The sequence below is a fragment of the Coffea eugenioides genome, chromosome 10 (genome assembly GCF_003713205.1).
Source record: "Coffea eugenioides isolate CCC68of chromosome 10, Ceug_1.0, whole genome shotgun sequence".
Classification (NCBI taxonomy): Eukaryota; Viridiplantae; Streptophyta; class Magnoliopsida; order Gentianales; family Rubiaceae; genus Coffea; species Coffea eugenioides.
In genome coordinates, this window is record NC_040044.1 from 31,879,204 (window position 1) to 31,945,323 (window position 66,120).

At 35.4% G+C, this 66,120-nt stretch overlaps 4 protein-coding genes across 4 annotated transcripts; 3 read left to right on the top strand and 1 right to left on the bottom strand.

The window, feature by feature from the left end:
* The first annotated feature begins 710 nt into the window (after positions 1–710).
* On the top strand, positions 711–7,859 carry LOC113749347 (E3 ubiquitin-protein ligase RGLG4). The gene is made up of 12 exons (XM_027293047.1): positions 711–819; positions 914–1,320; positions 3,283–3,367; positions 4,019–4,159; positions 4,257–4,370; positions 4,516–4,613; positions 4,702–4,781; positions 6,054–6,159; positions 6,250–6,377; positions 6,868–6,994; positions 7,346–7,402; positions 7,484–7,859. The coding sequence occupies exons 1-12, from the start codon at positions 750–752 to the stop codon at positions 7,565–7,567; spliced, it is 1,497 nt and encodes a 498-aa protein (XP_027148848.1). The 5' UTR covers positions 711–749; the 3' UTR covers positions 7,568–7,859.
* Positions 7,860–10,101: 2,242 nt separating this feature from the next.
* LOC113749398 (abscisic acid 8'-hydroxylase 3-like) lies at positions 10,102–12,511 on the top strand. Its single transcript, XM_027293123.1, has 9 exons — positions 10,102–10,310; positions 10,448–10,766; positions 10,853–11,005; positions 11,113–11,379; positions 11,459–11,536; positions 11,626–11,704; positions 11,799–11,905; positions 11,988–12,106; positions 12,421–12,511. The coding sequence occupies exons 1-9, from the start codon at positions 10,102–10,104 to the stop codon at positions 12,509–12,511; spliced, it is 1,422 nt and encodes a 473-aa protein (XP_027148924.1).
* An 803-nt stretch (positions 12,512–13,314) lies between these two features.
* LOC113749397 (serine decarboxylase) lies at positions 13,315–17,582 on the bottom strand. Its single transcript, XM_027293122.1, has 5 exons — positions 17,034–17,582; positions 15,741–15,972; positions 15,447–15,640; positions 15,137–15,273; positions 13,315–14,040 (listed from the first exon to the last, which is right to left on the bottom strand). The coding sequence occupies exons 1-5, from the start codon at positions 17,413–17,415 to the stop codon at positions 13,474–13,476; spliced, it is 1,512 nt and encodes a 503-aa protein (XP_027148923.1). The 5' UTR covers positions 17,416–17,582; the 3' UTR covers positions 13,315–13,473.
* An 8,914-nt stretch (positions 17,583–26,496) lies between these two features.
* Positions 26,497–28,170, top strand: LOC113749260 (SKP1-interacting partner 15). Its single transcript, XM_027292949.1, has one exon. It carries the CDS (start codon positions 26,840–26,842, stop codon positions 27,977–27,979), a length of 1,140 nt encoding a protein of 379 aa, XP_027148750.1. The 5' UTR covers positions 26,497–26,839; the 3' UTR covers positions 27,980–28,170.
* Positions 28,171–66,120: the final 37,950 nt, after the last annotated feature.

The window sequence follows — 66,120 nt, forward strand, 5'->3', positions numbered from 1 at the left end:
CGATTCCCCTTTCCTGGTGCTGGTGCTACCATTCTTCTGGTATGGTTTGCATCTTTCTTCAATACTTGATCCATTGAAATATAAAATTTTCATCTTCTTCGCAAGTTCTTCTCGAAAAATCGCTGCCATTTTCCTTCTCCATCACTAATGTGATCACCTCCTCTTATAATGGACTTAATCTTGATTTCTTGACTTTCTCAAGCATCAATTAATCATCAAATACCATAATCATTTGTTTGTTATTTTTATGGTTGCATTTTTTGCTTTAGATTTTAGAGTGTAAGACTAATGTTTCTTTTACACAGAATTTTGTAGTTAAGGGATGAATAAATAGGTTACGATATCATTCTTGAATGATAATTATTTGTTATTTAGATTAAGAAAAAATGAAAACCATGACACTAAAATAATATCAAACATGCAAAAAGGCAATTGCATACTTTTTCACGGAATCATTTTTTTAGTAAATTTGAGTATACCATTTGCGGTTATTCATAAAATAGATTTATTAGTCTATGTGCAAAGTACTCTTTTATTCTACGTGCTAGCCATCTTCATTAAAGTACTGTACTTGGGGCGCCATCGCAATTGAAAGTTGAAACTTGCAGGTAGAATTTCTTAAAGAAACCCATGTGGCAGTTCGTAATTGGCATACGTGACACAGCAAAAGTCTTGTATTACAATTTAAGTGTGATGCAAAGTTTGGTACAGAAGGAAGCAACTTTGGGCAGCTGCTGGGAAACTTGCTGATGATAAGAATCGAACCGTTGTGGTGGGAGTTGGAAAAGAACATTTTCGCCTTTAAGAGCACCTCGCAAGGTATAAAGTAGCCCTACTGGGCACACACTAGAGCCAACAGAGAGAAGTCAAATTCTTTACTTGATTCTTGTGATTTGTGTTTCCGAACTTTCAGTTTCAGTAAAGAAAGCAAGGAAGGAAGATAATGTGATTGTGATGGGCAATATTATGTTCTTCCCAAAATTTAGCAAAAAGAGTATCCGTAGTAGTAATAGTAGGGGTGTTTCTGGTTCCATCTCTTCTGCCGACAGTAGCAGCGAGCTAAGACACAGAGGATCAGAACCACCACCAATAATCACAAGAAGAGGACTACCACCACCAGCACCAACTGCTCGTAACCGGCCCTTTTCTTCTTCATCTTCATCTTTCTCCTCAACTTCTTCTTCCCACCTACCACGGCCCACTTCAATTAATATTGGTACCAAAGTTTCTATGGACAGTAGTAGTGGCAGTAACAGCAGCACCATTAAAAGCAGCAAGAAGTATGAGTACATCCCAGATAATTTCTCATCTCTTGATCAGGTAATTCTCTATTTTTTCCCCTTTTCATTTCATTTTATGATTCAGAAATATGGATTTAGTTTGCAGGCAAAGTAAAGTTTCAAACCTTCTGGGAGTAGGTACAATAGTAGAAGTCGTGTACGCTTGTTACATAGTATACAAACTATGGTTTGGTTCACTCTTTTTAAGTACTTTTGGTATTGTACAATTGTGCATTTAACTTGTTCTAACTACAAAATTGTGCATTATTTTGCAGGCATGTTGCCTAGTAGTTTGCAGGCATGTTGCCTGTTTTTTCATGCTTCATAATAGCACAAGCTATTATCTCTTTACATGATTTGTGTAACTTGCGAGCAGAAATAATGTCAGTGTTGACTTGACTTCCAATGGGTCCTGAGTCAAACGTGAAAGAAAAGTTATCAAGTCACGGGCGATACTATCAGAGAAACCAAAAACAAAAAATTAGCTGTTTGTTTGGATAGAGTATTATTTGGAATAATTGTCGTAGTATTTTTTATTCATGATGTGATGTATATGAGATAAAAAGGTGAATGAAAATATAAAAAAGTGGATTAAAAAATATGTTTATGATACAAAAGAAATATTATTTGAAAAAAATTTGATATCCAAATACAGCTGCTGTGAAATTTCCTCAGGGACTGCTTTAGATGCATTTAGATGAGCAGAATAAAGGCAGAAGATAAGATTACGTGTCATACATTATTGGATGTCCCGACTTTGTTTCAAGTTGATTGGGTGAAGGAGACTGGTGACTTGGGTGGGGGGCCTAAATTTAGAAATCAAGAAAAGGACAGAAGAAGGTGTAGCGTGTTGTCATAGAAGAGAATAGTGATTTGAGAAGCCCAAGGGACCATGATAAAGTTGGTAACTTTTTGTTGTGATGGTTGTTACTGGCTGTACGTAATCATCCCACTTTACTTTGAGGCAGAAATTTCTACTCCAATGTGAATGCTATATCCTGCTTCTGCCATACTATTTGATTCTTCCTTTCCTGGTACAGCATTTGGTTCCTATTTATGCTCCAAACCAAGTTCATCACTCTTTAGTCTTCAGTCTTGGTAGTGGGAAATGAAAAATCAAGAGCTAGTAGTGAAAGAAAATGAACAGAAGTTTGACGACGTTAACTTTACCTGGCAAATGGAAGTGGCGTAATATTGCACTAGCAGAAACTATTCCAAAAGATTGTTCTTTTTCTTCTTTTTTTTCCCCCACCAATTTGGCTTTGGGTGGAAGGTATCCTGACACCTTATTCCTATAAGTTGCTTGATCTCTTTTTGACGAACCAAAAGAATGATCGATCATAAGGATGCTGAATATTTGTTAGTAATTAAATTGGTTGTAGTATTGAATTGTCAATTGGCATATCAATAAAAACTGACTGGAACTAATTTAGGAAGGCCCAAATCCTTGATTGCTTGATCAGGAGAGATGTTATTGGACTTTTCCCCCTTTTTGCTCAGATAAAATCTAAAGCATTATTCTTATGCATTTGTTGAGCTTTCCATTATTCCGATTCGTCTTTTGTGTACACCACTTACAATGCGTACTCACAATGTTTCTGATATTAACACTAATCCTAGTTTGTCTTATTCCAGAGAATGGGGCACTTCCTTTATACTATGAAGTCTAAATTGACAAACCAGTTTTCAACTCTTTCCCCCAGCTTTTGCGGAGTTTGTACTGAAATAGCTGTGTAGTGTGAGAAACATGATCAGGACCTAGGTACATAATCTTGAGGGAGGAGTTTACAGGTTCTCCAGAACGTCTTAGTCCTGTTGTTTGATCAATTAATTAGGATTATTTAGCATATATTTTGAAGTTTTACCATGGAACACTTCAATTTCTGACATATTTCAGTGGAATATGTGATCACTCGTTAATATGTGCAAGAATGTACTTTTGGTTAGTTACTATATAACTTTTTGCATAAACAAAGATTGGAATATTTCTTTGCTTTTACAGGTCACAGAAGCTTTGAAAGAATCAGGTCTAGAGTCATCCAATTTGATTCTCGGGATAGATTTCACTAAAAGCAATGAATGGACAGGTATATGGATCTGCTAAATGAACTCAGCTTGTAGTTGCTGCAAACAACTTCTTTTTTAAGTTATTTTTTCAAATAGATAATTATGAAGTTATGTTATTCCTGCATCAAAATGTTTGTCAAGGACTAAGAAAACTTTGCTAAAACACAAGAGGGAGTCAGTCTCTCTGAATTAATGCTCATCCGGAATGCTATGTCTTTTGATTCTGTTTTGTATAACAATGCAAATAATTAATTACCTTTTCTGATTATATTGTTCACCACTTTCTATTCCATTGCGCTGCTGTATCAGTAGCTTTGCATGCTTGGAACATGTGTTGCTTCTAAAACTTGACTTCATCAAGATGCTGGTATGGCTTGCCTATTCATATTAAGTATGGCCAATTAGAACAACTCATTGGTTTCTAAGACAAGCATTAGCATATTGAGAAGATTGCTTCCATTGGAATATGAAAAGTACAAGGGATTGACTATGTATGTGGGTAATTCACTTATAGGATAACACTATGTTCAGCTCATTTCCATTCCCTACAGCACTGAGTGCCTCAAAGCATTGGTTTAATCCTTGCTTTTCTCTTTGACATCATGTCCTGAGGGCTCAATTTGTTTCACTTCTTTATCATGGAGTAATGCTTTTGCTTTTGATCATTGAAGGTAAAGTTTCATTCAACAATCGAAGCCTACATGCCATTGGTGATGCACCTAATCCATATGAGAAAGCCATATCTATCATTGGAAAGACTTTGGCTCCCTTTGATGAAGACAACTTAATACCATGTTTTGGTTTTGGTGATGGTAGGTTAACCACCAGGAAGTTTAGTTTTCTGTGAACTTCTGTTTTGTCAAACATTTAATGTCTTTTTTTCAAAGCCATTGATCTGTTCCTTTACAGTTACCACACATGATCAAGAAGTCTTTAGCTTTCACAGTGATCATTCTCCTTGCCATGGCTTTGAAGAAGTTTTAGCCTGCTATAAGAGAATAACTCCCAACCTGCAATTATCTGGTAGACTGCTACTATGCTAGTCCAACTCTCTTCTAAGATCTTCATTCTTAACAATTTCCTTTTTTCACTAGACAAATGAGCTATTTTGAAACAGTGATGACTTCAGTAACCAAGAACGTTAATGAGCATCTTAATTGTGTTTTAGGGCCAACATCCTATGGACCAGTAGTAGATGCTGCAGTAGACATAGTAGAGAGGAGTGGTGGACAGTATCATGTTTTGGTTATAATAGCAGACGGCCAGGTCACCTCCTGGTTTCTCCTTAAATGTATAACAGTGATTCCCAATCTCTCTTTTATTTCACAGTTGTGACTGGATATTGCTCATGAAGGTTACAAGAAGTGTTAATACAAGTGATGTAGAACTCAGCCCACAAGAAGCGAAAACGATCAAGTCAATAGTCAATGCTAGGTACAGAAGGATATAGAACATAATTCCCCATTTAATTCTGCTTTCCAATTTGATCTTTGCCATTTAGGCTCATGCAAATCCATCCAGAAAATACTCACTGTGAGTTCTTTATTCCTGATACCTGCTATTGAGAATTAGCATGCAAAGATCTCTGCTACTAGCATCAGTATGTCGAACTTTTGAAATTCTACTGAGCCTTTTTTCACTCTTTTAAATGTTCGATTGGCAATTTAATCAGTAAGAGATTTGACTAAACATTTTGAAATGACAAAAGTTTAGTCTAATAGGCACTGTGGAAGCATAGGAGGTTGTAGGACAGAATAATATCCGGAAATTTGGTATTTTAATGCTTGGATTTGACCCTTTCCATTTCTGCCCTATACAATCAACCCTTCTGCACACTAAGGGCAAACTTTCAAACTCTCACTCCTCTAAACCCACTGTAAGCTTCAGCTTCATGCACTAAGTTTCCCTTAAATATAGCAATATATTGAAAAGAATCTTAAGCATGTCTTTCATTTTGAGAATTATATAATTAACAATGTTTTGGAAGGGGAACCATAAATCTTTTTAGTTAGTGAAAGATTGATATAGCTACTTAAAGCTTGCACATCATTAAACAACCTGACCATATTGTTGCAATTGAAACAGATGGTTTTGGAATTGAGAACACAATTCTGCCTTCTGAGTAGTTGTAATTTCATAGTTTTATTGAGTTGGAAGGTTATAGGACTCCTTTCCAGTATATCCTATGAAGTCTGCATTATGTGTCTGTTGGGAACCTGTTTACTTTGAAAGGCATGACTAGCAAATATTAGCTGATCCTGAAAATATTGGCTTTATATTGGTTATTTATGCTGGCCAAGGGCTATGGAGAGTTTCTGATCTGAAAACTGAGTAGTGGACATAAATCATCTGTCTCTGTTGCTTTCTCATTCTTTGGTCAATTGCCACGAGGACAAGCTATCTCTATCTACGTATGCAAACATGGATTAACAGGCAACAATTACTTGTCATTTTCATTCCAATTTTCTTGTCATTAGTGCACATAATCCACATTGTGATCCAATGACTTGTTTCTGCTTTGTTTGCTTAATATGTTATGATTGTTCTTCTCGTTGTTTTCACCTCATTTATATGCCATCCAAGTTATTGCAATCAAACTTCTCTCTAATACAAAATAAAGCTCTTTTTTTTCTTCTCTTTCTTGGCAAAGAGTAATGGTATATACAACTATGAAATGCTCTATACTAAAATGCTGTTTATCCTCAGTTTGTATCCACTGTCAATTATTCTTGTTGGAGTTGGTGATGGACCTTGGGAGGACATGAAAAAGTTTGATGACAAGCTCCCAGCTCGTGAATTCGATAATTTTCAGGTTTAAACCTGAAAGAATACAGCTAGTAATTGTCTTTAAATTTGTTATTCAGAGTGGTGGTAAGTCCTTTATTTGTCTCTTTTTCTGCAGTTTGTCAATTTTACTGCTATTATGAGCAAGGACCAAAGTGCTTCTGAAAAAGAAACTGCATTTGCTCTTGCTGCCCTGATGGAGATCCCAATCCAATATAAGGCAGCCAGAGAACTTGGCCTTCTGGGGTATGGAGTGCTTTATCTTTTCGTGTGGCTGATGGTTAGTTATCTATAATATGCTGTGGGAAAGAATATAGCATCAATTTTGTTGAAGACCATAAGAATAGATTCAAAGATCATTCAGAATGTGTCTTAAAAAATTTTAAATAAGTTGAGAAATTTTTTACAGAGATGATGAGCCATAACAGTATGAAGAAAGGAGGCCTCTCCCACCTAATATTTGTCATTTGACAAGTACAATATCTGGAAAATGCCGAGTTTAGACAATTATTTTGCCTGTGCTTCCCATACATCAGTGTAGTTCTCATCATTTAGAACTTATTTGAACTAAAACTGCCATATTTCATTTTGCATGTCTACTCGCGTCCTAGGGGATTAAAATGAATCAATATTGTTTTACGTAAGCTTTTAGTGATAGAATTCAGATGAATTACATTCAAGAAATATGCTTGCCTGCTGTTTGCTTACTTCAGAACTCTCTCTCTCTCTCTCTCAGTCGCGTGACAGGTAGAGCAAAGAAAATAGTTCCACGTCCCCCGCCAGTTCCTTATGCTCGTCGTACAACATTTGAGTCGAGAGAACAAAGCAATCTTTCAGCTTCTCTTCCAGATGAAAGAAGTCAGGTGAGATTTGATATACTGCTTCCCTAAATAAGATTCCTTCAAGTATTTATTAATGCCAAGTGTATTAAATAATGTGGAGCAGAATAAAAGTCCTTGTACTGTTTTGCTTTTCCTGATTATATTTCTCTAGTAGTGTAAGCTACAATGGCCCTCAAGAGCGCTGATTAGCATAGAGGTTAAAACATCATAGAGGTTAAACATCATCTAGTAGTATAAGCTACAATGCTAGGTTCCAGCATAGAGGTTAAAACATCTGTGGAATTTATCTGTGAACTTTCCAGACTTTCCATTAGCAGGGCAAAATTTTTACATTGTTGACATGTATTCTTGAATTGTTTCTTTTGGACGCAGGACTGTCCGGTTTGCTTAACAAATGGGAAGAATCTGGCCTTTGGCTGTGGACATATGGTGAGATGCACTAACTCCTTATATTTTGCTTTAAGACAAATTGCATTTGTTTGATCTCAAGAGATGATAAAATGATTGCAGACTTGCAGAGACTGCGGATCAAGGGTATCAAACTGTCCAATTTGTCGCCTGCCAATAACCAGTCGTCTCAGGCTTTATACTTGATGTTGTAGCTGGTGCAACTACCTAACAGGATATGTACTCCATTTGCTGTTATCTTATTTGCTTTCCATGGTCTGCCAAGATATCAAGTTCTGAAACGGGGTTTCCTATTCTGTAAATATTATGAAGTGCAAAGCACTCAGTAAACGTGTTGTATATTGGTAGTAATCTGTTGCATGTAATTTACTGCTTCTGTAATATGTAATCTCTGAGAGAGACTGATATTTGTACAAGTTAAATCCATCAACATTGATATGTTTATGAGGATCTAGAGAACTTCAGTCTCTCTCTCTCTCTCTCTCCTGTTTCTGTTGCCTCCGGTATGTGTTCTTTTTTACTAGTAAGATGATTAGATTAATAAGTAATAAAACCCTTCACATCATTACTATTAGAAATTACTGATTCACAATGACACTCATCAGCTTCATATTTCTCTTGTCGCTGACTGTAACAGCAGGCTTTGCAGGTGGAAGTTCAGCATAGATGATTGACTGACTGACAGGTAGAAGAAGTCTATGCCTTGCCATAACAGGCCGGAATCAGAGCTTGTTTCTTGCTTGCATACCAATTTCCAACCTGTTACAGGAAAATTCATTTCATGCATCAGCTGAAAACAAGTTGAAGTTTTTCCTGCATCATTAGTTCATATAAAATGGTAAGAAGCAATAGCATGCGGTTTGATTGAATATAGGTGCGGTATGACAAGGTATATATGACCGGTAAACCAACTCAACTTCTTGAGCCCTTAAATTTGATTGAGGATAAAACACAAGAAAAAGAAACAGACATTATTCACTTCAGTTGTTCCCATGTCTTGCCAAAAAGTGGGGGAAAGAAAAAGAAACGAAAAGCAAAGCCATTCCTATGTCATTTTGCTCATTCATGCAGCCTTGAGGTTTGAAGAGTTCCTGTCCGAATTAAGAGTGACTTTAAACATAAATTATTTTTACTGCATTAAAGATTGGAAATGTATTGAAGTAGCATAATTCTGGACGAGAAATGTGCAATCTAAATTCTGAGAGTAAAAGGTCCTAATTTATGTAGCACTGGAATCAGATCCCAACAAGAAAAACAAACTGCTAATTAACACCTCTTTTTCCCTAGTCGTGTTCTGCTTCTTCTGACATCTGGGCTCTCCGGATTCTAAAGCCATGGTCCATTTCATCTTCTAAATCCATCTAAATCTAATAGACAGCCAAATGCCATTACTAGGAAGCAGAAAAGATCCGAAATCATTCATTCTCCTTGGTAGTTAAACTTAAAAGATGTACAACCTTTTCCCTGCAGAAAGTAGGGAATATTCATTGGGCATCTTGCCCTGGGAAATTGTCGCATACAAACCTAAACTTAGACCTTGTTAACAATCTCACGTTCTTGACCAAGCAAAATCACATGCAAACAACGGAACTAGATCAATAATTTTGAATAGCAGCAACGCAAGGAATGAGAACATACATATAGTTATTCTTTTTTGTTTTTTCAGGGTTTATCCAATTTATCATGAAAGATAAAAAGGAGCTAAAGGAACCGTGTGTTGATTGTTGTCCAAATGTGAGTTTTCTTCTTCCATATGTAAAAATGGAATAAACAAATCAATCAAATTGCGGAAGGCAGGCTTGATGAAGTGCTTCTTTCGGAGTTAAACTTCCGTTTGTTCATATTTCGAGAAAAAGTATCTCTTGTTTTTCATTCCCATTCTCATTCCCATAAGAATGAATACTATAATTCGCATAACAGTTATCAAATTGATTGAAACTCTCTGTTTTATAATGACATTAGGGAAGATGCTGTGCTCAATCGGCAACAATGATGAGCCTCGTTATTAGATAACCAGTGATAAACTTGTAAAAGCATTAGTCCAAAAGGAAAAATTAGAACTATAGAAACGATCCTCCATCTGTCAACTTGTGTCTATCGGCAGCCATGAAGGGAGTCTTTGGACGTTGTGACATGCATATATGGACTGTAGTCTGTAGTTACATCCTCAGAGACAAATCATGTAGACATGGTTGAAAATTAATCTAGTAATTAAAGCAGTTTTTTTTGGAACCTGCATTAAAATCTACAATTGGTCTAACTCTAAGCAGCACAAGCTCATTATCTTATGAATGTAGGAGGACCTTTCGTAGCCAACTGAGTCGCCAAATTCCAAAGGAAAACTTCTGGGATTGTCCATTTATACTACTACTGTGTCCTTGAACATTCCCTCAATTGAGGATCATATAAAATCCAGAAACAAAAATATACGGTGTCACAAGCTTCGAGCGCATGAACCTATCTATGTTCGTTGATCACTAAGTTAAGTAGCAAGAATTTAGTATAAGAATACACAGAAGTCAATCCAAATTTTGATGGAAATTATTATGATTCGAAGAAGTGAACAAGAATATACAAGGAAATCCGTGTTGGTCATTGGACGTGTAACGGATTGGAGCTTTAAACTGTCAGCAACGATTATTACAGGAATTATCGTCATTCATTCGAATACCTATCCTTTATATATCCAGATATCGGCTTCCTCAGTTTTATGCAAAACAATGGAGCAAGATTTGTTAATAATGCTTTCAGCCTTCCTAATATTGATAGTTTTAGTTTCAGCTTTATTACAAAGATGGGCTTCTCCACGGGAAATGGCGGCAATACCGGGTAGGCTGGGTTGGCCTATTGTCGGGGAGACTTTCTCGTTTATAACCGAGTTTTCAAGTGCTGCAGGCATACATAGCTTCATCAGAAAGAGACAGCAGAGGTAAATCAGCTAAGGAAGAATGCCATTAGAAACTAGATTTATAAAGATGCACTTATGTTCCTGTCCGGGATTATTCTGTTAAAAATTATGAAAACAATGTATAAGATCTTATTGATGATCATGATTTTCTGTACTAGGTATGGGAAAGTATTCAAGACTTCAGTCTTGGGGAGACTTACTGTCTTCATGACTGGTAGTGAGGCGAGTAAGATTTTGTTAACCGGAAAAGATGGGATGGTGAGCTTAAATTTGTCCTATGCAGGAAGGCAGGTTCTTGGTCCTACTAGTTTACTGCATCAAAATGGAGAAGCACACAAACGGCTCCGCAGGTTGATTGCTGAACCCCTCTCAATCAATGGCCTCAAGAAGTATTTCCAGTTCATCGATAATTTGGCCATTGATACACTGGACAAGTGGCATGGACGAGAAATCCTGGTTCTTGAAGAGGCTTCTACAGTTAAGTTCCTGCTCCTGGGTGATGTGATTCTATCCCAAATGAAGTCTGTTCTTCTTAAAATGCTTCAACCTGTCAAATTTTGCAGTTCTCCCTCAAGGTGATCAGCAATATGATAATGAGCTTGGAACCCGCTGGTGAAGAGCAGGAGAAATTCCGTGCCAATTTCAAAGTCATGTCTTCGTCATTTTCTGCTCTCCCCCTGAAAATTCCTGGAACTGCCTTTTACCGTGGTATTCAGGTATTAAGTTCTGTCTGATATAAATGAATGGAATACAGAACAATTTGGGATTGCCTTGAGAGAAGACAGACTGCAGAGAAATTGATAAAACATTACTCCATTGACAGGCTCGGAACAGGATGTATGCAATGTTAGACTCAATCATTGCTCAGCGGAGAACTGGAGACAACTTCCAGCAAGATTTCCTAGAATCCTTAGTGAATAAGTATAACAAGCATGGCTATGGAGGAGAAGATGATGATAAACTCACAGATGCACAATTGAAGGACAATATATTGACCCTGCTAGTAGCTGGGCATGATACTACTACTGCTGCACTGACCTGGCTTGTAAAATTCCTTGAACAAAACCCTGCTGCATTGGAACGTCTACGAGTAATAATCCCTGACTTTCTAGAACAAAATCGATCTTTTCTTGAATGCTGCCAACAGAATCTAAGAAGTCATTTTACAGGAAGAGCATAGGGAAATCCAAGCTAGCAGATCAGGTCTTACATGGTCGGACATCAACAACATGCCTTACACAAACAAAGTTAGCTCCATTTCAAACACATTTCATTGTTTAAAACAAAACAAAAAAAAAAATTCTCCAGCTAAATGCTCATGGCCTTTTGATTTCAGGTAATTAGCGAGACTCTTCGAATAGCCACAATTCTTCCTTGGTTTTCAAGAACAGCAGCAGAAGACTTCACAGTTGATGGTAGAATCCACCACCCTTAACATCTGGCACTATTATTGCCCAGTGACGGGATTATTTGATACTCTCAGTCTTCCTAATTTCCAAAAAATTTTAGGATGTAAAATCAATAAGGGTTGGTCTGTCAACCTGGATGTAGTGTCCATTCATCATGACCCGAAGCTTTTTCCTGACCCTCAGAAGTTTGATCCTTCAAGATTTGATGTAAGTTTCTTGTGTCTCCAGAAAATAGCCGTTTTCTTGTTTTATCCTTTGTTAACAAAATTAAGTTCTTGATAAATTGCAGGAGCCATTGAAGCCTTTCAGTTTTCTTGGATTTGGTAGTGGACCACGAATGTGTCCCGGAATTAACCTCGCCAAGATAGAAATTTGCATTTTCATTCATCACCTTGTCTGCAGATTCAAGTAAGATGAACCTCTAAAACAAATTGTGAAACATTCAACGTAGAGAGAGAGAGAGAGAGAGAGAGAGCATTTGCACTGTGTTGCAGCATCCTTGGCTAGACACGTAGAAGGACAAGGAATTGGAATGCAGACAGAAGAAGATCCAAGTAGTTCTTTGATCAAATCAAGAACTTGAAAACCATAGCGTATAAGCAAAACATAGAATATTCTAATAGTTAAGATAGCCAGAATAATTTCTTATTGCATTAGTCCTGTATAGGACATCATATTGACGCTATAGCAGAATATTCTGACTTGTTGATGCACTGTTGCAGATGGAAACCATTGGAGAAAGACGACTCTGTGATGCCAACACTAGTCCGGATGCCAAGAAACAAGTATCCAATCATGGTTGAACCACTGTAGTGCAATCTTCCATGCCAGTACCTAGCTAAAGCCTACTAAAAATCAGAAGAATACTGCAGGAAATGCATTGTATTCGGACTCAAAAGCTTACAAAGAGAAATGGTAAGAAAGCCTCCTCTCGAGTGGCAGAGGATGAATCAAATAGCTGGGATTACGAATGCTTTGCTCTGAGAATATAAGTACCGTATTAATATATGCAAACAATAATGGAAGGCAATCGTAGTAACCTCAAATACAGTATGTATGCCTTGAGGATTTATCAAGAGCCATCTCTTGCCATTTCATCATCTAACCTGATTCTGAATAAGATGAAGTCACATTAGAAGTGCTGAGGAGTTCTGAGTTCAAATCCCTCGACCCTGTCCCTGCTTATGAAGTCCCATCCCCCCCCTAATAAGAAAGAAAGGAAAAAAATAAAGAAAAGTGTAGCACATTGGCAGCGCTCCTTAGAAGAATGCATGTTCTGATTTCCAGACCAACAAGAGGCATTCATCATGTAAGCATATTTTTGTCCTGAACGTTTAAGCATTATCTCAGTCTACTTCAACAACTATGCTAGAGCACATACAATTCCTCTTAATAATTATTGGCAAATTGGTGTCTTGGGTAATGCATCCAACAATCCCGTCTAGGGTTTATCCATGAAGGGTTCGTAAGTAGCCAAATTTTTGGCATATCAATCCATTAGATTTGGTCCAATGGCTAGAAAGGGATCAAACTGCCCACCATTCCACTTGTTCTAAGAAGCATCTTCTCAAAGGTGGAAGGATCAAAAACCAAGAACAGGTCAACTTTCTCCCTCATGGAAGCAGATTTAGCACTCCTAGATATTCAAAAGTAGAATTAAAATGGAATACAGTTTGAAATACAAGCTATACTGCCATGTTCAAACAAACATTACACAAATGAAGTGACTGCTGAAGACAAACTAACGGAGACTTTTAAGAGTCCTATCAAATGTTTCACTTGTGAAGAGGACAGGAACAGTTCCCACTTCCTATCTCAGCGGCAAGACACGGAGGCTTTACTTTATCATCTTTGTACCATATTGAACGTCCTTCAATTAATGCATCCAAGAAGCCTTCCAGCTTCTCAATCGTGACATTTGGCATCACAACAACATGTGCCATATTTCCCTGACAAGCAAGTTGCCACTGACGAACAAACTCCTCATCCCGTGGCCGCTCAAATACAACTGTGCTGCTCAGCTCATTGAGCATGGCACTTATTCCAGCTTGTCTTAGGCGATCCTTCAAGTAGTGAGCATTTCTAAGACACTTTTGGACTTCCTTCTGGAAGCCCTTGTACCCTTTCCTGTTAAGGGTGTACCACAGGAAGATTGGAGCATGGCCATTCCTACTTCCCATTATCGTAGCGTCTCTAGAAGCAAGATACTCTACATTCCTGGAGAGGGCATTGACGTGCTCTAGCCTAGTGATCTGCACACCGCATGGCATTGGACAGCCAACAAACTTGTGGCCAGAAACACTTACACTTCCAATAGGCTTTTTGAAAGTTACCTTTGGTGCCTGTCAAAAAAAAAAAAGTAAAAAAGCTGATATTGGAATGCAGGTTGAAAATGAGCCAATCATAATTACCTAAAGAGACATTCAACTTAATGTGCATTCAGTTTCACTTAGAGAATAAGGTTAATTAACTACAGTCCATGGAAATCTATGAGTAGATACCATGTTTCACGAGAAGGAAGACAGTCATAGTTTCTCTGTGGACCTAGTTCTTAGCCATGTACATGAAAGGAACAATGTCAACTTCATATTGGTGCCAAATATTCAAGTCATGATAAATTAATTAAACATACTGAATTTAAAACAAGATTTATCATGATTGTTTCAAGATTTTCCATCATTTCCCATTTCCAAGTAGCTCTCTCTCTGACCTTTGTTTACCAATACAAGTAAAAGCAAATTTTGTAACCCTTACCACCGCAGGGGTGATTGAACATCAAATTTTACACTAACATATGGCAGATAACACAATTTGCTTTGATTTCTTTTCCCTTAATTATATGAAAAGGAATGTCTTTAAGAGTGTGTAATAAGTCCACAAACAGCACTAAAATCTTAAGTAAACAAACAGGTAGAAAATTTTTATTACGCTAAGCTCTACTTCTAAAATTACTGCACCAAATATTCAGTTTCAAAAAGAGAACGACTCCACTAATTTTTAAACTTAAAGGTTACCATTTGAATGATCATGTTGACAGAAGCAGACTACAGCATATATTATTTTTATTTTTTTTCATCTGTATAGGAGTGTGTCTGCACCAATAGATAGATCTTGTATCCAGATGCCTTCATGTACCTCCATATGTGCAGAAGTTTGTGTATAACATCATAAATTGCTTCACTTGAATAACTTTAGGAGCTGAATAATGAATTTGTTTACAAATTAAAACTAAGCTTCGTTCTGTCTGCCATGATCTCAAACTCGGCTTCAGCTTGACATTAGAATTCAAGTCAGACTCAAGTACCAGCTATAGCTTCTACAGATTATGTTTGAGCCAAGCTAAAATAAGCAAAAGTTTCAGGACCAATTTCCTTGCGCACTGTGGGAATTCACATTCATATGGACAAAGGCAGATTAAAATGAAAAGTGTATGCTTACACGCTTTACAAATGGCATCATAAGACCAAATAAAGCTCCGTCGCAGTGGATGTAAAATCTATCATGTGAAAAACCACATTCTTCAAGAGTCTGTATCACAAGATCAAGATCATCAACAGCACCTTTAACCGTGGTTCCTACAAATACAGAATGAATTATTCAAAAAGCCAATCGCTATATGCCTGAAGATGGATGTATGGCCTGTTTCCCCCTTTTTATTCCCCACTTCCATATGAGTGAGTCCAAGAGTCAGGAGAGGGGAGGCCAGAACACAGGAGAGCACCATGAGAGAGAGAGAGAGAGAGAGTACCTATGTTTACATTGATGATCGCTGGCTTTTCTTTGTTAACAAGCAGCTTAGTCTTGAAATCTGCACAATCTATCTCGCCAGTGACTGAGGTATCCACCTTTACGCATTCCATTCTGTACATTCGTGCTGCCTTGAAGACAGAATAGTGAGATTCTCTTGATGCATACAGAATTCCATCAGGAAGGACTTCTCTCCTGCAAGAGCATTCACAAGCATGTCATAATAATCCTCAGGGCAGGTGATGAAGCATTTCACATTAAATTTAGACATGAAGCTCAGCTAAACAGTACTAACCCAACAATGATTCCATGAAGATTGCCCTCAGTACCACAGTTAGTGATATATCCCCAATATTCACTCTTCTCAATTTCCCACAACCTAGCAAACCAATCCAAAACACCCACTTCAAACTGTCTTGAGTGGACGCCGTAGTTGCTCTCTATAAAAGGATCTCCAAGATTGTTAATGGAGAAATGCTGCAGCTGAGCAAGAGCTCCATAATCAAAGTCCAAATTATATGGATACCCTGCAATAGATTTAAGATATGCTTATCAACTTTCCATGAAATGTAAAGGAGGCCCTCTTCAAAGCCAATAGAAAAGGCTTGTGAAGGTCGAAACTTGCACTTTGGCTATTTGTCCTCAAAACAAGAAATTGTGTATAAAAAAAAATATATCCTTTGAAACAAACATGCGAAGACAAATTCAAAATGGGTCTCCTTTATTATCTTATATACAGCACATTCTACCAAAAGAGGACAACATGAAAACCAAAAAGCAAAAGGAAAAGTATGAACTGTACGCTGAAAATAAGACAAATGAGACATTAGACCAGTATATAAATCACAAAAAGGACGAATTATCAGAATCTACAGGAAAAAATAGCAGCATTAGAATCTAAAAACACACCAATCAAAAAAGAAAAAGAATCTGCAACATGCAAAGGACCAATTCAATTCCAGGTTTGGCAAGGACTTGTCAATTAGAGCTTCCTGACATAGCTCGCTCTTATTAGCTCAAATTCCAGTATTTATAGCTCTTTCCAGCTTAAAGCTGTATTGAGGTTAATTTGTTCTCAGTAGCATTTTTGCCTTGTTCTAAGCATAAAAAATGCTGATTCTAAGAAGCAAATATTAAGATTCAGCTTCTGAAATTAAATTCTGACTTTTGAAATATATTAGAGTTTATGAATAAACAAAATTAAAAGCAAATGTTTTGATTTTCCAAGTTTTGCAACTGATTTTAAATAAAATTTTCATCCGCCTGTCCACAACAATCCCATGGAGCTAGTGATCACGAGTAAATTTCTGCACATTATATTATCCGGATAACTACAAAATTATAAAATTAGAAGCTCACGTGCATTTTATGTATACTAAGAACAATTTTCTCAAGCTTCACAAATCTCAGAAATGAATCCAATAAATCCGGTCGTATTGTTCAACTTATTTTCCTAAAAATCATACTTTTAGCTCATTCAAGAGGAAATAATAAAGAAAAACACGCAATTTTTCCAAAAGCTAAATGAGATCAACGATTTATATAGTGGAACACAGAAAATAAACGAGAAAAGAAAATACATTTGTACCTAAATGGTGCTTGGTTCTTTCAATAAGAGTTTTCCGGTAGCGAGCCAAGACACTAGCCATGTAGGCCTCTTTATCTCCGGTAGACTCGTCGTCGGCGTCCGGCTCCGTGACGGCGAGGCAAGTGGTATGCACGTTCCGTCCAAGGACAATCTCTCTCTTCTCCGCCTTGTCTCCATTGACTTCGGCCCCCTCAGCATCTCCACGATCCACTACCACCGTCTCCGATTCCACAGCCACTGGCGGGACCGGCTCTGACACCACCGCCATCGGATCGAAGTAATCGACGTCCCTTACGGTCTGAGTATCCTCCATTACTGATTTTCCGTTGGGTAATGGAGCAGATGACATCGTTCCGAGTCCTACCGTAGAGCTTCCCACCATTTGCGAGTAGCCTTTTTTTTTTGTTTCCTTGTTGGGGAAGGATCTGAGTGTATATAGAATCTGCTTTTGGGGGTTAGTTTGTAATTATGGAAGAAATAGCGGGGGAATCGGGAAAGAGCCAAGGTGGAGCTGAAGGCTAGAGGAGCATTGGAGCAAGACGATGGAAAACTGAACGGCGAAGGTTCTACATATAGAAGTCTTTGCTAAATTTTTTTTAAAATTATATTATTTTTAGATTAACAGTTTGATGAAACGGTGTCGTATTGAGGCTGTTCACTCGGGGACCTGTGCCCGCGGCAACTCGTCAAGTGGACTGTGGACCGTGGACCATATCACATGGGAGCTTTTGAGATTTTGTCTGTGCTACATTTCTATAATTCTCTTCCCTAATAATGGGAGGAGGAGTAGTTTTTTGTTTTTTTTTTTTTTTGTGATTTGGTGAATTGCAGATTCATCGGGGTGTTCTTCATGGTTTATGGTTTGTACAATTGTTAGTTTCAATGGCAACATAAAATGGACGTACTTACAGAATAAATATAACTACTAACACACGGATTAACATATATATATATTATTGCAATGTATAAAAATATGGATTAATTTTCCATATACTGACTTTATCATTGGATATATAACACATAATCTGAATTTAAATTTGAAACTCAAATTTTGCATATGTGTCATATATCCAACCATAATAGTATATATATTGTTAGTATATAGTATAAGATTGTAATGTATAAAAACATAATACATTTAATTATTAATTGAAATTTGTGTGTCACAATCAATCTTTTTTCCTTAAAACAATTGCACAATTAATCAGTCCATACATTCACAGTGATAATATCATATTTACAGATAAAGTTTAGGCTTGAATGTTTTACAAAATGAGTAGGTTTCTTTATCAATTTAATAAATCCAATAGAACTTGCTACCTTCACATTCATAAAATTTTAAAGGGTTAATGTCATTCAAAAAGAACCATTTGCATGTTTTTCCTTTTTACTCGATCACAAACTTCACCAATGATCACTTTCCGCATATGCAAAAATTCCTACAAATTAAGTAGTCTTAATTAGGTGGATGATCACTAGATAAAAAGTTTTCCTTTCATGTATTTCACTTGAGAAAGTTATTACAAAGTCTATAACAATTTTCAAACGTTGGATTAATCAAGTGACGCGGTCATTGTAATAATGTTTGCCTTCTTCTCAAGGACTAATATGCAATTTAAAAAAATATGAATTATTCATAATATTTCTTTTCTTTTAACCTCTAATATCCAATGTCAACAGGCTTCTCTTAGGCCTTGCCATGATAGCCACAAGGACAGTTTCAAAGGTCTAGGCATGTTTATGGCTGATTGTTAACATATGAAGGGTGACATGAAACTCCACCGAAATTCAATTCCCTAAGAAAAAATCTATATAACCACCGTGTTTTGGCTCAATAGCCACAAAAAAAAAAGATTAAATCTCTGTTTGAACTATAGGTCAGAGTACTCCTTTGGTATAGTCGGATTTGTACATCTACTAGTCCCTTGCACAGTTTCATTGAACTCCTTCTTTCTGTAAAATATGATAAATTAGATTATAAAAATGTTACCGTTGCGGCCAAAAAAAAATCTATAGACATGGGGATCTCGATTTCTATAAGTTATGCAACAATACGTCTTTCTATTTTTTTTTTTTTTTGGTTGCCTGCCACGGTATCCAGGGCTTTGCCCTGACTAATCCGTTGGTCGACCCGGGTCGCACACCTGGCTGTGGTGGGTGAGTCTCCCAACAAGGATAGCTGCATACGCCAGGTTTCGAACCCGAGACCTGCTTAAGCGGAACCAAGCTGCTTACCACTTGGCCCAACCCCAGTTGGTCAATACGTCTTTCTATGACAAACATCCAAGAATGCTTTTAACTTATCGTTTGCAATCCATTTAAATAAGCACAACCGGGTCTCTGAAATAGAGATTGTTCTGTTTTCTTTTAGTACAAGTATACCCTCTTCTTTGTATTTATTTTCTGCTTATTGTTCATGAGATACAAGTAGTGTAGGATGAGCTTGGCAAAGCAGGAATTTCAGTAAGTGTAGTTGGAGAACCGATCTTGATGATTTTGGAGTAAGAAACTTTTGGTTGGTAGTGAATTAGCGTTCAAAGTTCTCAGAATCTATTGCCATTTGGATTCTCATACTAGTTAAAAAATAGGGCTCAATAACAAAAAAATCTTTTCCAATGCTTTGCCAAAATTGTATTTTAAGAAAGGGTTTTTCTAACGGGTTCTCTTTAGAACACCCGTTAACATACCTAACATTCACCTAACCTATCATATATATATATATATATATATACACATACCAATAATTATTATCCTCTCTTGTATTTATATACTTTCCCTATTTAATCTTACCTACTCTCTCTTGTATTTATTTACTTTTTCTAATTAATCTTATATTTTTAAATATATAACACTTAAAATATATCTTAACGGACAGACCGTTTAAGAAAACTTTTGTTGTTTCCTATACTTTATGATGAAAAATCTCACTGTTAATTTAATACACAAAGTTTCAAAAACAATAGTTTCAAATGTCAAGGTCAAAATGTTGAGGGTGCCAAGGGAGATTACTCATTATCATTAATTAATACATGTTAATGCGCATCAATGAATCTCTCACCATACCATATCAGGAACCTTCAAGAAGTAGCTTTAACCAGGATTCATATCAGATTTCAAGGGTGAAGACTGAAGACCCTTAGGGTTGGTGGATAAGGGATGATTCTGATGGACCCAAAATGTTGCTACATTCTTGACGTGGTTTTGTACATGATGCATGTGCTGATTATCTGGCTGTACCCACATCAAAATTATTGGTGTTGGTACCATATGTAATTGACTAAGGATCTTTTTCTTTTAATCATGTGCAATGAAGTGTATCCATATCCAATTTTGCAGCGGGATCATGTCGGCAATCATATAATTTCACATATCAATCTTTAGAACAAAACACTTCATGCAAAGTTAGACAATTCTAATGCCCTTTCTTTATTGAGAGAGTTCACCAGTTGTGTGCCATGTATTGAAGGAAAGGAATTGCAGAATCTTTAACAACAAAGCTGCTGAGGCTATCGTCTATCTATAATGCTACTCGGCGCGATGCGCAGAACTCGAGAGACAAGGTTGCTTAGTTAAGCTGCAATTTTGCAAAGGACATTTGTTGCAAATTTTAGTTAACTATAGCTTTAGGTTGTGGTTGATGATAGTTAATAGGATGCTGGTGTAACTGTAAGCTTCCTGGTATATCAATAAAATGACATTTATGTAAGACACAAAGAAAAAGAACAGGAAGAGTACTTTAAAGATACTTTTGACTTGCTAGCTCAGGCAAGGGCTTGGTGATAATAAAATCAATATCGAAATACAGAACTTTGATGATATATACTTTCAACATACTAGTCAGGCATGGGCTTAGTTCTAAAAAAATCAACCAAAAGCAAAATGAGTTCGAGAGGAATTGCCAGTTTTAAGTGTGGAGACGTAGTATTGCATGCATTATTTTGCAAAGGAGCAAAATAATTTTTGTCAACTATTATTGGCTAAAAGCATTTAGGTGATTTTGCACTTTTGTTTGCTTATATATACAAAGTTCAGGAACAAAAGTTTCAAGTTCAAACTGATGAAAGTCAAAACATTAGGGAAAAAAATTGTTCAAAACGTCCCTCACATTTTGTTAAATAAATTTTTTTCCTGTTTTACTTTTAAAATATTAACTTTACCTCCCTTACAAATTCAAATTAACAAAATTCAGTCCTAATCTAAGTTTTTGACTACTTTTTAACTTAAAATTTTCATGTGATCCACATATAATCATTTTTTATGTACAAAAAGGTCACATCTCACTTTTTTAGTGGCAAAAATGAATATGGACTTGGTCAGATATCACTTTTTTAGGAAAAAAAATAACAATCACTCAGATCAGATTATGTATTTTTAGAAACAAAATTGAATATGGATCGGATCATTTATTTAACTATAAATGAAATCTTTGCTCTAAAAAAATAATCATACGGGGTCACATGATAGATTTAGAGTAAAAGGTGATTGAAAATCTAGGTTGAGATCAAATTTTATAGATTTTAAATAACAAAATTTAGTGACATGTGAGAAACATTTAAAACGGTTCTCCCAAACATTAAGGGTACCAAGTGAAATTTGGCGTTTCCGCCTTTACGCGTTAAGGCGTTAACACGTCAGACGGTTGGAGAATCTCGCACCATATCAGAAATCAGAAGGTGTGGGTGACGGTCCTACGTGGAAAAGCAACTATTCACGTGGACCCAACCTTTGATAGATTCTTGAATCTTGACGTGTCCTAATTTATTCCCCGTTTGTGCCCACCGGATCGTTCTTTCTTAGCAAGTGTAGTCGCTTCCAACCGCAGATACCGGCAGGGAGGAGACACGGGAGCCTAACACGTAAGAGGGTGAAGGAGGCAGGAGCAATATATATATAAAGTGTGGGGCACGAAAATAAATAGGAGGAAAATACAAGTTGTGGCCTGGACATAAATACGAACATATTGATGTGAAACTAGGGGTGCAATAGACCCGAAATGAGTTCAACTGAATTAAAGCTGTGCTCGAGATCGATCAAGCAAAATAATAACAATTTGAACTTAACATGATGAGATTGTGAAAGAGTTCGTACTCGACTCGATTGAGTTCGATCGTTAAGCTAGGATTTAGGTCTTTTTAGAAATTTTTGTATTCCTTTAGATTTTTGAAGGGATAAAATTGAATCTAATGCCCATGAAACTAGTTGTACTACAGAAGAGAAGAAATGAAATTTCTCAATAAGTTCTGAACACTTATGCAATTTAAGTCATATAATATAAGATAATTATTTAATATATACATTAATGTTTAATAAGACTCGACGAACTATCGAACATATAATACTCTGCTTGCACTCGGCTCGTTGGGACAATCAAACATGCTCTCAAGTTACTCGGTTCGTATACATCTCTAAGTGAAACTTTGTTTCAGAGGAAAAAAGAAATGGATCCTTATGAATGAAAGTCAAAGTTAAATTATTGAATTTGTCACATTAGTTAATGAATAGTTATGTGTTCATGATTTGGAAAATTGTCATATGATTGTGAATCTATCCAGAAATAAAAACACTTAAAAGTTGAACTATGAACAAAAACAAAGCACTCAAAAACCTGCCCAAATTAAATATTAAACAAAGTAAATATAGAAATTAAGGGAAAAGAACAGGCATTGATTCTTGTTGAAAAAAATAAACACTAAAAATTTGAATTATCACCCAAATTAAAATACTTAAAAACTAGCGAAGTTAAATATTAAACATAATAAGTACAGAAATTAACAAAAAGAAGCACATGAAAAAAAAGACAGGATTGATTATTGTTAATAAAAATAAAACACTTAAAATTTGAATTATGAACAAAAATAAATCACTTAATATCTGCCCAAATTAAATGTTAAACACAACATTTAAATTAAGGAAAAGAAGTTGGCAAAAAAGAAGAAGTGATTCTTGTTAACAAAAAAATAAAATAAAATTTTTTTTTACCCTTCCATCCCTACCTACTATGCACAAGATTTGAATCTTAAACCTGACGACGAGAAAAACTCTAAGAGCTCTCTTCTAACCATTGGAAACACTAAAAATTGACCAAAAAACTTTTAATATGTGTGTGTGTGAGATATGATAAGTAAAAAGGATTGAAATTAATTGTTTAAAAAAAGAGAACGCAAATCACTAAGGAACGTGAACATTAACTTTGTCTACTTGGCCACTTGAGAGACCTCCCACTTTGCAAAACGTGAAAAATACCTAATTTAACAAATCTTTTGGAGGAACTAAACCAATCTTTTGGAGGAGGAACTAAACAATGTTTAAAATATGTGTCAAAACTATGAATTAATAGATCCATTGAAACTTTCATAAATGTATTGAATTATAGAAAGAATGAAATTTGTCCAAATTTTAGTAATAATAATATATTATCAAACCAAATACTAAGAATAGAAAATTAAATGTGATCTAAGAGAATTAAAAAATGGAAAATTAATGAGTAGATTGATAAAATAGTTTTTTTTTAATAAAAAGGTTTCATAAAGCATGATTAATACAAAGTACAAACGTATATAAAGTAAAAAATTAATAAATTGACTGAAAGTTGAGATAGTTAAGGAAGTGAAAAAGAAAAGGTGAATAAGGGTGAAAATAAATAGATGGAATGGATTGTTACAAAAAAATAAAATACTTAAAATCTACTGAAGTTAAAAAAAAATAAATAAATATGGCCATATGGTGAATTATTATGTACGTATACATATATATATATATATATATATATATATGCGTGTGTGAGAAGGCATCATCCCTGAGTTTGATTTGAAAAGATTGAGTTGGATCTCCAGGAATTAGGAATGGATTTTCTTCCTCTTCAGTTTCCTGAATCCAATTTATTGTTGAAGTCTCATCAATTGCTTGGAATTGATTTGAGACTGTTTCATTGGGTACCCACTCTGAAGTAGATTCCGCAGATATCCAGTTTGAGGATGATTCTTCAGGGATCCACTCCCAATTAGCTTGATTTGATGATGTTTGGCACTCATTGGTTTGAATGTTGGATATCCCTCCGTGGGATGTTTGTTCCCAAGTAGAGTATCCATTGAAGAAACGGTTTTTTTCTTCTGGATTGTATGATGATGAACACTATGGGTTCTAGTATATTGCATATATTCATAATGGTAGACACTAGATAGTACCCTAAACCCTAAATGCTTGAGAAAATTTATTTCTTGAAAGGATTTCAACAAAGTGAGACAGAGAGGTTAATGACATGCACAACACTTGAAAGAAGGATTAGAATAAGAAAGACAACACAAATGAGTTTCAATTAACCTAATGCAAGTGCAAATTAATTAGGAAGTTCATACAATATGATTTTTGACAAGGATTGAATTCACTTTTGAAAACCCTTTTAACTTGTCGATCATTTGATGTTGAGTCTCTTTCCGTTCCACTTTCATTCAAGCAGAAGTTTTAGTTAATTAAGTTGAATGATCTGCATAAAATGTTATCACAAACATAAAGGAATCCTACGTTTTTAGGACCAAAAGGGGCGAAAAAAAAGAAGATGCACATCTATCGATCGAATTGTTGGTGCAAATATATTCTTCGATTTCAAAGACAAAAACATGTAAGCACATGTTATGGCTTTAAATTTCTCAAATTAATTACCCAAATAAATAATAGAAGACCCCGTATCTACTAAAAGTTTGGGCTAGGACACACTACTTTATAGACAATTCTCAAGCCTTCATATGCTTTCTTATATGGTTTAAAGTCTCCATTGAATATTAAAAAAAAAAAAACTCCTGCCTTTTTGTGTAAGATATGATCCTAGAATTGAAATTGTAATTTTTTTTGGGGGTTTACCCAATAAGAATTGATAATATTGGAAGAAGGGCTGGATTCGATGGTAAAATAGAAGAAATTATTAAAAAAAATTTTGGATTCAAAACCTCGCACTTAAAAAAAAATATAGTTCAAAACGTCCTGATTGCAAAAAATCAAAAGAAGACAATTAATGTTTAGATGCAAGTACATGTGGCACTTCGATATATACCTAAAGCCTAGAGTTCGGGTTTCACAAGAAATTCTTCTTTTCTACCTTTCTATCAACCAAAACTGGAGATTAGTTTCCTTGATTTAAACTTCGGGCGATTCATCTTGGAAAATCCGAAAACAAGACAAAGACAGAAGGGAATAGTTTATTAATAATACTGACTTTTGTTTTACAGGAAAAAAAATAGAATTCTCCGAAATCGAATAAGTTAAAGAGACCGGCCAAGTCCACCATGACCTGATCCATTCGTATGCCACAAAGGCCCATATGCAACCCATTGGAAAAATCCAATCACCAATTCCAGGGCAAACTAAACGAGAAGAGTATTCATTGTACAAGAAGCAGCCATTTGGCATATGGGGCCGCCTTACTAATTTCATTCCCACTAACTAATAGAGTATTATAAAATTAAGGCCTAGTTTGGATGGAGCGCTTGCAAGAAAAATGAAGACAAAAGAAATCTGCATTTTAGGAGTTGGTTGGCTTAAGAAAAGAGGAAAAAGGAGCGAAATTTTGCCGCATGAATATTAAGGATTTTGTTTCATGATAGCATTCTTAACAAAAAACAATTGCTCACAACTCATTCTATTTCCTTCCTAAAGTTTAAGGCCTATTTTCCTTTATTTGATGATTCAAGTTCAAACCTTTATCTTTTTTTCTTTTTCTATGGTACATGATAAAATTTTAAGTTGCAACAAAAAAAAAATTGAAAAGACAAGAAAAATATAGACATACACGGATATATGAAATTTAGTGAAAATATGAGTTACAAAGGACTGTAGCAAAAAGATAGGTTAAATACTCAAACTTGACCTGCATGAGTGGAATTTTTGTCTACTCAAATGAGAGGGACACTGAATTTGCAATATATCCTTATAGTAAACACAAAAAAAAAAAAAAAGTGAATAGCCTAAATTTCCATGCAATGAGAAATACAAAAAATGATATTTCACCATACAAACATAAATTTGATAGTTGTACCAAAAATTGCCCTACTATTGATACTTTCCCTCCCAAACAAGGTTGAAGAACCTAATAGCTTGTTTGTGAGTTGAGGATAGAAAGAAAAGAAGAGAAGTTATGAGAAAAAAGAAAGGATAAAAAAAGAAGAGAAAAGATTTTAATGTTGTTTGAAAATTTATAAAAGGAAAGAAATGATTTTGAACACATTGGTCAATAAATTTTTCATTCAATAGTTTTTCAAGAATAGAACGGACAATTCAAAAAATTTTTGTCAGCCTTTTCGTAGCTTTCCTTTTCTTTTCTGCCCGTTTTGGGATGAAAAATTTTGTTAATTGCAGTGGGTCTCTTCCTCCTCCCAAATTAGCTGGATTCTCTTCCTTTCTATTTCACTAAAACACTCAAATGTGGAAAACACCTACGTTTGTCTTCCCTTCTTTTCTTTTCTGCTGAAATCTCATCTCCCAAACTAAGCATAAATTCCCTTCCTCTCCTCTAGCAGTTGGCAAAACATGTCTTGAGAGAGTCAAACAAATACTCCCATTTCCTGCACCCACATCAAACAAAAACCTCCAACTCCACTCCACCGTCCACTTTTGCCACCTTAAAAGCCTTAAACCAATTTCCATTTCCCCCAAGCAAAATTCCCCCATCAAACCAGCCAACTACCCAATTCCCGTCCCACCACCACCACCACAGCCGCCCTCCACCACCACCTCCACCAGACTCCAAAATCCCATCATCTCCTCGCCCCCCCAAAAAACCCCCAAGAAAACCCAGAGAAGAAACCCAAAAGAGGATGGAATCTTCCCCACTCAATCGGTTGCCTCAAGACACCCTCCACCAGATCTTTTCTTCCCTGCCACTCCGCCAGATGATCATCTGCAGAGCAGTTTGTAAGTCCCTGTATACCGCTCTTTCTTCTCCATCATTCTTGCACTTGATTTCCAGTTCCCAATCCCATGTGCTTTCCCTAATTGCCCTCCGCCCTTCCCACCGATCCCACTCGCATTCCCACCTGTCTTCCCATCCTGCTCTCCACGTGTTCGACCCTTTGTCTGACAGATGGTTCAGATTTCCCCTCAACTTCCTTCCCTTTCCCTCCCTCCTCCCCATCACCTCCTCTCGTGGCCTGCTCTATCTCTGGGCTTCGTCCTCTAGTTCTTCCCCCAATCCCGGCCCGATCAGTAATAAAATGCTGATTGTTTGCAACCCTTTGACGAGGCAATTCAAGGCCTTACCTCAGCTGGGCTCGGCTTGGTCGCGCCACGGCTCCGTTCTAATCGGAGCTGGCCCCAGCCAAGTTCTGGTTCTTACCGAGCTAGCTACTTTATACTCGACTGCCAATTCTTGGCTCAAGTATTCGTCTAATCTACCTTCCAAGCCGCGAAGCCCTGTTTTGATTGAGAATTTTATACTTGCCCTTTGTGATGTGGGATCGCCATGGCGATCTCAGTGGAAGTTGTTTAAGTCTATGGTGATTAACAGAGGGGATCAGTTGGTCCAGAAATGGACTCGGCTCGAGAAGCACGAGTGGGGCGATGTGTTTGATATAATAAAGCGGCCTAGATTGTTAGTGGGAGGGAAGAATAAGGTTCTCATGATTGGTGGATTGAAGAGTTCTTACTCGCTGCATAGCGCGTGTTCGACAATTTTGATCCTGAGGTTGGATTTGGAGAGTCTAGAGTGGGACGAGGCTGGGCGAATGCCATCAGAAATGTATAGGCTTTTTCAGGATTCGAGTAAGTTTAAGGTGTTTGGAGGGGGAAATCGGGTCTGTTTTTCTGCTAAAAGGGTTGGAAAATTGGTGGTTTGGGAGTGTTTTGAGGAGAATGGCTGTGAAAAGACTGAGTGGCGGTGGATTGATGGTGTCCCTGGAAATGGAGATGGGCTTTGCCGGGGTTTCTTGCTTGAGGCTCAGCTCTCAGCAGTGCCTTAGGGAACGTGGAGGAGTCGGGAATTGGCAAATGATAATTTTTATTGGTGTTTGAATTGCAATTTGTATTGGTCAAGGTCTGAAGTAATTGCATGATAATCATGCTGGAAACTGAATGTTTCTATTGTTGTACCAGTATCTTTTTTGTTTATTGAAATTAAATTAATGAGGATTGGACGCCTTGTATGTTGTTATTATTGTCCTCATACATTTTCCTGAAATTGATTTTGGTGTTTCCTTCCTTTCTTTGGTGTCATTTTTCCTAATTTTTGTTTGTAATGCTACAAGACTTGTAGCTTTGTATGAATTGAAATTTGAAATTGAAAATGGTTTCATCATTTCTGTCCGCCATTTCGTGAATATGTTTGGTTGTTGTTACCAGTTACCATTGTGCTTGGATTGTTATTTGTTGATTTTCTTGTAGTAATGGGTGCTTATCAAGGGGCATATAGTTTACAGTATATTAAGGTGTAAAAGATATACCTTTAATGCTGGTTAGCAGTAGATTGGTTGCAAGTACAACATTTCAGTTTTTATCATGCAATGGAAGGTTGCTATTTCTTGTTCAATAACATAATCTGAAGTATGCAGAAGGTCATGATTGGTTGTTGGATTTGGGTAAGTTTTTCACTTTTCTTTCGTCTATCTGTCATGGTGGAACTTCATTGACATGATTAGGTAATTGGTAGTTGTAATGTTCTTAATTGAACTTATCTTATCAAGTTTTGAATAATGTTTGGCATGGATATGCAGATTCCCTGTCTTCTTGTTTTGTTTTTTAAGAGCTTCAGCGTTCTTAGTAAAGGATACCCAAGTTGTGGTGAAGCTATGCAGCTTTTATCCTTCTTGGTGTATGTCTTCACGTTATATGGGGAGAAATTGAGTTGTTGCTGATTAAGAAAACTGTGCTTGGGACTTTATTCAAAAGAGGAAAGATTGAAAGGATTATTTGGGAGAGGGGCACCTTGTTTTTTTCAAAGCTATTAAACTGAAAAGATGTGCAAACGGTTTAGTGCCTCTTCTGTAATGGAAGTTCTAAGGACAGAGTAATTTTGAATCTCGGGTGATAATTGAAATAGATAGAGTGGGAAGTGACTTACATTAGAAACAATTTATCTTCCCTAATTTTACCTTGCTTTCTTTCACTACAGATTCGAATTTCATTTAAGCTGAAAAGTTGGGTCACTGAGAGAATTATTAATCTCCTTGTCATTTTCTTTTTAATGCATTCTCATCGTGGCTCCTCGGGGCCAAGAAGAGGCAGAACAGTAAGCAGGTCCTACTTTTGCTAATGTTTCATTCTCTTGTGAGTGTCTCAGGGAATGATAGACTAAGCTACACTCTCATAGACGGGTTGGAGGGACAATGTAGATCCTTTTCTGGAGGAACGAGCAATTGAATTCTGCTGTTTGATACAGGTCGTTTGGTTTAAAAGGGTAATAAATGAGGTAGTAAGATGATTTACCATGTTAATCAGACTTGGGGTTAGGTAATATTGGGAATCTGTAAGATTTGTTGATCAGATGCTTGGAACTTTTGAGTAGATTTTTCTGTTGTGCCTTTGTGGAGTAGACCGACTAGTTTGAATGCTCAACAAATATTGTGGACTCAGTAAATTAAGTTTGCAGACTAGACTTGCGTTCCTATGGTCCTCTCTCATTTCAAGGGGAAAGTATATTGTTACATGAAAATGAAATCAGCAATTGGTACTTTATACATGGATTAAGGACTGCTAAATCATCATTGGTGAAAGTGGTAATGTACCATCTTTAAGTGTTCTGGACTTGTAGTCTCCAACTAATTGGTAGTTCCCCTTCTAGTTGTGTCCTAAAGCTCAGCACTACCTAGTTACTTGGTTTTGAAGTAGTAACTCTTACAAGATTATGGTGGAATCTTCATTCATCCACTGATTGTGCATCTACTTGAGCCTATTTATTTCAAAGAAGTCTTTAACCGTAAAATATAACACTTGTGAATCTGTTATTATCACTTTTCTCTGCTCCTAATATCATTTTCGTTTGAAATCAAAGTTGTCATAGATGGATCATTCGCAACGAACATCATATGCTCTCTTTAGTGGAGCCAACAGTTTTGAGTATCAATGCTGTGGAAAATCTCTCAAGGCTTATTTTACTTGATGGATATTTAGCTTCGAAGTTATCTTGTGTACCCGTCTAGCAACAAGTCAAATTTGTCATTGTACTACTTGTGCTTAAAGGCTTCTCATAGTCTGCCAGATTACTTCATTTGCTGTATATCAAGTAGATATTATGTCATATATTCTAAACATTGCAAGGGACCTATGGCTTCAAGGGCAATGCCCGACCCAAATGGTATTGGTCGGAATCGAATCCACTTAAACCTTCTGAATATTTCAAGTACTTGGTTGAATTAGTAAATACATAATGCTCTGTTTGGACCTTTCAGTTTTTTAAAAACTAGTTTTTCAAATACTATACTCGCCGTTTGGATTAGTTGTTTTGGGGGTGTTTTTAAAAAATTTTACTGTAGCAGAATTTTTAGAGTATATTTTGGAATATTTTTAAAAAATATTTTGGAATATTTAAGAGTAGAAGAGTCTCTAAAATATATTTTGAGATATTTTTTTTTTAAATTTTAAACTAAGAGCCTGTTTGGAACCTAGTTTTTTGCGAGTTTGTCTAAAACTTTACTGTAGTGCACTGTAGAAGTTTTTGAAAAAATTTTGTAGAAGTTTTTTGTAAGGAGAAAAATTTTGTAGAAGTTTTTGTAGGGTTAAAATCTTTTTTTTTTTCTTTTTTTTTTCTCTTTCTCTTTCTCTTTCCTTTCTTTTTTTTTTTTTTTTCTTCTTCTTCTTTTCTTCCCCTTCCCCGTTACCTCTGCCTCCAGCAGTGCCACCTCCTGCCACCCCCTGCTTTGCTTCTCCCCCTCTGTCCCGCCACCCCTCCCCGCCTTCCCCCTCCCCCGCTTCCCCCTGCTTTTCGCCATCCCCTCTTCCCCGCCACCCCCTCCCCTGCCTTCCCCTGCTTTGCTTATCCCCCTCTGCCCGCCTTCCCCCTCCCCCCGCCACCCCCTCACCCCTTCCCTCTGCCCTTCCTCCGCCCCCTCCCCCCTCCCCCCGCAACTTCCAAACAGGCCCACCTTCCCTCTCTACCCCCCACCCTCACTGCCTCGCCACCCCCTCGCCACCTTCCCCCTCCCCTCACCCTTCCCCCTCCCCTATTCCCCTTCCCGTTTACCACCCCCGAATCCCGCCACCCGTCAATTTTTTTTTTTGGGCAAATCCCCCTTTCCCTCTGTCCTCCCCTTTCCCCGCCACCCTCACCCTCCCTCGGTGCAATCTGGTCTCGCGACCAGATCGGCCAGAGGGGAAGGGGAAGGGTGGTGGGGGAGGAGGGGGGGAGACGCAGAGAGAAAAAAAAAAAACTTGCGGGGGAAGAGGGAAAAAGGAAAAAAAAAAGGGGAGAGGGAAAAAGGAAAAAAAAAATCGGCACCGGAAAAGGTGATCGGCGCCGGAACCGGCGGCGGAGGTGGTGGCCGGTGACGGAGCAGTTGACGGAGGTAGTGGTGGGGGAGGAAGAAGAAGAAAAGGGGAAGGGAGTTTTTTTTTTTTTGTGTTTTGGATATTTTAAGTGTGTATGTTAAAAAACTTTGATAAGTTTTTGGGGTTCCTGTAACACAAGTTGTTAAAAAATTAGTATAATAAAAACTTGGTAAAAACTTGGACTTCCAAACAAGTCCTAATTTTTAGATTACCTTTTAGAGTACTTTTTAAAAATTTTTATTATATTTAAAAAACTTGTTTAAATTTTTAAAAAGTACTCTAAAAGGTACTCTAAATTTTTTTCAATATTTAAAAAATATCTTAAAAACTCTACTACTCTTAAATATTTTAAAATATTATCTCAAAATATCTCAAAATATACTCTAAAAACCTGCTACAGTAACAGCTAATCCAAACAGAGCCTAAGTTATTTTCTTTGCTATTAATCTAGTGTTTGAGCTTATTTTCGTGCCAGTCTTTATACAGGTTGAGAACCTCAGTAGCAAGTTAATGCTAGGTTATGACAGAGAATAGTCCTAATATACATAATGGTCCAATTAATGTATCAAAATCATCTTTTGATTATGCAATTAGAGTTAAGGAATCAGCCTTTGTTGAACTTCTAATTCTAATTAAGCTAGAGTTTAGGTCTTGGTTTTCACAAACGGAAATGCAACTGCACATTGTCCCACCTCCCATGCTTCACTACTTTTTAACGGTGCAAAGTAATATTAACCACAAGATTAAAAACTTTCACCAGAGCTTTGCTACAACACAGACACAGTAACAACATTGACATGAATTCATAGAAATGATCTATGATTAATCAGTGTAAAATTCTGCTGGACACAATATAAGCACAAAATCTGATTTGATAAAAGGGGAAGAAAAGACTAATGTTTGATTCAATAAGCAATTTTCCTTGTGTAGAAAACCTTTTGTTATGTACAAGTTCACAGCATATCCGTACGAGGAAACATGTATTATTTGAGACTTATGTAGTCAACAACGGATGAAGATCATATTTGCCTGAAGATTATTTTTTCAAATATATTTGCTTACATCATCATTATAATTTTCAATACACTTTTTTATCTTTCTAATTACCTTTTTATCTCACATACATCACATCACAAAAAGTGCTACAGTAAAAATATCTAAAATAACTTACAATCGAAACAGTATTTTGTCAAAGGGATTCTTTTGAGTACTTAATATTCAACATTTCAAAGGTTTCAGTATTCAAACACCTCCAAGTGGCCTGATAAAATCCTTGAATTACCTATTGACTATAATCAATGTAGCTTTACTTCGAGCATTCAATTAATTTCCCCTTCTGATTTATTAGAAATATTGATCAATAGTAAGATTAATAGGTAAATTCACCTCTTAATAGGCAATATTGCGACAAATTCAAACTATCATAAATCTGTATAGTTTTCTAAATGTAAGGGCTTTATAAGAAATTATATAACGATTCATGAGTCACAAGTTATAAATTTGGACAAACTTCATTTTGCGCCTCGAACTTGTATCACATTTCTACTTTGCACCTGATTTTTAATTTTGGACACTTTGTACACTAAATTCTCAATTTTGTCCTATTTAAGTCCAGTCAACGATAACTTTAGTAAAATTAACAACACAAAGGACCCAATAAAACAGTGATAATGTTCCGAATATAATCAAAAGATGCCAAGTTATCATAACAAGAATAAAATAATACATTATCGTTAATTTATACAATCTTTTATCTTGTTAATTTTGCTAACAATTAGTAATTGAGACCTTAAAAATCAATGATAATGTACTAAAAGTAGTCAAAAAAGTCAAGGGGGTCACAGTTAGAAGAAAATAGTACATCATCATTAATTTTCACTGATTTTTATCTTATTAATTTTGTGAATGTAGTCATTGATTGGACTTAAATCAAACAAACTTAAGAGTTTAGGGTGCAAAGTGTTAAAAATTTAGGTTTAGTGTGCAAAGTGATACAAGTTCGGAGGTGCAAGGTAAAATTAGTCTTATAAATTAGGATAATTTACATGATAAATTATGTAAAATTAGTCTTAGAACTTTTTGGAGCCGTTGAAAATTGCATGCTGTTGAACCCGGTTGTGATTGTGTTACCTTACTTCCAACACAGATTTAATCTTTGTATTAGTTAAGGATTTGATCCAAGGAAAGGAAAGCAAATAGATCACCCCAGGAATAGTGAAAAATAGCTGCAGTGATAACAGGCCTTTTTTTTCCTCAGAAACATATAATTTGGGCTTTCATTTCCACAGCTCCCAACAAATTAGAGAAGGGATGATTTGCTTAAATGTTCCTGTCACTAACTGATGAATCAGATTGAGACCATCAAGACTTTCAGCACATTTGCAATTTGATGATCTATGCATTGGACCAATAGGAAACAATTTCTCCAGCACAAACCACACCTGGCGAGACAGATTATAGCGGAGAGATAAGTGCACCATAGTATCTTCTTGCAAACCAAAAAATTACCAGCTTATGCTATGAGAATTGGAGTACATAATTAGACGTTAATTACCATCAACAAAACAAAAAGGGGTAATAAAACACTTCTTGAGTTTTGTTTCTTTTACATATTAATGGTGTCTTAGCCTTAAATCAAGTGTCTGAGCCTTAAATCATCATCAGCAAGAATATTTACTTCACTTTTCTGAAGTGGAACCTCTAAATAATAAACTAGTTTTCTTTGAATATGTACTTAATATTCAACTAGGTAATTCCACAGTTCTTCTCCACATTTACTAACATCAGTTAACACCCAATATAGCTAGGCTAGCATGATTCACGAATTTAATTTCACCTAACTTTAATTTTACAAAGTATTTTTGAAGGAATAGCCATTGTGGAGTACTCTTGTAAGTTTATCCCAGGCTAACCCTCCTTGTGAAAGCTGATTATTTTTGTAATTTTTATTGCAGTAAAGGAAGGAAAATAGATTCCGGAACTTTACAGGAAGAGTTGTACACTAGCATAAAGTTTCTGGGAATTCTTCCTCCCTCAAGCAACCCCCATCGACAAGGGAAAAACTCTAAAAATTGTTGCTGATTATTGAGGAAATTGCAGAACTTAGTGCAGCAATTTACGGAATGATATTTTAGGAACTTGCAGAAATTAGTGCAGCAATTTAAGGAATGATATTTTAGGATCTTTAGCTAAAAAATTAGTGGATGTGATTTTTGGTAGTTTACTATTGTATAGGAAATCTTTATTTGTACAGATATAGAAATTATATAGATAGGATCCTTATCTCTGTATATAAATACACCTTTGAAGTCAATGAGAAGGGCATCTCTTTTGATCCCAGTCTTTCTATTTTCTTCATGGTATCAGAGCCATGCCGCCCAAAGACGAAGGAAATTCTGGTTCAGATAAGAAAACTTCCAGTCCTTATGCTCTAGGCCCCAACGACAATCCAAGCAACATAATTACCCAGGTGCAGTTGAAGGGAGAAAATTATGAAGAGTGGGCACGGGCAGTGCGGACTGCATTAAGGGCCAAAAAGAAGTATGGTTTCATTGATGGAGCTGTGGAACAACCGGTAGATGATTCGCCGGAAATTGAAGATTGGTGGACAGTTAATTCCATGCTGGTTTCATGGGTATTTAACCCCATTGAACCCTCTTTACGTTCAACTATTTCTCTTGTGGACAATATTGGAGATTTATGGGAGGACATAAGGCTGCGCTTCTCAATTGGGAATGGACCAAGAGTCCAGCAATTGAGATCGGACTTGATGAACCGCAAGCTGGAGAGACAAACCATAGTCAATTACTATGGACAGCTTAAAACCATATGGGATGAACTGAATAATTACGACAAAATATCATTGTGCAGTTGTGGTGGTTGCAAGTGCAATCTCACAACTGAATTGGAAAAGAAAATGGAGGAAGAAAGAGTTCATCAATTTTTGATGGGCTTGGATGAAGAACGCTATGGTACTGGGCGTGCTAATATTTTGAGCACAGAGCCATTACCCAATCTGAATAGGGTATATGCAATGGTCGTTCAGCAAGAACGAGTAAGAACAATGTCACGAACAAGGAAAGAGAAAGGCAACCCCATGAGCTTTGCAGTTCAGGTTGGTGGACGAAATTCAGGGGGGGGACAAAACTGCAGTATGCTCACATTGCAATCGTGAGGGACACGATTCAGGTACCTGCTTTCAGCTAATAGGGTATCCAGATTGGTGGGGAAATAGACCTCGCTCCAGTACTCCAGGACGAGGAAGTGAGCGTAAGCGCAATGGTGGTGGAGGCTGTGACAGGGGTGGTGTACCACGAGCAAATGTCACTCAAACATTTGCAACAGAAGATGATCACGAAGGAGTCACAGTAACTGACAGAAAGGAGCTTAGTGGGTTGAATAATGAACAATGGAGCACTTTGCTGGGACTTTTGAGTTCGCAAAAGACTGTATCCAATGAAAGATTGATTGGTAAGCAAGAAATTTTGTCTTGGGTAATAGATTCAGGGGCTTCCCATCATATGACTGGGACAAGGGCCTGCCTGAGAGATGTGTCTGACATTGTTTCATGTTCAGTCGAAATGCCAAATGGTGAAGCAACTGTGGCACTGAAAGAAGGAACAGTGCATCTTGGAGGAGGATTGAAATTGCAACATGTTCTTTTTGTGCCTAATTTAAAATATAACTTGATCTCTGTTTCACAACTTCTCAATGACTCAAATCTGGTACTGCAAATCACTAACAAAATTTGTGCTATACAGGACCGAAATACGAGGAGGCTGATTGGAGCGGGTGAACAACACAAGGGGCTGTATTTTTTGAAGGCGGTGGCTTCGGCAAATGCTTGTAAAACTTCTGGAGTTTCAGACTTCAATCTTTGGCATTGGAGAATGGGTCATCCGTCGAATAAGGCGCTAGAGTTGATTTCTGCAGCAAATAAATTTTGTAAAAATAGTGATAATTTAAGTTGTGATGTTTGTTTTAGAGCAAAACAGACTAGAGAGATGTTTTATTCTAGTGACAATAAAGCTAAGAATTGTTTTGATTTAATGCATTGTGACTTATGAGGACCTTATAAAACTTTGGCTTCTTGTGGAGCTGCTTATTTCTTGACTATTGTTGATGATTGTTCTCGTGCTGTGTGGATTTATTTGCTGAAAGGAAAACATGAAGTTGCTTGTGTTCTTAAGAATTTTATTGCTATGGTTAAACGAGAATTTAAGAAGGATGTGAAGACTATTAGGAGTGATAATGGCACTGAATTTGTGTGTCTACGAAAATATTTTGATGAAAATGGTATATTGCACCAAACTTCTTGTGTAGGAACTCCCCAACAGAATGGACAAGTTGAGAGAAAGTATCATCATATTTTTAATGTGGCGAGAGCTTTGATGTTTCAGGCACACTTGCCAATTGATTTTTGGGGGGAATGCATTCTTACCGCTGGATACTTAATCAATAGGACACCATCCGCGATTCTGAAGGGAAAAACTCCTTATGAAATTCTCTTTGGACAACTTCCTTCCTATAATCATATTAGGACTTTTGGGTGTCTGTGTTATGTGCATAGACAACTTAGAGATAAGGATAAATTTGCCAGTCGAAGCCGTAGGTGTGTTTCTGTGGGATACCCTTTTGACAAGAAAGGATGAAAAGTGTATGATTTAGAGACTTCTGAGTATCTTGTCTCGAGGGATGTGGCGTTTGTCGAAACAAATTTTCCATACGCTGCAACAATGTTTGCAGGTGAAAATTCCACTACAAATGCAGATGGAGCTCATGAGCATAAGGATTGGGAAATTATTGAGGAAGATGGGGAGATATTAGAGAAATCTCCTGAAGGTTGTCCTCCTACTGAGGAAATTGCAGAAATTAGTGTAGCTGAAAATAGGGAAGAAAATTCAAGAGAGGAGGTACTAGTAGGAGATCAGCTTGGTCGTGGACATAGGATTAAACAGTCATCCACTCGTCTGAAGGACTATGTGACAAATAATGTGCAATTCAGCCCCTCGCAGAGTTCACCGCTTCAACAGCATTCCTCAGGTATGTCTTATCCCATAGCCAATTTTGTTAGCTATGATCGGTTTTCTTCACAACATTGGTCCTTCTTGGCAAGCATTACTGCAGGTTTAGAACCAGTTTCTTATAATGAGACAATGGGAGATGAACGATGGCGTGAAGCTATGAGAAAAGAAATTCAAGCTTTGGAAGAGAATGGAACTTGGATGGTGCAGGACTTACCCGTCGGGAAGAAGGCTATTGGCAGTAAGTGGGTGTACAAAATAAAATATAATTCTGATGGAAGTATTGAACGATGCAAGGCTCGATTGGTAATTCTTGGCAATAATCAAAAAGAGGGTATTGACTATCATGAAACTTTTGCTCCCACTGCAAAGATGGCCACTATACGTACTTTTCTTGCAGTAGCTGCTGCAAAGAACTGGGAACTACATCAGATGGATGTGCAGAATGCTTTCTTGCACAGAGACTTGAATGAGGAAGTTTTCATGAAAATGCCACTAGGTTTTGTCTCTAAAAATCCTGGGAAAGTGTGTAGACTACGAAGGTCTTTATATGGCTTGCATCAGACACCTCATTGTTGGTTTGCTAAGCTGGCAGATTCTTTAAAGAAGTATGGCTTTCATCAATCTTGCTCAGACTATTCATTGTTTGATTTTCGTGAACAGCATGTGCAAATACATGTTCTGATCTATGTAGATGATCTCATTATTTCAGGTAATGATGCCACGGCTGTGCAGCGAGTTAAGCAATATTTGAGCAGCTGTTTTCATATGAAGGATTTGGGACAATTGAAATATTTTTTGGGTATAGAGGTAGCAAGAAATGCTGAAGGGATTTTTCTTTGTCAGCGAAAATACGCCTTGGATGTCATTTCTGCGGTTGGTTTGCCGGGAGCTAAGCCAGCGAAAACTTCACTGGAGCAGAATCATAAACTTGCACTTGTTGAAGGGGATGACGCTAGTGACCCTGCTCAATATTGTCGGCTGGTAGGCAGACTGATTTACTTAACTATTACACGACCTGAGTTGAGCTACTGTGTCCATATTCTTGCTCAATTTATGCAGCAACCAAAGAAGGCCCATTGGGAAGCTACATTACGAGTAGTCCGATATTTGAAGGGTAATCCTGGACAGGGAATCCTTTTGCGGGCCAACTCTGATCTTAAATTGTATGCATACTGTGACTCCGATTGGACAAGTTGTCCCTTGACAAGACGCTCCTTGACAGGTTATTTTATTTGCTTGGGCAGATCACCTATCTCATGGAAAACCAAGAAACAATAGACTGTTTCACGCTCCTCTGCTGAGGCAGAATATCGGTCCATGACTACAGCAGCTTGTGAACTTAAGTGGTTAAAAGGTTTGTTGCTATTTCTTGGTGTTGATCATTCTAGTTCCATGCGCTTGTACTGTGATAGTCAATCAGCTTTACATATCGCAGCGAATCCTGTATATCATGAGCGTACGAAATACATCGAAGTTGATTGTTATTTCATTCGAGAAGAGATAAAAAATGGGAACATTGAAACAGCTCATGTACGTACGGCTCTACAACTTGCTGATATTTTCACTAAAGCTTTGGGTACTGATCAGTTTCAATTTCTTCTTAGCAAGTTGGGCATCTCAAATCTTCATGCTCCAACTTGAGGGGGGGGGGGGTATTGAGGAAATTGCAAATTGAGGAAATTGCAGAACTTAGTGCAGCAATTTACAGAATGATATTTTAGGATCTTTAGCTAATAAATTAGTGGATGTGATTTTTGGTAGTTTACTATTGTATAGGAAATCTTTATTTGTACAGATATAGAAATTATATAGGTAGGATCCTTATCTCTGTATATAAATACACCTTTGAAGTCAATGAGAAGGGCATCTCTTTTGATCCCAGTCTTTCTGTTTTCTTCACTGATCAATATATGGTTTCAACCTTTAAGTTTCTTGGACCTGACCTAATAAGCCTCTTAGTTTAGACTTTAGATTGGCTTTTCTGTCTCAAAACTTTACTTGTTTGGCTGGAGGAAGCCCCTGATTCTATAATTTTCAGCAATAAATTGATTCTATAATTCAAAACCATTTAATAAATTGGTTCCGATTTGGTTGTCAAAAAGAGAAAAAAAAAAAAAAAGATCTTTGGTCCTCACAAAACCCTCAATCTTGTGCAAAAATGCTTTCCATCAAATGGATGTGAAGTCACACTTTTATGTCATCCTATGATGATGATATAGTAGTCCAAATTGATGACTTGAGCAAGATGATGTAGGGGTGGTTCCATTTTGGACAGGAATCTTGTTACAGTTCTTGGAAAACGAAAAAAGAATAAGAAAATTGGATGATTTATCACAGATGGGTTAAACTTTGCTTTTGTTCTCTTCTCTTTACCTTTGCTTGCTCCCACTTAGAAGAATCTTTAGCCTTGACTTCCACAGATTCAATCTTCGTGTTCCAATTAGAAAACTGGTTTGTGATTATCTATTCATGGTCTAGCAAATTACACATAATGAACCCTTTCAAGTCAAGATATGAACCAGTAATATATATGTGAATGTCGACCTCTCAAATGGACCCAACCTTTTTTTTTTTCCCTGAAACAGGTTTTGAAAGGATTTTTGAAAGAGAAGTTATGGTGGTCTACTTTTATAGTTGCTTTAGATGTGCTTAATGACAAATTACTGCTTAAGTTTTTTCTCATCTTCATTTTTTTCCCCTGCCAAGTGGTCTATTCTATTGCCTCAAGTATGGCATCTATGTACGACTTTACAGTTCATGCCACGTACCCAAAGTTTATTGATGCAGTAAGGTACAAAACTTGGTTTTCTAATTCATAGATGATAGATGATCAGTGGGGGAATAAATTTCTAAAATGGTATTTACTTCCTGATTTTCTTTTTCGGCCTAAATGTGCTTACAGAATTTAACAATATAATAAAAGATTACTTCTGGAGAGTTTATGTTACTTCTTTGTCAAAGGATATAAGCAAAAACTTGATGACAAATGTAAAAGATCGATCAACAAACCGTTGAAATGACTCAACTACTTGATAGCATACAATCAATAAGAATAGCATAGGATTATTACGATTATATTGGGTCTTTTCGTGTGTCAGTCAATACTTCTTGTATGACTCAAAAGTATTTCTTATACAATGTCAGTGTTGATTAATTTAAGATGAGAGCCGTAACATCTATGGATCAGACTAAGAGGTTATACATGTAGCTACAAATTAGGCATTTCCTTATCCTTATACTACATAAAAATGAGTTTAAAACAAAGATGATTTTTAAATTTCAATTGCAAGTCCTTCAAAAAATTTCAATTGCAAGGGTGGGAGTATTTTGGAAATGCTAGAGTGTTTGCAGTGCAATTGAAGCATTGAGTACAAGTTATTATAGTTAATTTGGTTTTACCGTAATTATTTAGATGTCCTTTAAGACATTTGAATGTAGGGACAAGTTTGTTATGTGACAGTGTTCAATGTCCGGTTGAGCATTGGGTACAACAAAATTCAGTTTGTATTTTAGTGAAATTACATAAAAGCCCTTCTAATCATTTAATTATATTAGCATCCAAGTCTCTGACTTTCTTGAAACCTTTCTCAGTGGTTATTTGCAAACTTATGATATATAGATGTTAAGATACAATTAATGCCAATTAGTGAAGAAGTTTGGTTTCTTGGCCATTACAACAGTAACTTCCATTTATTCAAATTCATTTCATTTACTTACAACTTTGTTCTACCACAATTATACAACCTATTAAATTCAGATCTTACTACATTAGCTACTCCTTTTCCCCATTTTGCAACAGCTTTATCAATATACATGTTTTATTTGACCAATCTACTTTTTGGTTGTAAGAAATCTCAATAGGTATGTTTTCTTTAGCCAATCTACCTTTTAGTTGTAAGAAATCTGTAATCTTGCAAGTTGTATGTACGATAATTTTCTAGTATTTTAATTCAATTATCCATGTTAAACAGGCTTGTTAGGAAGGAAGTCACATTTATTAATTGCTATTGGTGGTTTAAGGTAAGTTTAACATCATACATTTTCCCATTTACAGTTTGCTCCTACTTCTTTTGTTGTTTTAACTATTAGTTACGATAGTTTTCAAATTGTTTGCTATTTTATTGGCGATTCCATTTGGGCAAATTTTTCAGTTCATTTGGTTTGTCAATAGGTTTAACTATCTACTTAAAACTATTTTGCTGTAAATTTAAAGTATACACTTTATTACTTTTAATTGTTTTCTTGAATTGAATAGATTAAGATGCCTTAGGTCCTGTTTGATAACCAAATTCAGCACTTATACTTAATGGAATCAGATTTTAATATATTCGGACCATTTGATAACCAAAATTTGAATATCTAAATTAATTAAGTTGTACTAAATTTTTTAGGCAAAACTTGCTTCCAAAATTAAGTGATATGCTATTCACTAATCACTGAATGTGATATGCACTCAAATATATTAGATTTAATATTTAAGAATTCAATACCTTAATGGATCAGACTTTAGATTTTAGATTTCAGACTTTAGTTTTCAAATTTTAGTTTTATCAAATGCATCCTTAGTACCTTTTTTCGAGGTAATTATTTCTCTAAATTAGTGAGTTAGTTCTTGTATATTTTTGCAACTAGTTCAAAAACTGATGTTTTGTGATTGTAATTCCCTATTGAGAAGGAGATGCTTTGCAATATCTCCTAAATCATAATTGATTGATTAGCTAATTTGGAGGTCTCGTGACTATATGTCCTTAGAATCAATATAAATTCAAGAACTTGGCTTGTAAGAGCTGAAATTCCACTAGCAATGATTTCTTCAAATATGCTAATTGTTCAAATCTCACTTATATGACAAGATAATGCGGTGAATTGCCCTCGTATCAAGATCAAATTCAAACTAAACAACAAAATTTATTATTTTTAAAGTGCAGAAGAAAATATAAGTAGGTCTTTTATTTTATTAGGTTGAATACAAAATGGTTGATCGTATCTTATAATTATGTTTCATTGCACATTATATTTTTTGACTAAGTATATAACTTATGATTTTTCTGTTTAATATCACATAATAAAATTATCATACTTTAATTCGTATACTATAAAACAACAAATAGTAATTATTAACCATGTCTAATCATAGGCACTAAACTACTACGCGACTTTTTCCTCTAGTTATATCTAGTGGAAAACGCTTGATAGCAGTCTCTTTTTCCTTTCTCAGGGAGAAGACAATTTATCCCTGTAAAATTAAGGGTCCTTCACATGTTTGATTAGCATCGAAGAGCATCATTCCTTTTTTTTTTTTTTTTTTGTTTGTCAATAGCAACACTACTTCTATATTATGGGGGAAGGAGATTGGTCCAACGGGGCCATTGAGGTTCCAGAGATGACACTAAGGCGCCAGCTAGATTTGAAAAGCCAATAATTCTTGACATTATTCAGATTATTGATTTTTATCTTCAGTGAGCATGATTTGTAATCGAGGAGTATAGGTTTAATACAAATTTTTAAGTTAACTAACTCCTAAATATCAGTGCACGAAAAAGTAAAAAAAAAAAAAAAAAATAAGATATTGGGTTGAGAGGATTTTTGTGGCCAACTATGTGAACAAACAAATTCAGCTTATTTTTAGTTCTGCCGAGTATCACATCTGTTATTAATCATGTACACAAGCATTGCCACCTAAAATAGAAAAAAAAATGAAGACATAAGCAGTCCCTATGGATTGTCTGATTCCTAATTATACATTCTCCATCTTATAGGTGTGTGATTCTCTATTATTCCCTTTGATGGTGTAAAACATTGGACCACTCCCTTATTGGGACATTTGCTTTCTAGACAAGTCATGGTGCCAAGAGGCATTAGACATTTCTATCCCCACTTTATTTTATTTAGCCTTTGGTGACTAATAAATAAAAAAAAAAAAATTCATCACTATCACTATATGTCATATTTCCCCAAATTCCACATCTTTGAGATATATAAAATCAAGATTGGCCCCATTTCTATCACCAAACAAGTGAACAACTCAATATTCTCTTCCCTATTCCCTATTTGATCAATGTCTTGTGGGAGGTGGAACCCCATGTCCAATAGAGGGCCATGGACGGTTGGAAACTTTACATAGTCATCAGTATAATAATACGAAGTTCTGATAAGTATTGCATTATTAAAGCCTTATACATTAGGGAGAAAGAGGCTTGAGTTAAATACACTCTTGCATAGTCGGTGGTATTTCTTCGTTTGGATTCTGACAATTTTGTATTTCAGGGCAGAGGAAAAAGAAAGTCTTATTCTCCTTCTTTAGCATTGTGAAGTGATGTAGTTATAATTGTTATAAGAATAAGCTTTTTATATACTGTGAATGTACAATTTTTTTAATACAAATAGGTTTAAATTAATGTCACATAAGATCAATTCAAATTATGTACATGCAACATACATCCATAACTGTTCGTATAAAAAAATCACTACATTATCAGTGTATAAAAAGTTAATTTTAGTTATAATTTAGATACTACCTTTTAGTATATAGCGTTGATGCTGGCAGATTAGTTTTCTTTAGATTTATTATATATTAACTCAAAAAAATTAAATTATGTAAAAAGAAATCAATATTCTAATTAAGAATATGAGATGACACACTTGAGGGAAAAAAAAAGCATAATCATATCAAAATCAGTGTATGATATGAATGCATGAATTCTCTTTTACGCATGCATGCATGACTCAGAGCAAAATAATGCAAATACTGACATAGAGAAAGAAATTAAAGATTCATATCTTATAATGCAGTGCAAATAAAATTGGAACTCGAGAAATTTTCTATCATTTTAAATTTCCTCCAAGTTATGAGGCCTGCATTATGTCATAAACGTGCTATATTTAAATGTATCCTCTTCCCTAGGTGTAATCTCCTTGAGAAAAAGTTAATAGCCAGGGACAAAACATGGAACCTAATTCTTTGATCAAATTGATTAACATTCGTTGAATCTGCTAATTTATATTATCACATGCCTGCAAGTACTTTGTTTACTAATATTAAAACGTTTAAGCAACTTGTTTATGTTCTAATAACAAGATTAAAGCGTCAACACACCAGATATGTGCCACCTTTGATTTGCAGAATCAAGTTTCTATAGGCTTTTCGCACTATGAGAAAAGCCGATTCCAATATTCCATTTCATTGAGTATTTAGGATAAGCTTGACCAGTTTTCAAATGGATATTTTGCAGAAACTTGTTTGCAATTTTTCTTAGACTACAAAAATAGTGGTTTAATTAGAGTAATTGGGATGTTTTAGTTTGATATGATGCAAAGATGGATTATAATTCTGAGAAATTATCTACATCATAAAAAATGGAAGACTACTAATAACCAAAGTTACAATTATTAGATTATTTTCCTATTAAATACTCCTATATTGTCAATTTTTTTCCTGAAAAGGTATACAATAAAAAAAGTATCAAATGAATTGAAACAAATTAAGGGTGATGGGTGTCAAATCACCAAAATTAAAATTCCTACTCTAAAAACTTAAATTCAAGTATAGCGGTGAGTCGGGTCGTCTCCTCAGAAATTGGATGATTTATTTCCTTCCAAGCAAAATTAAATGGGGGGTTTCAGAAATTGAAATTAAAATAAATAATTACCATAAATAAAAATAATTAAATTGAAATAGATTAACTTTAAATCAATAATAAACAAGGTCTATTCAAGGAAATAACTTTAGAAGTGGTTCATACAATTGCTCATTGATACAATAATTATTTCATCTATTCAGTAATAAATAGGTTATAATTGCCAAACACATGATGACAATCAATATTTCCTTACTTTTTCGATAGTTAAGGTACGCCTATAAATTATTTCCCTAATCAAAAAATAACTCTAGGTACGCTCATAAAATTTAATTTTTTGATTGTATTAAAAACTAGAAAGACTCTGTTCTAATCAATAAACATGCTACCAGGTTTATTTAAATTAGACCATATGTTACCCTAATATGAAACCAACCACGTTAGTCACCACTAATTTAAAATAATTAAATAATTGTAGATTTGACTGTCTTAATTGGCAATAGATTGTTAGATTGAATTAAATATCGGGTTCTTGATGTTCAAACAACAAAATAATCAGAAAACATACAAATATTAACAAATAAAAGAAACAAATAAAAACAATTAGATCTCATACTTGTAATTGAACCAAATCCTTTGTTATCCATTAACTAGAATAATTCAAGCAAGTTTTTTGACAAAAAGTTGCGTGGCATTCCACGATAAGAAACCAAAAACGAAGATAGCTTTTGTTTCCTGTGCCTACCGAGACTAATCAATCACGAGCGAAAGTTCTTTTTTTTTTCCCTCAAAAGTACTAGTGTACTAATAATATAGCCAGCGGACCCTCTTCCTGTTTTATATAAATGTATAATTACATATTTATATTATATATAATTTATATAATATATAATATTTATATAATATATTATAAATATATATTATGTATATATTAAATATCTAATATTTATATAAATATATTATAAATATATAAAAATATATTTTATATAAAATAAAATATTTATAATATGTATAAATAAATATATTTAAATTAATATAATATATATATCCTATACATAATTGAGATATACAAATTGAAATAAACATGTTAAATATGTATTTGGAGTTATTTTTGATATATTGTTTGGATATGGTGTTTTTGGAGTTGTTTTTGAAATACACATTTACTGTAGCATTTGAAATGTGAAAAACAGTTTTTCAAAAACAGACCCAAAAACAAGGAATCCAAACGGACCCGTAGCTATTAAAGAAACAAAGTACATTTCCTAATTGAAAAAGGTAAACCACAAAAGATAATATCCCATGTTTCATAATCAAATACTATAACTAATAAAGATATTTTCTAAATTTTCAGCCAAAATCTGCTCGGAGTTCAACTCGAACTAGGAAACCTCCACGCACAAGAAAAATTCCGAGCTTCCCAGATTTGATATGTCTTGATCGCACCCACGCTAAACTAGTTCAGTCTTTCGAAAATTTGACTCCTTTAACTACTTTTTTTTCCACTTTTCCACAATTAATACCAATAACCAATATGAGTAGAATCTATTAATTAATACAATATTTGGCCAAAATCAAGAAAAAATGTTCATAAATTTAATAATAATTACGCACCCTATCAATTCCCCCCATACTTACTCAAGCATGAGAATAACCAATCAGGCGATCAAGTTCAAACAATGACCATTGCCTAAGTCACTCATTGCCAAGGTACAATTAATACATATATCAAGCATTAGTGGTTAGTCTTCAAGAAATATCTTTCTGATTAACTTTTAAAACTAGGGACTCTTCTAATTTTCGACTAACTAATTTAAGAATATAAAATACTCAATTATCATTCCTTAGCAAATGGTTTGACTATTAAATAAAATCTCAATCTTAAAACTCTTGGATCAGCAGGCTAACATAACTATTCACATACTCTTACTTTCATATGCACTTTTTCACTTTTCACTATTAGCACAACTTTTTTTTTTCTTTTCTAAAATATCCCTACACTTAAGGTTTGTTTTCTTTTCAAGGGAAAAATCCTTAATCGTTAGCCATTCAAATTTTTTGATGCAAACTCTAACATCTATCAAATGAAAGAGTCCCATTACTCAACTCTCATTATTTAAGATCCACATACTCATGACTATCATTATTTTTTGACTCGAAAGTCGACACTTGTGGTGAAAATTTTCAGTTACTAGATAATGATAACTAGTGTAGTATAGCCAAATATAATTCACAAATAAGTACCAAAATAAAATTAAAATCACACAAGTCCACTTCATTTTCTAAATGTAGAGAACTGAGATTAATAGTTGAACCAATTTACATGAAAAATACCAAAAGAATATTTACAATGCCTAAAAAATTTAACCAAAAATTGTAAAAGTTACAAAATCTCAAATATTGACTAGAGAGACACATTTAGATATTACCACATCATACTTAACACATTAGTTCATAAACCTTAACAATAGTCAGATTTGAGACTCTAGCCACTGATTATCAGGAATAACCACAAAAATACACAAAATTTGACAAAAAATTGGATAAAATTCGAAAATTTCGAACAAAAATTTCAACAAAAATGTCATAATGGTTACACTTGCACTTTACTAGTATACTATTTCCTCACATCTGATCCTTACATTGTTCCCAATGTAAGAAATAAATATCAAAAGATGAAGTAAAAGGGACAATGAAACTTTCTTGCACATGGAGGAGGGCACCTAGCTCACTGCTAAGGATGTGGAGCAAAAGGTGGGGTGAAACCAATGGAAGCAAAGTAGCCACCAAATTCTTCAATCATTTTAGATGCGGGCATGCCTAAAATATAAGGAATCTTTTGATTAAACATTTTCAACTCATCAATGCCATCACAACTCATAAATATGGGCACGTCTTGTTGTCCAGTAATCTTCTAAAATTTTTAAACACGTCTTTACAACTAATGAGTTAGTTAGGCATAGGTGCGCCTTGTCTCGTAGTAGTCTTTTGTCTACTAAAACAACAAAATTAAAATTTAACGCATAAAATACAAGAAATCTAAAATAAAAGTAATAAAAATAAACTAAAAATTAATTAGATTGCTTCTCAATAAGCGCTTTTCTTTAATATTTTTTATTAGATATTATCATGTTTGTTCAAGGAGGATAAAATCGTATAGTTCGTTTCAATGTTTCATTCTCTATGTAATCCTGATAACTTTCGTAAATAGAGTAATCTTTAAGCATATGAGTTATTTTCTTTTATTGACTAGTAGATGGTTCAAAACAAGTAAGTAATGATTTTAATTCTTCACTCACTCCTCCATCACGAGTAATTATCAATTCAAGATATTTGGTCATTGCAATTTCTAATTTATTCCTCCTCCTATGAAACTCAAAAATTTTTGGTATAACAAAATCAATGTCCGTAATAGAAATCATAGAATAAAAGTTAGGAGAATGTTGGTTAGGAAATAAAGGAAGTGTCACAACATTTGAGAATCTTGTAACAAATGTTGGAGTCTCATTTCTTTCTTTTCAACTGCATTTTTAGATCCTTCTTCTTGAGAATCTTGTAGTTCTTTATCACTTGTTGGGATAATTATACTCTCATCTTTTTTAAGGTTGATAATGGTCAGTGATGGCAATTTTTCACAAATTGGAGAAGCCAATTGCCTCACTATAGATGCTAATGGACACATTTGATCCGCTAGATTTCTAATTCTTATTTTTGTCTTCTGTTGAAATCGATATGTCTCCTATTGAAATCGATATGTGTTAGTATCTAGTAATTCAATAATTTTTTCAAAAGACATACCTGACGTGGATGATGATTGTTGCTATTGAAAACCTATTGACCTTGCTGCATAATTGAAGTTGGAGTTACTTCACCATTCTTGATTATACATGATTGAATAAGGGTTATACCACATTTGAGACAGGGTTGGGAAAGCTCCAAAAGTATTAATTGGAGTACTCATATCATCTTGAAATACGGGGCACTTGTTGTTTGAATGCGCAACGGATCTTCTGTGTTACACCCTGTCTCACCTCCTATCCCACTTCTTCTAATCTTGCCAAGTGTCTCTTGATAAACTAAACTCTCAAACAATCCAACCCGAATCATGTTAAATTGATTAATCGATTAACCGGGCAGAGAAACTTAATCTCTATAACCAAAACCGATTAAAATAAAAACTATCTCACAAAATCATAATTTATCAAGGGAAAAAGCCCTAAAACTCAATTTAACATCTGTCCTCTCGTCATCATCTTCACCGTTGAAACAAACCCAGTTGAACTTCCGTTGCGCAATTTTGAATAAACCCACCAAGAAGATCTGGTATTTGAAGATTTTTCCCGCACTAGAATTTGGAAGCAAGGAGGATTCCATATCCGAAGAACCAGCCGATGAAGGTATACGCTAGTCTACGGGATGCAGAAGACTGGGCCACAAGAGGCGGCCTTGTCAAGACTGACTGGTCACAGTCTCCCTTTACTGCTTCCTTGAGAAATTTCAAGGCCGATGCTTGTGTATGGAGCTCTGGGAAATCTTCTTGTGGATCAAACTCCACAAAGCCATGGTTCTCTCAGGAACTTGATGTTGGGTTTTAGGGACACTACGCAGCGGAAAAATAAAAATTTTTCCCTAAAACCATCCAGGAATCACCCTAGATTTTACGTATGATGTATAAAAAGTAGGGTTATAGGATTACCTTAATCCAAGCAGCGTCTCCCTGCAGCGTTGTTTGAGGATGGTCAGCCCTTGAGCAGTCCAATCGTCCTGCCTCTACTGATATCCACGCTAGAGCAACCCTGAGTCGTCTCACGAACTATGTATTGAAGAGCAAGAAAAAGTTGCTAGCCCTTCTTGCTCTTATTCGAAAAAAATATGTGACACTCACAGATTCTCCCTTTTTCTATTTGTTACCTTCACCCTCTCGTATCTCAGCCAAAAACTGTTTCACCGAGAGAGAGAGGGATACCTGATAATATATGATGATAAGTCTCCTTGTCTGATTCAAAATCAAAAGCCTAAGACTTCTCTTCACTCAAGACTCTATCTATCATCATCTGATAGATAAGAGATAACCATTTACTCTTATCTGCTCAAATAGGCCTGGGATTAATTTTCTTTTAAAATTAAACCCCGATAATTCACATAGTTTCAATCCAGGATTAAATCTCTATTGCGTGTGACCCAATAGGTCCCGAATGTATTGGTAATAATTATGGTTTAATAATTAGATAAAATAAATGACTTTATTTTATCATAACTTATAATAAATAATTAACCCATAATTATAAATCACGAGCGGTGTCTAGCAACACATCGTGATTGCCCAATTATTCGGAATTAGTCAAGGGAATTTGACCTAACCTTTCCGTGAAAAATTACCGTGTAATTATTATCCTTTTACCAAAGATATCCAATTAGTCAGGAATAAGGAATAAGTGCCAATTCCCTGATGACTAATTAAATTTTCTAGTTCCCGAAATTTACCCTTAATTAGGTTAAATTGAAGACATTCTTCAATTTACCTAGTAGTCGACTTTAGGGTTAATTTCTCACTAGTGGCCATCCGGATATCAACTCCTTCTATCAGAGTGGTAAATCCTGTCTTGATCACCCATTTTCTTTACGTGCTTCACACTACATCCAACTTCTACATTTTAAGGTACTCACGAAGAGTAACAAGTAAATAGAGTCAAAATGTAGCGATTCACACTCAAGATACTATGGTGATCTCAAGTCGTAGGATCACTTACACAATTTTCACTAGAGATACACCATTGGCACTAGATAGATATCCTAACGGGATCTCTAAACGGATCATCCAATGCATTTGTACTTTTCAAATCATCTACACATTAGCCTAAGTATCTTCATACCATAGTTGATGAGAACAACCACTAATTACATTAATTAGAGGCTAACTGTGTACTAGTTTTATCGTACTAAAGATGTCCTATTTCATTAGTACAAAAACTAGGGCATTTTAATAATATTACTATAAATGTGATTGATATCTCATAGTCACCAACTCTTGTGACTATCATCACATTAGTAATATTATAAGGACTTTATCGGTTGTATCTAATATTTAACAGATAAATAAGAAGTTATTAAAATACAAAACATATAATAAGGAATGTATAAGATAAAAAACAAATACATTGTTTTAGGGCATACATTCCAACACTTGATGCCACCAGTCAAGCCAGATTGAAATGGGTGCAGCAGAATTACATGATATACAATTATTGTACAGATGCCAAACGTTTTCCTCAGGGCTTCCCTCCAGAATGCACCGCCAACAACTCCACAGCCTAAAGAATTGTGATTGTTACTTCTCCCATAGTTCTAAAGAATTGTGTACCCATTACCTAGTACAAATTTACACTAAAACTAAATATATTTCTACAAGAAGATCTGGTATTCGAAGAAACCCACCAAGGAAAAAGGAAAATAAAACTTGGGTTCCTCTCAAAAATCTTGAATTTTCCTGCTAGATTTTAGTCTGCAAAATTTGTGTGTGTGAATGGGGGAGAAAGATAGTCTACTGCGGGAGTGTTTGTGGGCGTGAGAAAGATAGTCTAACCCAAATCATCAATTTGTCTGTTTCAAGTTTGAACAATTTGTGCGCAACGGATCATCAATTTGTGTGTGTGAATTGTGAGTGATTTTTGGAAGATAATGGTGAAGATGATGAAGAAAATGACGAGAGGCCAGATGTTAAACTGAGTTTTAGGGTTTTTTTCCCTTGATAAATTGTGATTTTGTGAGATAGTTTTTATTTTAATCGGTTTTGGTTATAGAGATCAAGTTTCTCTACCTAGGTAATCGATTAATCAATTTAACATGGTTCGGATTGGGTTGTTTGAGAGTTTGGTTTATCAAGGGACACTTGGCAAGATTAGAAGAAGTGAGATAGGGTGTGAGACAAAAGATTCGTTGTGATTTGAATGATTCGAAACATAACAAATTTCAGAAATTGCAACATCCAATTTTTTCACAAGAAAGGTTAGTGTATCTAAATATTGATCATTAGAAGAGACACGAATCTCATTAACCCTCCTAAGAATAAAATCCAATCTATTATCAAAATATTAAATATTAGCAGTCATAGATTAGTAAAAAAAAAAAGAGAAAAATAAAAATAAAAATTTTGAAGAAAATAAATCGAAAAGGCACCAGTCCCCAACAATGGTGCTAAAATTTGATGGATGTCAAACCACCAGTTTTATCGTACTAAAGATGTCCTATTTCATTAGTACAAAAACTAGGGCATTTTAATAATATTACTATAAATGTGATTGATATCTCATAGTCACCAACTCTTGTGACTATCATCACATTAGTAATATTATAAGGACTTTATCGGTTGTATCTAATATTTAACAGATAAATAAGAAGTTATTAAAATACAAAACATATAATAAGGAATGTATAAGATAAAAAACAAATACATTGTTTTAGGGCATACATTCCAACAATCTCCCACTTGCACTAAAACACATTATCCATGTTTTTCATCCCATAAGATAATACATGACTATCATGCTTCTTTTGAGGAAGAACTTTAGTAAGAGGATCAGCTATGTTATCCTCTGTGGAGACTCTCTCTATCTTTACATCATTCCTAGCAACAATTTCTCTAATCAAGTGAAATCTCCTAAGCACATGTTTGGATCGCTGATGAGACCTAGGTTCCTTGGCTTGAGCTATAGCTCCATTGTTATCACAGTACAAAGTGACCGGATCAACAATGGTTGGAACCACACCAAGTTCAGTTACGAACTTTTTGATCCAAACTGCTTCCTTAGCTGCTTCCGCGGCCGCAATGTATTCAGCCTCTGTTGTAGAATCTGCTGTGGTGTCTTGTTTGGAACTCTTCCAACAGACAGCACCTCCATTAAGAGTAAAAATGAAGCCTGACTGTGATTTACAATCATCCTTATCTGATTGAAAACTCGCATCAGTATAGCCTTTGAGCTCTAACTCACCCTTTCCATATATTAAGAACAAATCTTTGGTCCTTCTTAAGTACTTAAGAATGTTCTTAACGGCTATCCAATGACCCTCACCTGGATTAGCTTGAAATCTGCTTGTGACACTCAGAGCATAGGAGACATCAGGTCTTGTACATAACATAGCATACATAATTGATCCAATTGCTGAAGCATATGGAACATTGTGCATCTTGTCAGTCTCAACTTGTGTCTTTGGACACATGTTTTTAGAAAGGCTTATACCATGAGTCATAGGTAAATTACCCCTCTTAGACTGATCCATGCTAAACCTTTTTAGCACTTTCTCTATGTATGTAGATTGTGAAAGACCCAGTAGCCTTTTAGATCTATCCCTATAGATCTTAATGCCTAATATATAGGCCGCTTCTCCTAAATCTTTCATGGAAAAGTTCTTCGACAACCAACCCTTTACCGATTATAACATCGGTATATTGTTTCCCATTATTAATATGTCATCTACATATAAAATAAGGAAAACAATTGAACTCCCACTAACTTTCTTATACACACAAGGTTCATCCGGATTCTTGAGAAATCCAAACTCTTTGATCGTCTCATCGAATCGGATATTCCAACTCCTAGATGCTTGCTTAAGTCCATAAATAGACTTTTGTAGTTTACATATTTGACTAGGATTTGGAGATGTAAAGCCTTCAGGTTGTGTCATATACACATCCTCATGCAATGTCCCGTTAAGGAACGCGGTCTTTACATCCATCTGCCAAATCTCATAGTCATGATATGCTGCTATGGCAAGCAATATCCGAATGGATTTAAGCATAGCTACTGGTGAGAAAGTTTCATCGTAATCGATTCCCTCTTTCTGCTTGTAGCCTTTGGCTACCAGTCTAGCTTTATAGGTAACCACATTACCATCCATGTCAGTCTTCTTCTTGAAGATCCATTTACACCCTACAGGTTTTATCCTTTCAGGTGGATCAATTAAGGTCCACACCTTATTGTCATACATGGAATTTATTTCAGAATTCATGGCTTCTAACCATTTAGAGGAGTCTGGATTACTCATTGCCTCTTGGTAGGTGGTAGGTTCGTCATCTTGAATGACTAGAACATCATTGCTATGGCTCACAAGAAATTGGTATCTCTTGGGAGTTGAGCGTGTTCTTACTGACCTACGAACCCCTTGTGTATTAACAGCTTCAGTATCTACCCCATCATTATGTGGTTGAAGCTGTTCTTCATGAGATCGTTCAATGTTTGTTGGATGATCCTGAATTTCTTCAAGATCTATTCTACTCCCACTGTTTCTTTCTAGAATGTATTCTTTCTCTAGAAAAATAGCATGTTTTGAGACAAACACTTTTTGCTCAATTGGATTGTAGAAATAGTATCCTATAGACTCTCTTGGATACCCTACAAACAAACATTTGTCAGATCTAGGTTCAAGCTTGTCTGACTCTGCCCTCTTCACATAAGCTGGGCAGCCCCAAATCTTCATATAAGACAGATTTGGTTTCTTTCCTTTCCATATCTCATATGGTGTGGAGTCGACAACTTTAGTGGGTACTCTATTAAGAGTGTAAGAGGCTGCATCTAATGCAAATCCCCAAAACGATTTTGGGGCACTTGAGTGGCTCATCATAGAACGAACCATATCCAATAAGGTTCGATTTCTCCTTTCAGATACACCATTTAACTGTGGTGTACCTGGAGGAGTCCATTGTGGAACTATTCCATTATCCTTTAAATAAACTCCAAACTCGTCATTTAAGTATTCTCCACCACGATCAGATCGTAGTATCTTAATACTTTTATTGGTTTGTTTTTCTACTTCATTCTTGAATTCCTTAAACTTTTCAAAGGATTCAGATTTGTATTTCATTAAATACACGTAACCATATCTCGAATGGTCATCTGTGAAGGTGATGAAGTATGAAAAACCTCCTCTAGCAGTGATCGACATTGGGCCGCATACATCAGTATGTACTAGCCCAAGTAAATCACTGGCTCGTTCCCCTTTTCCAGTGAAGGGCATTTTGGTCATTTTGCCAAGTAAACAAGCTTCGCATGTATCATATGATTCATAATCAAATGAATCCAAGTATCCGTGTTGGTATAACTTGGAGATGCGTTTTTCATTTACATGACCAAGCCTACAGTGCCAGAGGTAGGTTTTATTTAGTTTATCTGTTTTCATTCTTTTTCCACTCACATTGAGAATTTGATGATCAAGATCTAGAATATATAAACCGTTATTCCAACTTCCAGAACCATAAAACACACCATTTTTAGAAAAAGAACAACATTTATTCTCCTGGGTTATCCGAAACCCATTTAAATCCAAACAGGAAATAGAAATGATGTTTGTAGTAAGTGCTGGAACACAATAACAATTCGATAATTCTAAAATCAATCCACTGGGTAAAGTGATATAATAAGTCCCTACAGCTAAAGCAACAACTTTTGCTCCATTGCCCACACGTAGGATGACTTCTCCTTTTCCCAGCTTTCTACTGTCCCTTAGACCCTGCACAGATGTGCAAATGTGAGAACCACATCCGGTATCTAATACCCAAGAGTCTGATTTGGAAGTAGACACATTAATCTCAATCATATATGTACCTGATGATGAAGCTTCAGCAAGCTTCTTTTGCTTCAGGCTCTCCAAGTATGACTTGCAGTTCCTTTTCCAATGTCCAGTTTGATTACAATGGAAGCAGGTTGCTTTGGACTGATCCGCCTTCGCCTTTTTGGGCTTTTGGGTGGGCTTGTTTTTGGATTTCTTAAATCCCTTTTCTTGCCTCTTTCTCTTCTTAGAGGAAGTAACGACAAGCACACCAGTAGAGCCTTTTCCCTTTTTGATTTCTTTCTCAGCAGTTTTCAGCACATTCAACAATTGAGGCAAAGTGTGCTGTAGATTATTCATTTGATAGTTCATAACAAACTGTGAGAAAGAATCTGGCAGAGATTGGAGCACTAAATCAACATTCAGCTCCTGATCCATCTTAAAACCTAATTCGGGCAGCTTTTCAATTAGCCCAATTATTTTTAAGACATGCGGAGCAACAGGTGCTCCCTCTGCCATCTTGCACCTGAACAATTCTTTAGAGGTATCATATCTAACCGTCCTCGATTGTTGTTCAAACAACTCTCTCAGGTGTTGTACAATATCATACGCCCCCATGTTCATGTGCTGCTGTTGAAGCTGAGGAGTCATGGAAGCTATCATGATACATGAAGCTTCCCTATTGTCATCCTTATGTTTCTTATAAGCATTTCTAACAGCAGCAGGTGCAGTAGGTTCAGGCTCTTGAGGCATAGGACCATCAAGTACATACTCAATTTTCTCATGAGTGAGAACGATAAGGACATTACGATGCCAATCAAGAAAGTTTGTGTCGTTGAGTTTGCAATCAGTAAGAATAGTACGAAGGCTCAAATTGTTACTCATTCTACAACAAAATGAAAGATAGAATTTGTTAGAAAAATGTTTTGTTTAATAAAATCATAAAAACTTCAAAATTATGATTTTATTTCCACTATTTTTTTTCAAATCAATTACCCTTCAAAATTGATTCGGGAATTTCTAAAATTCCATAGTGGCTAGAATCCTATCTTAATTTATTTCGACCTTGAGTGTGTCCCAACAAATCGAAAATAATTATGAAAGGTAGGTACTTTTACCAATTACAACTTATTGTAATTCCTAGATCAGTTGGGTGTCAACTCTTGACTTTAAATCTCTATGAATCAACCCAACACTTGCCTCTAAAATTAATGATTTTGAGTGAATCCCAACAAATCATAATTTTAGTTAAATCAAACCCATCATTCTTGAGATCATTTCCCATAGCAAAAACACGTAGTAAGTAAGGCAGCCTTGGGTGAATCCCAACAAGCTAGCACTTAATAACTACTCTAGTTTTAGACTATAATGATGGAAGGCATTTTATTGATTTAATATTATTGTTGAGGGATTTGTCTCCTTTTTTCCAAAAATATTTTATAATTATAATTTGGAAAAATTGCTCATTTGGTCTCATCAATAAACATGCATATAACTATATCAAACTTATAAACATGAATTTAAATCGTGGATGGTTGTGGATATTCCTAGACTAATTTCCCCGGCCATTAGGAAAATTAGCATGAGACTAAAACCTTTAATCTCGCGACGAACCCCTTCGTTGTAGTATGCCTTCTTTCTTCTTTTCAAAGTAACAATTTCTATATAAATAATATAAATTCCTATCATCTATTCCTATCTATTGTACATTACAAATAGTATAGAAGAAACCCCGAGTTACATTCGGGGGGAATTTAGATGAGAAAAGAATTTACAATTAGAAAATAAGAAAGGCAGGACACGCAGGCCCTATTTTAAAATTAATTACAACCATTCAATCTTAGAATGATTGTAACCATCCAAAATACCACAATCATATTGCGTACTATATCCACAACCATCCACCATGCATTTTCACAATTTAAACAACTTTAAATAAAAGAAAAGCATGTAAAATAAGCAATCTCAATTCATGGATTAATTGGATTTAATTCCTAAGGTCCCAAACAAATTTTGGGTCCATGCATACGCAAGAAATATTGGTAAAATTAAATTTTATTAGGTCAACTTTATCCTCAACTAATTTGAGGAAAGAATGGGAAAATAATTCAAATTAATCAAATTAGTTCTAAATTAATTCCCAACCTAACAGTATATGAAATAAATGATTCCATAATACATTTTAACAATTAAAATGGGATTTAATTCAGAAGATTGCCAAAAGTTCAAAACTTCAAGTTTTAGAAAAAAAATTTTTTTTTTCTTTCTTCTAAAACACTCCTGCAATCGTTTACTGTCATCTCCGGCAACTACCATTGGACACCACCACTTCAGTCACCACCGCTGAGGTCTGTACTTATCACCAGTGGCAACGGCTCCCAGCAGTAGCTCCCAGGTGGTCGCAACAATAGAGCTCAGCTACAGCAGCAACCTGCTGCAACGTTTCCTTGCATAGGTTGCTGCTGCAATTTGCAGCAGTTTTGATGCATTCTCATGCCTTAAAAGCTCTTGGTTTGCTTACCTAGCAACCACCAAGAGCTATAGCAACTTTCCACCACCACCAAGGAAGCCTCCCATGGCCTCACATAGCAGCGGCAGCAAGCGGCAGCCCTTGGAAGATCGCTGGCAGCAATCACTCGCATGACCTTGCGGCTCCCATGGCCTGCTGCTGCTTTTGGTCGCCTGTTTGCTGGATAGCGAAGCTACCAACGCAACAGCCACCACCACTGGAGTCTCCACTGACCACCAGTGGCAGCGGCTCCTGGTAGCAGCCATCGGAGGTCATGGGCAGCAACCGTGAGGAGGCTGCTGTGCCCTGGCCGATGTCCGCAGCAAATCTGCTGCGCTTTTGTCCCAGAGAGCTCATAGCTCTGTTACCCAGCAACCACCACCAGGCGTGCATCTCCTACTGCCACCATGGAAAAACCACCATGGTCTCTCATGGCAGCTGCAACTGGCGGCAGCCCTTGCAGCCGCAACATCGCAGCAGCCGCAGGTTTGTAGATGCAAACCTGCTATATCGTTTTTTTTTTTTTTTTTCAATGATCATCTTGCAACTTTTGCAGATGATAAACTTACATCCACAAGCGAGGCAAATCCACGGAAAGGAAAAAAAAACATAATAGCTCCATCCGAGCTTCCATAAGAGCAGACGTACGTAGCTTCAAAAGCTTCGTAAGAAAACCTTTCCTTTTTTTTCTTTTTTTTTTTTTTAAAAAACAAAAAGAAAAACAATTCTCCAATAATTCCGCATATTCAATTAAATCCAATTAGGAATATTAATCCTATTAATCCATGAATCCAAAATTGCCTAAATCATACGTAAAATTCTTAGGGATGGCTCTGATACCACTGTTGGGTTTTAGGGACACTACGCAGCGGAAAAATAAAAATTTTTCCCTAAAACCATCCAGGAATCACCCTAGATTTTACGTATGATGTACTAGAAGTAGGGTTTTAGGATTACCTTAATCCAAGCGGCGTCTCCCTGCAGCGCTGTTTGAGGATGGTCAGCCCTTGAGCAGTCCAATCGTCCTGCCTCTACTGATATCCACGCTAGAGCAACCCCGGATCGTCTCACGAACTATGTATTGAAGAGAAAAAGGTGCTAGCCTTTTTCCTCTTTTCAAACGTATATTTTTCACTCTGTTTCGTGACAATCACAAAACCCTTTTTCTTTAGTATCTTTCTCTCAGTCCCCAAAAACCATTGGGAAAAAACCAGAGACCTCTATGATCAGCGAGATGTATGATGATATAGAATGATAAGTCTTCTTGTCTAATTCAAAATCAAAACCACAAGACTTCTCATCACACAAGACTCTATCTATCATTATCTGATAGATAAGAGATAACCATTTACTCTTATCTGCAAAAAAGGCCTGGGATTAATTTTCTTTTAAAATTAAACCCCGATAATTCACATAGTTTCAATCCAGGATTAAATCTCTATTGCGTGTGACCCAATAGGTCCCGAATGCATTGGTAATAATTATGGTTTAATAATTAGATAGAATAAACGACTTTATTTTGTCATAACTTATAATAAATAATTAATCCATAATTATAAATCACGAGCGGTGTCTAGCAACACATCGTGATTACCCAATTATTCGGAATTAGTCAAGGGAACTTGACCTAACCTTTCCGTGAAAAATTACCGTGTAATTATTATCCTTTTACCAAAGATATCCAATTAGTCAGGAATAAGGAATAGGTGCCAATTCCCTGATGACTAATTAAATTTTCTAGTTCCCGAAATTTACCCTTAATTAGGTTAAATTGAAGACATTCTTCAATTTACCTAACAGTCGACTTTAGGGTTAATTTCTCACTAGTGGCCATCCGGATATCAACTCCTTCTATCAGAGTGGTAAATCCTATCTTGATCACCCATTTTCTTTACGTGCTTCACACTACATCCAACTTCTACACTTTAAGCCACTCTCAAAGAGTAACAAGTAATTAGAGTCAAAATGTAGTGATTCCCACTCAAGATTCTATGGTGATCTCAAGTCGTAGGATCACTTACACAATTTTTCACTAGAGATACACCATTGGCACTAGATAGATATCCTAACGGGATCTCTAAACGGATCACTCCAATGCATTTGTACTTTTCAAATCATCTACACATTAGCCTAAGTATCTTCATACCATAGTTGATGAGAACAACCACTAATTACATTAATTAGAGGCTAACTGTGTACTAGTTTTACCGTACTAAAGATATCCTATTTCATTAGTACAAAAACTAGGGAATTTTAATAATATTACTATAAATGTGATTGATATCTCATAGTCACCAACTCTTGTGACTATCATCACATTAGTAATATTATAAGGACTTTATCGGTTGTATCTAATATTTAACAGATAAATAAGAAGTTATTAAAATACAAAACATATAATAAGGAATGTATAAGATAAAAAACAAATACATTGTTTTAGGGCATACATTCCAACACTTGATGCCACCAGTCAAGCCAGATTGAAATGGGTGCAGCAGAATTACATGATATACAATTATTGTACAGATGCCAAACGTTTTCCTCAGGGCTTCCCTCCAGAATGCACCGCCAACAACTCCACAGCCTAAAGAATTGTGATTGTTACTTCTCCCATAGTTCTAAAGAATTGTGTACCCATTACCTAGTACAAATTTACACTAAAACTAAATATATTTCTACAAGAAGATCTGGTATTCGAAGAAACCCACCAAGGAAAAAGGAAAATAAAACTTGGGTTCCTCTCAAAAATCTTGAATTTTCCTGCTAGATTTTAGTCTGCAAAATTTGTGTGTGTGAATGGGGGAGAAAGATAGTCTACTGCGGGAGTGTTTGTGGGCGTGAGAAAGATAGTCTAACCCAAATCATCAATTTGTCTGTTTCAAGTTTGAACAATTTGTGCGCAACGGATCATCAATTTGTGTGTGTGAATTGTGAGTGATTTTTGGAAGATAATGGTGAAGATGATGAAGAAAATGACGAGAGGCCAGATGTTAAACTGAGTTTTAGGGTTTTTTTCCCTTGATAAATTGTGATTTTGTGAGATAGTTTTTATTTTAATCGGTTTTGGTTATAGAGATCAAGTTTCTCTACCTAGGTAATCGATTAATCAATTTAACATGGTTCGGATTGGGTTGTTTGAGAGTTTGGTTTATCAAGGGACACTTGGCAAGATTAGAAGAAGTGAGATAGGGTGTGAGACAAAAGATTCGTTGTGATTTGAATGATTCGAAACATAACAAATTTCAGAAATTGCAACATCCAATTTTTTCACAAGAAAGGTTAGTGTATCTAAATATTGATCATTAGAAGAGACACGAATCTCATTAACCCTCCTAAGAATAAAATCCAATCTATTATCAAAATATTAAATATTAGCAGTCATAGATTAGTAAAAAAAAAAAGAGAAAAATAAAAATAAAAATTTTGAAGAAAATAAATCGAAAAGGCACCAGTCCCCAACAATGGTGCTAAAATTTGATGGATGTCAAACCACCAAAATTAAAATTTCTACTCTAAAAACTTAAATTTAGATATAACGGTGAATAAGGCCGTCTCCTCAGAGACTGGATAATTTATTTCCTTCCAAGCAAAAATTAAATCAGAAGTATGAGAAATTGAAATTAAAATAAATAATTACCGTAAATAAAAATAATTACACTGAAATAGATTAACTTTAAATCAATAATAAACAAACTCTAACCAAGGAAATAACTTCAAAAGTAGTTCATACAACTGTTCATTGATGCAATAATTATTTCATCTATTTGTTAATAAACAGATTATAATTGCCAAACAAGTGATGACAATAAATTTTTTCTTCCTTTTTCGATAATTAAGGTGCACCCGTTAATATTCTCCTAACTAAGAAACAATACTAGGCACGCTCATCGAATTTAATTTCTTGATTGTATTAAAAACTAAAAAAACCTTGTTCTAATCAATAAAGCACGCTATCAGGGTTTATTTAAATTAGACAATATGTTTTCCTAACACGAAACCAATCGCGCTAGTCGCCACTAATTTAAAATAATTAAACAATTACGGATTTAATTGTCTTAATTGGTAATAAATTGTTAGGTTGAATTAAATATCGGGCCATTGATATTCAAACAATAAAACAGTTATGAGAAGTTAAATCAGAAAATATACGAATATTAACGAATAAAAGAAACAAATAAAAATAATTAGATCTCGCAGTTGTAGTTGAACTAAATCCTTTGTTACCCTCTGACTAGAATAAGAAATTAGCCGCTCATCAAAAGTTTCATGAACATTCGACGATAAGAAACCAAAAACGAACATAGCCTTTTGTTTCTTGTTCCTCCCAAGACTAATCAATCACGAGCCAAAGTTCCTTGTTTTTCCTCGGAAGTACTAGTCAACTAATATAGCCAGCGGACCCTCTTCCTATTTTATCTCCTAAATTGTACCTATTAAAGAAATAAAGTACCTTTCCTAAATGGAAAGGGAAAACTACAAAAGATAATATCCCTTGTTTCCTAATCAAATACTATAACTAATAAAGATATTTTCTAAATTTTCAGTCAAAATCTGCATGGAGTTCAACTCGAACTAAGAAACCTCCACGGGCAAGAAAAATCCCGAGCCTTTCAGACTTGACAGCATGTCTTGAACGCGCCATGCCAAACTGGTTCATAATCTTCCGAAAAATTGCCTCCTTTAACTGTTTTTTTGCTTCACTTTTCTACCATTAACACTAATAACTAAATATGAGTAAAATCTACTAATTAATACAATATTTGACCAAAATCAAGGAAAAATATTTATAAATTAATCAACAATTACGCATCCTATCAAAGGGAATATCATTTGATTATTTAGTGGGTTGTGTCTAGTGCAGGGTCCCCCAAATAAGGATAAGTTTTGGATAAAATGCAATTATTGTTCAGAAGAATATGAGAACAACAGCGCCCCATGGCACCCTGAGAGGACATTGTGGGCGTGATGTGAGGACCTTTAGGCCATCTAAAACCCTTGTTCCATGAGTTGAAAGGTGCATGCACTAATCAACTATTGGCTGCTTTTACCATGGACCCTTCTTTCCTTTTTTTTTCACATCCATTTTTGGATTTAGATAGATAAATTTACTTCTCTTCTCTTCGTTTTCCCCCCTCATATTTACCTTTAAAGAGAATGAACTGTTGTGATGAACCATAAAAAGTTAACATCTCGAAAGTTTTTTTTTTTTTTTTTTCATTTTTTAAAATTTTTTTCCCTTTAATTGGCTAAATCTCAAATGAAATTTTATCCTAGGAATCAGTCCTTGTGCGAAGAACTTTTAAGCTTACTTGTACATATTATGACACGAGGTACAAATAGCAGCTTAACAAATTTTTGTTGATTGCAGTTTTCAAGCATATGTATTAACTCAATTAGTGGAAGCAGGGAAGTAGTAGTAGTAAACTCACCCAAGATATCAACTCTACGTTCGATATATCTTATTGGAATAGTCATTCACTTAATAGCAAAACTTAGAGCTGCAATCTCCAATTTTAACACACACACACACACTCACTCAAAGTTCATGCTTAAAGTGTTAACAACTTGTATGATTTGGTTGTACAGCATATGTACCAAGATATCATATTGGGAGTCGAATATATTAGGAATTAAGAGCCTTTACGTTTCATCCCTGAACAAGGTTAATTCTTCTGCCCTCTATTACTTGCCCCTCCCTTGTAACAATTTTATTCAAGAAAACAGGTAAAAAAACAAAAAAAACCTCTTTTTCTTAGGATTAGAGTATGATAGATGTTACTACAGAGGTAAAACCCTTTTCAAATGTTGATCCAAACCTTCAAGAAAATCCCATTAATGGCCATGCCTATCAACTATAAGCCCGCATATGTCAAATCACCTGCGGATTCACAGTTCTGAGTTCTAAGGGTGACAATGATCTTTTTAATAAACACATGGGGCAGTAGTATCTTATAAAGCGAAAACAGTACTCGTGAGAATGAAATCTGATCAATTATGTTCAGCATCGATTTGTCGCACCAGCCTTCCACTTTTATCTGTCATCATCCAGAAGTGGAATTCCAGTTATTTTTAGTTTTATTCCTCCATCAAAGAAGCAGAAAATGGCTTTTTAAGTAGTAGATGTCAAATTTAATTGATTAAAGGTATGGTTCATGGACACAGGGTTTTCATTCACAAAATGAACCAGTGTGAACACGAGCAAAAAGAAGAAGATCCTCAATGGTTTGGTCTAGTATAATTTCAAGAGTGACAGTGAAGCATCTAGTGGGCTTCTATTTAGTAGAAGAAATACTTTACTAGAAAATACATAGATACATACACATACACATATACACATACATATATTTGTTTGTGTATATGTGCATGTGTACGTGTGTGTCTGTGTGTCTATGTGTGTGTTTACAGAATAGTTTAAAGAGTGACAACGAAATCTCAACATGCATCTAATTGGGTTCTATTTAGTAGAAGAAATGCTTAATTAAAAAATATATATGCATAAATACACACACATATGTATGTATGTATATATAAATGTATATATATTTGTATGTATGTATCTCAACATGCATCTAATTGGGTTCTATTTAGTAGAAGAAATACTTAATTAAAAAATACATATGCACATATACACACATATATGTGTATGTATGTATATGTGTATATATAAATGTATATATATATATTTTTATGTATGTATATGTGTGTGCGTGCATCCATGTGTCTGTGTGTTACACATATAACTAGTATATGCCTTCCAATGTCAAATTTGATGCATATGATACCAAAAGTGAGGTCTTATAATATTCTTCAGAATACGCGTGTGTGGATATCTCTTAAGTAATCTGCTATTGATCTTTGACTTAATATACATGTTATTAAGATGATCATTAAATCAATATTTGATAATTGAGGGGTAATTTCATTACATTAGATATATCGCTAATATTTCACCAATCCAGTATTATCTATATGACCACTAAATAATCAACTATATCTCCATAGTGATGTTAATCACTCATTTTATCAAAATAGAATATGACTATAGGCCCATGAATTCTTATTTTCTACCCTGCATTTCCTCTAGGGGCTGCAATGGGTGCCCCGCGGGGGACTATTGGGGCAGGGGGAATTTTTTTCCCCTGTTTAGAAACGGGGCGGGGGACAGGGGTATATTCCCCCGCCCCGTCACCCGTTTGAAACAAAATATATATATGTACATAATTATATATAATATGATATTATCAATTATACTACTAATTATACATGTTTATTAATAAAAATTATTAATTATTTATACTAAATTTATTAATACATTTATATTAAATTCCTAACTACACTTAATACAATAACAATTTTTCTACCCTGCATTTCCTCTTTACTGAACTCATAATGCTATCTTAGTTTCTTTGAAAAACAGTTGTCACAAAAGAAAATAGTGAATCACAATTCCAAGGGCAGAAATTGTTAATATGCAAAAAGGATTTTCCGTCCAATTAATTGGATAATCTCCAACTTTAATTAGAATTCAGGTCTCGTTATTTTTATAGGAGAAGTCAAGTCGTTTCTTTGGTAACGCAGGCATCTTTTGGTAGCATCTCGTTATTGGCTCTGTTTTATTATATATATGGTACAGTTTTGGAAATTTCTTTTGGACATTAGTTAATACTTGGATACAATTTTTTTTTTTTTATACACAGAAGCCAATATTATTAATAAAGGGTCTATTTAACGGGTGCCCATAGGATACTTGTTAAGATATATTTCAGGTGTCATATCTTTGGAAATGTAAAATTAATTAGAGAAAGTAAATAAATACAAGAGAGGATAGGTAAGATTAAATAGGAAAAGTATGTAAATGTAAGAGAAGGTAATAATTGTTAGTATGTGTATATATATGATAGGTTAGGTGAATGTTAGATGAGTTAGTGAGTGCCCAGTGCGCATTTGTTAGAAAAATCCATTAATAA

Coding starts and splice junctions, on each gene's coding strand:
- LOC113749397 (XM_027293122.1), bottom strand. CDS start 17,415: ATGGTGGGAAGCTCTACGGTAGGACTCGGAACGATGTCATCTGCTCCA. Junction 15,973..17,033: donor AAGAACCAAGCACCATTTAG/GTACAAATGTAT, acceptor AATCTATTGCAG/GGTATCCATATAATTTGGAC. Junction 15,274..15,446: donor GATCATCAATGTAAACATAG/GTACTCTCTCTC, acceptor CTGTATTTGTAG/GAACCACGGTTAAAGGTGCT.
- LOC113749398 (XM_027293123.1), top strand. CDS start 10,102: ATGGAGCAAGATTTGTTAATAATGCTTTCAGCCTTCCTAATATTGATA. Junction 10,311..10,447: donor ATCAGAAAGAGACAGCAGAG/GTAAATCAGCTA, acceptor TTTCTGTACTAG/GTATGGGAAAGTATTCAAGA. Junction 10,767..10,852: donor TTCTTGAAGAGGCTTCTACA/GTTAAGTTCCTG, acceptor CAAATTTTGCAG/TTCTCCCTCAAGGTGATCAG.
- LOC113749260 (XM_027292949.1), top strand. CDS start 26,840: ATGGAATCTTCCCCACTCAATCGGTTGCCTCAAGACACCCTCCACCAG.
- LOC113749347 (XM_027293047.1), top strand. CDS start 750: ATGATAAGAATCGAACCGTTGTGGTGGGAGTTGGAAAAGAACATTTTC. Junction 4,371..4,515: donor TCCCAACCTGCAATTATCTG/GTAGACTGCTAC, acceptor ATTGTGTTTTAG/GGCCAACATCCTATGGACCA. Junction 6,160..6,249: donor GTGAATTCGATAATTTTCAG/GTTTAAACCTGA, acceptor CTTTTTCTGCAG/TTTGTCAATTTTACTGCTAT.